The following is a 66284-nucleotide window of genomic DNA, read 5'->3' on the forward strand; positions in this document are numbered from 1 at the left end:
AGTTTTTAGAACTATTCAGTCGTCAATCGCCCCTGCATATATTCCTTTCGAAATAACTGGTGCATTCCTTTCTGGCGCACTAAATATAGACGCTCAATGCTGCGCTTCATTGTTTAACAAACGCGAAACTGCTAGGTAGAGGAATATGTGTGGAAGAAAGTAGCTTGCATGACATTTGTTATGCTTTGATGGTTTAATACGCCTACTACGACTGTATTTGTGCGCAATTGTGCGTAACTCAGCACTTTGTGCAAGTTATGCTGTATGCTTGCCTTGAACAGTGGGCTCGAAATGCTTTAAGAGAAATCTTTTTTTTTTGTTTTTTTTCACTTTCTGGCCTGGCTAACCCAAATCATTTTTGATGTAAATAAAACAACTTGACTCGAAAACAAGAAGGTATAGGAAATGTTGCATAACTTGGCACTGGGTGTTTAACGGAAATGCAACAGAAACGAAACACGTCCATTCAACGCGTCAGAGTCTGAATGTACAAAATTGGGTCATAAAGCAGTTTGCTGAATTGCTTTTATGATGTTATTTTATTTTGTATACGCACTTCTTCCAGAGCGAACCATACTAAGCAGAGAAAATCTTCATAGAAATGATTCGTCAAAAAAGTGACGTCAGTATTGTCAGTTATAGTAGACGAGAAAAAAAAAATGTTGGCCACCTTTTCTTAAATTTATAACGTGTTCTACTCGAAAGAAAATAAATTGAAATCCTAAAGATCTTTGATTCGCCCTTTTCCTCCTACAATAGAAAACAAAATATTTAAGACGAAGAAGTACTAGAGTGTCTAGAGTTTACTTTATCTGCATCGTCGTCACAGCAAATCTAAGCGAGTGGTTGCTGTTACAGTTTATAGGGGGTAGACTAACGTTTTGCGCAGCAGGCTTGCTCGGACAGCCATCCGTTTCGAGCTTCGCTCTCATCTATACCTCTCATTTTCCATGTCGGATCCTCCAACAATACCCCTATCTCTTCCTTACCATCCTGCCTCAGGTCAAAAAAAGACTGCGAACGACGTCTTGCATTCTCTTCACGCGATGAGGCAAGAGCAGTGACGCTTCGTTTTATTTATTGATACGCGCTCTATGTATGCTTGCGCAATTTCCGTGAACATCTGTCACTACATAAAGCGAAAGGAGCGAATAAAATAGTCCTTTCCCGTCCTGCCCTCCGCCGACTTGTCGTATTCAGTGCGACCAAAAGATTGAGGCCGAGCGTTCACAGAGCGTCGCCGTGAGCCAGTGCAGGTTTCCCGCGGGGCAGGTGGTGCAGCCGAGGGCGGCGTCAACAGTGCGGCCTGACATATCTGGCTATTTATTGCAGGGCTTTTAATCTCCTCCGGGGCGCCCGAAGGAGTTGTTATCAGCAGAGAGACGCGGTTGTCGGAGACGTAATTGGGTCTCAGCCGCGGCGACCGAATGGGATCCCGCGTGCTGGTGCCTCCATCTCTAATGGTTCCGCGGGCGGAGGAGGCACGAAATAGACGTGCTATAGACATGTATAATGTATATGCGGCCATTATGCTCGCGCCCGCATGGCAGGCGTGGAAACCAGCGCCAAGCAGGCGCTTCTCTTATGCATGTTTATGCCACGGGAAAATATTCATCAGCAAATATGTTCGCGGGGCTCCCTTTCATTTTGATCGCCTTTGAAGCATTGTGTTGAAAATGAAGAGCCTCCCTGGCTTCGCGGGCTTGTCAGGCAAAATTAAATCATAAATAGAAGGCGTCCGTCTGTCGCCTTCCGAGTTTATAATACGCGGTCACGTGGCGCACACTCCCTTGAAAATTTCGGGAATGCTTTAAACTTTTCTTCCCTGCTTGTTTGGCCGCATCCTCCGGTATGCCGGCAGCGGAAAATTGAGCCGGGCGAGCCAAGCAAAAGCCGGCAGGAAAAATGCGCGCGCTTAAACTCCTGAAAAGCGATAAAAATTAGAGCGCGGCGGGATGTCGTTTAGGCAACGCCATGCCGTCATTTCGGAGGCTCATTATGCGAAATGAAAAATGGTTTCCGCCGCCTCGATGTCGTCGAGCTCCGCGCATCCAAAGTTGGCACCAAGCTTATTAATACGGCGGAATGAACCGTGGATTTATTTGTCGGCCCGATTAGATTAATGAAGGAATGGCTCCTGCGACGAGAAGCCCATATATAACATGCTGCCGGTGGACACATGCTGCTGCCGATTCGGCGTCAGGCACCCAAAGCTCGTAACTCTGTCGAGTGTGAGGGTAAGCAGCACTCTCCATCGTGTAGCCTGCCCTATCGATTCTTCACTGAATGCTTACCTGGCGTATGTATGCGTCGGCGTTCCACGGAGGCTTCAAAATGCTCCAGGAGTCGGCCCAGAACGTGCACTTCATGCGTCTCGCAATGCGCACCAAAATTAATAAATATGCAGGAGACAACCACACAAAGCATGCTAGCTTAGCATTTCCTTACTTTGATTCTCTCTCTCCCTCTCTCTTTTTCTTTTTGTACAGGCTTCACTGCACATGCCACAGTGTCAGTGCGACTGAGTTGTCTTAGCTGCCATGCGAGGTTCATTTTTGCGGTCGGTGCGCATAAACTTCTCTTCCGCAGTGCTCAATGAGTTTGTACCAGCAGCATGCTGGTATCAAAATCATTGGTGTATACCAGCGGCAGGCCACTCATGAACGACCATCGAACAGCCTTTTCATCGTGGCGCTGTGATCAGGATATAAAATTATCTATTCTGCGCAAAATTACGCCATCAGCGTTCATCATCCGTTCAAAATTCCTTTAGTGCTGTATGAATAGGAATTATAAATGACCTTTTTCTTTTTTTTTTTTTGAACCTCAGTTTTGCCTTGTTGCTTAATTCCTTTTTATCATCACTTCCTTTCTGGCCTTAACAGGCCCCGAGGGTGTGATAAATAACTAAGCAGAGAAATAAAGAAATTGGCGACAAAAATTTAATTCTGAATGCAAGTGCGCATCTTAGCTGCGTGTACAATGTAGGGCGCGAATACAACTGGTATGATTCTGTTTTGAAGCAGGCTATCACAGCAGAGGACTCGTAATTTTGGGGAACACACTCAGTACACCTTCTCGAAAGGCGCAGTGTTGTAAACTAAAAATCGGTGTTGTTGAACAGCGCACAAGAGTGAGTTAGATTCACGCCTGGCTGCAAAGATCGAAGTTCACACTTTTTCCACCAAAAAAAAAAAAGGAAAACAAAAAAAAAAGTACCGTGACGCGTCTCTAGTTCTATGGCTGATAACACGGCTCGCTATTCTGTTCACCAAGAGATTTTAAAGAGTCGCGTGCAACTGGTGATAAAGGCACCACAGGCGGGTGCAGAGGAGGCGAAATGGTGCTCCCTTAAAAAAGCGTGGGGACAAATTTTTACGTATGTTGCTTGCTGCTCAGTACCTAGGAACTGGCGCTATACATGAACTTCGCGACCCCGCCCCTTACGTAAGCAGGGGTCTATGATCAGGGTTGGGAACCACCAGGACGTCTCTTATGGCTCGGGAAAGTGCGTGCGCCAAATGGAGGAAATAGCGCTCAGCGTGGCTGAAGGGCTAGCTATCCTGGATGCACGGGGATGGAATGGCGGTATGCATGCGTCCGCAGAGCTGCGGCAACACGACGGAAACGCCCCGCTATACAGTCAGGTGGCCAGGTAGCGCAAGGTGGCCGATATTAGGAAGTATAACATGGAGAAAATTGAGCATGCTGTAAAGAACGGGGGAAGCCTTAAAGCGGTAAAGAAGAAATTGGGCATAGGCAAAAACCAGATGTATGCGATAAGGGACAAGGCGGGCAACGTCATCACTAATATGGAAAAGATAGTCAAAGTAGCCGAGGAGTTCTATACAGATCTCTACAGTAGCCAAAGTAGTCAGGACCGTAATGAGATTGGCGGTAGGGAAAAACAATCAGACGTTCCACCAGTGACGAAGGACGAGGTCAAGAAAGCACTAGAAACTATGAAAAAGGGGAAATCAGCTGGAGAGGATCAGATAACTACAGATTTGCTGAAGGACGGGGGGGATATCGTGCTAGAAAACCTGGCCACCCTGTATACGCAGTGCCTGGTGTCATCGACGGTACCGGAACCATGGAAGAATGCAAAGATTATCCTCATTCACAAGAAAGGGGACTCTAAGGACCTTAAAAATTACAGACCAATCAGCTTACTGTCTGTTACGTATAAGGTATTTACTAAGGTAATCGCTAATAGAATCAGGACAACCTTAGACTGCAATCAAGCAAAGGATCAAGCAGGGTTTCGGAAACGGTACTCTACTATCGATCATATCCATACCATCAATCAGGTGATAGAAAAATGCTCGGAATATAACCAGCCCTTATACATAGCATTCATTGATTATGAAAAAGCATTTGACTCAGTTGAAACCTTGGCGGTGATGCAGGCATTGCGAAATCAGGGGGTAGACGAGCCATACGTGAAAGTGCTGGAAGATATATATAGCGGCTGCACAGCAACCATAGTTCTGCATAAAGAAAGTAACAAAATTCCCATAAAGAGAGGTGTTAGGCAAGGAGACACAATCTCCCCAGTACTATTCACAGCTTGTTTAGAGGAAGTATTCAGAGGCTTGGAATGGGAGCAGTTAGGGATAAGGGTAGATGGAGAATACCTCAGTAATCTGCGATTTGCTGATGACATTGCCTTGCTAAGCAACTCGGGGGATGAACTGCAAATAATGATTGATGACCTAGACAGGAAAAGTAGAAAGGTAGGCTTGAAAATCAATATGCAGAAGACTAAGGTAATGTTCAACAGCCTCGGGAAGGAACAGCAGTTTACATTAGGTAGCGAAATACTGGAAGTAGTAGGCGAATATGTCTACTTAGGACAGGTAGTAACCGCAGACCCGGACCACGAAAAGGAAATAACAAGAAGAATACGATTGGGATGGAGCACATTTGGCAAGCACTCGCAGATTATGACTAGCAGCTTACCGGTATCGCTCAAGAGGAAAGTATACAACAGTTGCATCTTGCCTGTACTCACCTATGGGGCTGAAACGTGGAGGCTAACCAAGAGAGTTCTACTTAAGTTGAGGACAACCCAGAGGGCTATGGAACGAAAAATGGTAGGGGTAACATTAAGAGATAGAAAGCGTGCAGAGTGGGTCAGAGAAATAACTCAAGTTACCGACATTCTAGTAGAAATTAAGAAGAAGAAATGGACATGGTCAGGACATGTAGTGCGAAGAGAGGATAACCGATGGTCGCTGAGGGTAACAAACTGGATTCCAAGGGAAGGAAAGCGTAGCAGGGGGCGGCAGAAAGTTAGGTGGGCGGATGAGATAAAGAAGTTCGCAGGGGTCAAATGGATGCAGCTAGCACAGAACCGGGTTAAGTGGAGAAATATGGGAGAGGCCTTCGCCCTGCAGTGGGTATAATCAGGCTGATGATGATGATGATGATGATGATGATGATACAGTCAGGGACATTCATAATTACGAAGAGAGTCCATGTACTGAGAGCGATACCATATGTAAAAGAAATGTCATCTGGCGGAACACGTTTCATTGCTCAAGTCTTGGGGTGTCGATAAGAGAGATGCATTAGGACGCTCTGCATTAACAAAAATAGCTGTTTTTTCCTTAGCCGCTCAACTTCGCTTAGCGCACAGAAGCTACAATGTCGTTCGTTCCAAAAACAGGCTTCCACCAAGCGCCTTCATGTTTACCCCCCCTCCTGATACCTATTTGACCTTCTTACACCTTTGTGATGGTGTCATCTGGCCGGGTTAATGCCAAATGTATAGCAATAATTTGACCAATTTTTAGTTATTTAGGTATCGCACATGGAATTGAATGCAAACGTACAAAAAAGTATAGCACGGTTCCTGCACGAGTGTATAGAAATCCTTAAGAAATGCATACAGCCATCCTCACAAGGAACAGATTCCTGCTTGGATCATGCCTAGTCGGCAGTATATCATAAATAAATAATTTCGCGTCTTTCAACAAAAAAGGCGCACCAGTAAAGCTCTTCAAGCGGCACAGAGACATTCGATGCCAGCTGTCTCCCTCGAGCTCGACAGATTCGAGAGCAGGTGGAAAGCAGGCCTCGTACGTTTAGCCTGACTCTTGACCTCACTGAGCACACATTCCAAGGCAATGTAAATCATTCCCTCGCCTGCCACTGGCACCACGGCGGAGAAACTTGCGTGAAGGGAAGGGGGGGGGGGGGGGGGGGGGGGGAGCACGCAACTTTCCGAAACGGCATTTTCCAGGGGCTGGGGAGGTGTAGGCGGCTTTTAATTACGGTGTGGAACAAAAAGAATAATGGTTCATCCATTAATGTGTTACAGGTCTTTGATGTGCATCTATGAATAAACCGCGTATCCCTCCCCGGGGTTTCCCGCAAGCTTACCTGACAGCCGCGCTCGATGCCCCCGACAACGGCAGGCGCCGCCGATTAGTCCGTCCGTGGGGGCACGCGGCGCGCTGACAGCTTCTCACCTCGCGCGGTGTCACCGGATTCGGGACGGCTCCTCACCCACTCTCCGCACGTTCGCAGATATTACGCGCCCGACACCCCGGGGATAATGAAGCACTTTGCCGTATTGTCATCGAAAGGTTATACCCAGAGCGCACGGGGACCTGATGGAGGAGGGCGGGAAAAAAGTCCATGTTCCTCCGAAAAACGGTTTGCAAGATTTCATTTCACGGTCCCTGCCAGGAAAAGTCACCAGCCCCCTCCATCCTGCTAAGCGCTGGGAAGAATAAATCCGGCGTTCGTATGCGCCGAGTTAATATCCCCCGGAATTTCCAGAGCCACGACAAAGGCGGCTGCGCGTACCTGTTGGACGTGCGCGCGCTTCTCGATTTTTTTTTTCCATCCCACTGTCTGTTATTTCTGAGAAAATTTTCACGATATTTAGCGCGCGCGCCGAACCTTTGAGACTCGTTTTCTTTTTTGTTTTTTGCACGTTCGTGCTGTTCTCTCAGCACCTTCGCCTTGTATACAACTGGGGATTAATAAACTGCGCCCCGAGTCGATCCGTGCCGGTAGCGCGCAGGCATCGGTCGTTGGAGTCTGGTATGTGAGCGATTCTTTTGTCTTGGGCGGCGCAGCAGGGCAAACACAACTAACGCCGGCCCGCCCGCCCCGCCTCACTGCAGCGAAATGGCGGAGGACGCAGAAGGCGCGGGGCCGCCCAGTGGAATGCGCCAGTCCGCCACCGCCTCACTCGGCACGAAGGGGGAGATTTAAGGCGAGAGGGCCGACATACTAACTGAAACAGAAGCTACGCTTCGTGTGATTAAATATATGCCACTCGCTGAAAGGAGTCGGTGACATCAGAGGATGATTTGGTTGCACTAATTTGTCTGGAGTTTGATTTTCCTTTTCTATTAAAGACCGTTCAGGGTTTCGAGTATGGAGCAGGTGGAGGCAGGACCAAAGATCAAGTAAAATAGAGTAAGTAACGAAAATTGGTACGACCGATTGTCGGTACTCGAACAGGCTACAGCTGACTTCTCCCTCCTCGAACAGCTGACTTCTCCAGAGTACGGAAACTATGCGTACATTTATTCTGTGGGATCGGTAACGACTACCGTCGCGACAGTCACTTTTCCATAGCTGCTCACAAGATAGTTCGCCCTACACTTTAGACCTAGAAAAGGCCCCTATACGGAAGCCGATTTGGTAATCTTGTCGACGAACCTTCCCAAAATGCAGTGCGCTGGTTGGGACTGTAAATAAGTTCTGCAAATCATAGAATATGTGGTGCGGCAAAGCTAACGGCTATCTAAATAACTGAACTTGACTCATCTGCGCAAGAAAATGGTGATGTGCATGTCGTGTTCCAGAAGATCCCGGGGTGTTGCTCGAGTACTCCGGCGCTGGCACCCAACAAGGACGTTAGAAGGACGTTAGAACAAAACCTAGCCGCCAACTCGCTCTTCTAAAGGCAAAAGTAAATTCCGGCCGTGGTGTACAAAGAGCAGTCAAGACCGAGTGGCGCATGCTCATTTCCCGAATCTCCAGTGGGCGGGAGTTCGTCACAGGCGCCTTCAGGGCTTGGATTCCAACGAGCATTCAGCGCGGCAGGTAAGTCTGAGGGTGACATGGCTTATGATGAGGGACTGCCCTTTAATTAGACTCTCCAAACAGCGTTGTTTGTCAGATACATAAAACTTTTGACCATGTCGGTTTGCACTAAATATGTGCAGGAAAGGCGAACGTTGGCCGCTTGTTCGACGCATTTCTACAGCAGGCCTCTGTAGGAGGGTGTCATATTAAACCCATGGCCAGATGCTTCGAAAGTTCTCCGGGAAATTGAGGAGCTTCTTGGTTTCCTGAGCAGCGCGTACCTCGCTGCTGGGACGAGGCGCATCAATGCGTTTGCATACATTTTCACCCCTCATACCCAACGTCACGAATTATAAGTCCCTTCCAAAAGGCCCCAGCGAAGAGTAGCAGAGAGCCAACTTGTCTGTATTCCAATGAAAATTATCGCTCCTTTCTCTCAAGTAAATGAGTACAAACATGCGCAAGGACAAGCGCAAACAAATACACATGCACGCACGCACTGTAAACAAAGACAAATGAAAGAAATCCAAACATCTTGGAGAAATCGCCAAACTCCATCAACCAAAAACACACGCCAAGTGTGAGCAGTAAATGCAGTGTTTCTCAAGATGTAGAATATGCAGGCCGAAATGAAACGCGGAAAGGCGTGGCTCTTGGTGACCGCGATAAGCTGCTGACATCTGTGCGGGGTTCGTGGCTTCATAGCTCGACATCAGCTTGGCGATCACGCTGGCCCCGACGCTCGCGGCCCGGGAGTTGGCCGAGTTGAATTACGCTCTCTTTTGCCAGCCAGCCGCTCTACTTTCTTCCACGCACTTGCGGATGTAAAGTTCACTAAAGCCACTGAAACCACTCCGAAGCGGCTTCGCCTGCACCTCCATGACCGCTTTCATTCCACCGTCCAAGTTCCATCATTAGCGTCGACAAGAGGAGAGAACATGGCAGCGTACTCCACATCACGCTAGATGAGGATCTGGAAACACAGAGCTGCTGGAGAAAAGTTACGGAGTGCACTTCAGAATGCTTACGTGCTGTCAGAGCGAAAACATAAATGCCTCGTCGTATTTTTCTAATTTTTATTCTCTACAAACCTCCGTGGCCTCCTGCGGAGCGTGATAATATCGGGATGAAAATAAATGTGAACAGCAGCCCGCGTGGTTTTCCGCACAGTGATCGGAGTCTAGCGTTAGCCCGCTGGTCCTAAGATTTGTGTCCAACTCCGATATGTCTTGGTTGTTGTTTCGGCTTCAATCCGACCTTCATTTGACCTTCAAGGAGCACGAGGACGAAGTGTTGCTATGCGGTTCAGGTGTCCACAGAAAAATGTGACCGATACTGTACCTTTACTTTCCTATAAACCAACACACCATGTCAGCGTGGGCTAACCATTGACCTTCAAGGAGCCACAGGACAAAGTGCGGCTATAAATATACTGTGCCTTTATTCCCCGAAAACGTCCGACCGTTTGAAGTGAAACCTTGCGGACTACCTTGGTGTCGCACTGCAAGATGAACTTTGACCTTTCAAACTTGGAGCTGAGGAGAGAGTGGAAAGAAAAATTATGAGCCCCGTTACGGTGGAGCAGTGCATGGCTAAGATGCCCGACTACTGTACCGGAGTACACTGGCTCAAACCCGACCGCCGATGGCTTCGTTTCTATGCGATGTTTACTGTATTTACTCGTTTACTGTGAGATGTCAGTGCACGTTAAAGATTTTCAGGCGGTCGAAATTACTCCATATCCCTCCACTACGGCTCCTCCTTCGCTCCTTCCTTCCCAACTTTCTTCCCTTACGGTGCGGTCAGGTGCCCACAGAATATGTGACAGATACTGCGCCTTTCCTTTCCTGTAAACCAACGTATAAGAAAAAAAAAAATACGGAAAAACCGCAGGTTGAAAAGGCGGTGTTACAGGGTCTATGGCTGCAAAACTCAGAGCTTTCGTTCTATCTCTAGGCTCAAGGCATCAGGCCAGGAGATAAGCTCCTCTTGTAATACACAAACGCCAGTACGATGTACCCAAGCTAGCGGAATTCTAAGCGATGTGCTGCACGCCGGCGTACTGGAAGGCCACCGCTCGTCTCGGGCGTGCCGACTCGCGCGGCGCACGTACGCCCGAGCGTCACCTTGCGCCAGGCGCCAAAAATCAGAGCGCACTCCCACGCGCTCCTACGTGGACGGTAGCGCGTGCTCTAAATATTTGATAGAATCATGTCAGAGCGTCGAAGCTCACCCTGCTCGCTCCTAGCGTCTAACGCCGCGTGGCACATGTGCCGTTGGGGTTGGGGTTAAAATTAAAACTCCTGTAAACGGTGCTTTCGGAAACGCCACCGCTCGCGATAAGAGGTGTAATTCTGTTACTGACATGCTGTATACGCTATAATAACTCAGTTAAAATATAGTACAGTTGATTTCTCGGTCTAATTTAGCAACCAAGCAGGCCACGCGAAAACCGTCTCAAGCCCTCGGTAAGTTAAGCCGGCTTCACCGCAAGACACTAGTGCATTGAACCCGGGCTTTCCCGCATAACAGGAGTGCCGCGTGAAACCAAGCACGCCAGAGAGAAGGCCCCTTTCAAGCGAACTCGACATTATTCATCTCATCAAGCAGTTGTACAGCGTTAGCACTGCCAGGGTAGAGGGGGGGGAGGGGGCACGGTTGCACATCCGACCCGGCTCCGCGCGCGAGAAATCATTGTAGGAGCCCTATTAGGAGAAGCGCGGCTTGTAGGGGCATGATGTGCAGTTCGATATATCAAATGCTCCGCTGAGTTTGAGTTCGATAAATGCGAACACGAGGCCTATATACTTTTGCATGAGATTTTCAAGCGGATATTATGAGAGTTCGATACAAGGATATTTCGTTATATCCGGCTTAGATACAGCCGGGATCGACTATACAGTTGAAAGTACACATGTCGCTTCCAACCCCGATCACAAACTAGTCTCCAGCTTGACTAGCAAATGAATGATAAAGGGGAGGCTACATTGTATGATATCGCCCTGAGAGCTGACAAAGAAAAGTTGCGCCACAATTCTGATACAAAATCACTGGCGTATTTTTTCTTGTTTTTTTTCTCAATTCTCGGTGACGGCGACGCCTTTTCGACCTGAACGAACTATTCACGCGGTCGCGCAATAGAACGACTGTTGTATGTGTAATCCAAAAATTTGATTGATGCGAGCATGCTGAGAAGCAGACATGGCAGTAATTGAATTACAGCAATGAAATTACTGTAATTTAATTACTTTTCCCGGTAATTTGTAATGTAATGAATTGCTTTTTCGGTTTGATAATTTAGTAATGTAATGAATTACTTTTTGGCAGTAATTTCGCAGCAAAAGTAATTAATTCCTTGTGAAATTACATTTACTAAAGTGCGCCACTACTCCTTCGAAAGAAAACGAAGTACAGGAACGACGTGCAGCAAGCCGAAGCCAGCGTAACGGATCGGCAAAAGGAGACAGAATTGAGCAGAACAGTGCGTCTGAGACCTCGTGTGTAGCAGGGTCACTTAGTGCAGCTATCCCATGGCAACCATTCTCCAAGAAGCAGGATACAAGGCGTGCAAGAGATGGTGCAAGAAGGCTGGTTGAAAACTAGTTGGGAGCGCGTCGCAGTGGCTCTCCCTGTTGCGTCGGCTAGGGCACAGTGGTGCCTGGTTACACTCGTCACCACGGGGCGAGGGAGGATTGGGGTTGGGGGAGATACGCGGCAGGGTCCATGGCGTGAGCACAAGGTGCCGACGTCGATTCTTGGGACTGCTGAAGCAATAAATAACCTAGCTTCTTCGGGCCCTTCAAATGGCGGAGACAGCTCCAGACCAGCAAGACGCTGGGTTCGCTGGTCATTTCACGATCGTTCGACCATGCTTCTGCTTTCGTTGCTTTTGATGTCTTTTTTTTTTTTTTTTTTTTTTTTTTTTTTGCTGTAATGGCAAGTGCTATATAGGAAAGAGGGAAGGAATAGCTCTCTGGGATAGAATTTAGCGGGAAGACGAAAGAATGTGAGTGCTTCGCGTCTGTGTCTAGAGAACAAATTGTTTTGTTTACTACTTAGTTTTTGCATGGATGGAAACTAGAAAGTAATTTAACAGTAATCGAATTACTCAGTAGAAGTAATTGTAATGCAATTTTATTACGTTTTGAGAGCAGTAATGAGTAATGTAATTTAATTCCTTTTCAAAGGTAATTTTGCCATGTATGCTGAGAAGCAGCATCCCCAGCACGCCTGCCAAGCACGCGCAGATAGGATTTCGTGGCTGCTGAACTGAATGCCGGCGGCGCGCTGTCCCGTTCCCGCCTGGCTGAGCGAGTCCTGCCAAAGGTTCTTGAAAATATAGATGCACAGAGGTCTAGATACGACTGTACGTTTATTTCATTATTTAATAAATAACTGAATAATTACAAGTTATTACAAAAAGAAAATCGCATCTACTGAGTCTTTTATTTTTTTTTTATTACTGCACAGAAAAAATACACAAATTTCATTTTGATGGAAGCATCTAGATCCTTATCAGGTAGTTAGTTTCGGATCCTTTGCACAATTGAAATGTTTCTAGGCTGTTGATTGCTGCTGCAAGTTATGAACATTTCAGTGATAGGGTGAAAGGTGTACTGTTCTGATAACACGCATATTTGTAGAGCAGATGTAACGTTCGAGAGGAGACTTTATTCCGAATGGAATGATATATCAGGATTTAGCGCTGAGCAATGCTGCTGTCCGTATATATAGTGTATGACAGGTAAATTGAAGTTACTGCTATCAGCTTGCATAGTGTTACATGAAGGAGTATCAAAATGGAAGAATTATGAAGTATTTTTTGTTTATAATGCTGTTCACCAACAGTGCATATACCGATGCTATTATTGTACGACAGAGACGTCAAACTTTTCTTTGTGTACTTATTCTTTAGTATTATAGAATCATGCGGATTATATTATAAATCATGAATCACCGCGTGAAAATTGCTCATGCTGACTAAATAACTTATAATTGAACTTCATCTGCCACATAGTTTTGGTTTCGGTTTCAGGATGCCGATTGATGATTGCAACGTTACAAGTATAAGGTCATGTGAGGCCCCAAAAAACTTCAGTATAACAGGTATTCGTCGAATCGCTCTCATTCCAGCTTCTTAATCAACTGAGCGCAAGAGATCGCGTGCAATAGCTATTTCCCTACCGTGGGGAATATGGTCGTTTTTGGTAGGCATCGCCAAGCCCACGCCTCATTTTTGTGGGAAAGCTGCAAGACGTAGTATATTTTGTAAGACGAAAAAGAAGTCAAATGAACGTGATGTTTAGGCTTCAATGTTTGGGTAACCAATGTGCGTTTCAACACAAAAAAAAAATTATTTAGGAAATGTAATACTATACTAAACATTTGAATAAAACTTCTATATTACACTTGTGTCTGAAGCGAAAAACATGTTAACGTTTTTCTGGAATATACAAAAAGTTCGACGTCTCACTCTCCACTATCTGTCAAAAAAAAAAAGGAACCTTCAAGGTGAGCAGCAGTCTTGGTACAAAATAATTAATAACGGGGCACGCGAAACGAGGCCAGCGACGAAAACGAAACTAACTGGCCCGCGGACACCGATGTTACAGCCTGGTTTCCGTCGTCGTCACAGTCAAAACTGAGTTGTGATGGTAAAGGCCGCATATTGAGACTCGTTGTTGCTCGTGGTCTCGACAAAATCAACCGCAGACTTGGCAAAGCCGAGAGATTAGCAACGTCTTTTCTTTCTTAGAAAAAAGAAAACAGGATTTAAAGTGTAATTTCGGTCGTCTGATTACATTCCAAATGGTGCAGCGTGTCCTTAAGCAACTCGGAAGGCTCCGGAATCGGCGTGTAAGTAACTGTAAGCGGACTAAAAAATGTAACGCGTCTTCAGAGCGCTTTTTAAAAATATCACCGCGAGAAAAAAAGAAAACTACATCGGAGATTAAACTTCAGTTGCGTGATTGCAAGCAATGCGCAAGGTTTTAACATCGTTGCGCGAGATTATCGTCAGCGGGCTAACGATGCTCAACGGGAGCGGTAAGGAAAAAGTTAAAGCTACAAAGCACCGAATATACTGCAGCTTTTGCATGTGTCACGTGATCCCGCGCTTGTGACGTCGAAGGCAAGCAAAACGGGCGTGCATATATACACTGGGGAAAGCACACACACACACACACACACACACGCTCTCACACACACACACACACACACACACACACACACACACACACACACACACACACACACACACACACACACACACGCACACGCACACGCACACGCACACGCACACGCACACGCACACACACACGCACACGCACACACGCGCGCGCGCGCACGCGATAGGCAGAAAGAGCGCTCTTCCTGCCTACCTTGTTTTGTCTTGTTGTTTTTTTCTGTGTGTGTCTTTCTGTGCGCAACTTGTTCCTACAATAACTGTTCTATTTTGTTTTGTCTATGTTTTGCCAGCACATAGATAACGCTATTTTGAACGTGATCTACCATAAACGCTTCTCAAAATTCACGAAAGGTTGAGATGTGTCATTTAAAAGCTCAAACGAAAAAAAAATATTCTGCGACAAGCAGGAAAGCAGCTTATAAAAAAGTAATGAAATTCTTCTCATTTATCAGCTGGCAGTTGTGCAGAAACATGCGCAACGAATGTTTTTCTCTCAATTTTTTCTGTTCGCACTGGTAAATCAGCACATAAAAATGCAGATTACTTCGATCCCATTATTCTAACTTCATCAGTGCAGGCGCGGTTTGAATATTTTTTAACATTTAGCCGTGAAACTTTAGTTTCATCTAAACGTTTCTGTTTAATTGTGTAGTCGACACAGTAATTTAAAGAGAACAATGGAGCAGGTTTATTTTTCTGCCTTAAATAGTAACTGCGTTTACACGGCGTTCAAACACACACTGCCCAGACAGTCTGCTTTATCGAAGGTACAGTTCTCGCGACACTACGTCGCTCCGACCGGATGTGGAGGCGCCGGAACGCGAGCGCAGGCGGGAGAAGGCCCGCGCGGTCACTTACGTTATCGTGAGAAGCGTTGCGTCTCGGTCGACAACAGTTGGCCATCCTTTGTTTCCAGCCGCCTTCGGTTGGAATGATTTCTTTTCTTGCCTTCGTTTCTTTTTCTTAGCACGTCGCTTACCTAGTTCTCGTCGCTTTTCACGTCCGATGACGTATCGTCGTTTGCCGTGGTACCTGGCGTAAAGCGCTTCAGAATGTTCGCTGGCACCACGCCTTGGTCTAGCCGCTTGGTCCGCTGGATCTCGGCGAATTCTTTTGCTTTTTGTCATTTGCGGGGAAGCTTTTCTCCTGTTGCAGCTGTCCTCCTTTCGAGTAGCACCAAGTCGCCTGGTTGATGACTCGATCGATGGTGGTCTTCGTAACTTGTAGACGCTTTTCTTCCTGTTAGCTTGGTTTCATGTGGTTTCGTACGCGGTCTTTCGTTGCTCGTTTGGTAAAGACAGTACGCGCAGCTCGTGAAATCCGGTACGAACACCGATGTCACCGTGGAAGGCTTCGCGGGTAACCGGCGTAATGATGCCAACGCAGTTCGGGGGTATTATGGCGCTTTCCTTCGCCAAGTGTTCCCCACGTCACGAAGGTAGGGCCCTTATGATTGGTCAGCGTGCCGTCTTCGACTAGTTATGGTCTTGTGGCCTGGTTTTCCACAGTTTGTGCACCGCGGTCTACGTTGAGATTTGGAGCATACTACTGCCTTATGAGGAACAATTAAAACGAAGTGGCCCGCGTTTGCCGTAGTATTTCTGTCGGAGAGCCCTTGACGAATCGTTGTGGCCTGTAGTGTGAGGTGGACGTTGATTAGCTGCTGGTAGATAATCATTGTCCTCTCGGACCTGGTGCGGCAGTAGCTGATGCAGCAGCGTCTTAGGTCTCTTTTGCTTCATGGCATCCGTTCGCTCGTAGAGCCGTTTCATGAACAGCAGCAACTCGTTTGAGCTGGCGCAGTCTCGAACGCTGAGTGACCGCACCAGAATTCGGTTGTCGAGTTCAGTTATGACGTAGTCGATACACGCCGCCTCATCCACGTTGCAGTGCCTTGCTTTGGCCAGCCTGTCGTAGAAGTATACGCCTGAAGACTTTCGTGACGCTCCTTTCGTGCTTCCATGTCCCGGAAGGTGTGTTGAAAGCTGGATGTAGGAAACGCCCGTTTAATTTCTCATTCAACCCATGTTTGTTGGTCATTTGTGAGACCATATCATACCACATCTTCGCGACGCCCCTGGTTCCGTACGCGAGTTCCGTAAGGGCGGTTGTGGTACAAGACTTTTAATCACTCGAAAGGAGTGTGTATATGGAGGTATGATTGGACCGACCTTTAAAGGGGCTGGGGTTCCTAGTACGGGACCCCAGTGGCGTCGGCCGTTGCCCGGGCGTGGGCCTTTTGGGCCTGTTGGTCAGAGCAGCCGTGAAACAAGCGGCCGGCTGGTCGTTCCAACTGTAGGCTGCAGCCAAGTGGTCCACTTTGTTGAGCCACTTTCAATCGTTGGCTGCTGGTTAGAAGATGGGTCGTATGCTGGCACCAGTTGCACTTGCCGTGGCCAGTCGTCCGTCCTTGGTACTCCTGTTCGCGAGTGATGTAGTGGCGATTGCATTAGCTGGGCTGCTCTCTGCAAAACTTGCATCTCAACCTGCATCAGCGCCTGCTTCGGTTGGGCTGTCCATTTCCATTCCGTGGCTGTTTGTCGTGTAAGTGTTCCTCGATCCCCTTCAGATTTGGGCTGCCCCTCATCTGCGTTTCTTCTTCTTCTTCTTCTTCATCATCATCATCATCTACTTCTCCTCCTCCCTCGGTTCATATGGCACATCGTCTTCGTTTTGTCTAGTATCGTTGTCAGCGAGCTAGTTGGTCAGACACGCAGTAGAATTGGTGACAACATATAGGAGACAGACAGACACACACATTGTGCTTGATTGTGCGTGTGTGTGTGTGTGTGTGTGTGTGTGTGTGTGTGTGTGTGTGTGTGTGTGTGTGTGTGTGTGTGTGTGTGTGTGTGTGTGTGTGAGAGAGAGAGAGAGAGAGAGAGAGAGAGAGAGAGAGAGAGAGAGAGAGAGAGAGAGAGAGAGAGAGAGAGAGAGAGAGAGAGAGAGAGAGCGTCGCCTATCTGGCATCCGTAGCGTTAGCTGTGCCGGCGGTGGTGCCACCTCGCTCTCGGGGCCTGCATTCGATCACTGGTCTCGATAGGAGCATCAGTACGGCGTAATTCCGTTCTTTCAACGGTAGTAGTAGTAGTTGTTGTTGTTGTTGGCCTCTTGAAAAATGGCACGTACCTACTATGGGGATTGGCCAAGGTGTGATGTTGTCCAGAAACTCAATTGCAGGAACAAGCTTGTCGCAAAGCAAGAATGTAAAGAATTATAACAATACAGCTATAAGAATTGTGGTTATAAAATAATACCAATGATAATAATTTTTGTCAAAAACATAACCTGGAAGCATTTCGAGAAGAGTCAGCAAGTTAACCTACCAGTTAGGATCCCGCAACTTCTTTCTGCTCACTGGTTACCTCTCAGCGAGTTAAACAAACTGTAGGCAGAAGTCATTACGGTTAAGGAGTAACCGTTGTCATGCCGTCACCTCCTGGCTCTGTTCACGGCTGGTTTTGTGGCTATTAATAATCAAAAACATCATATAATGAAGCCTAAAGGGGACATACCCAAGGAAAGCTGTTACTAGTAATTCATTTTAACCTTGTCAATTGTAAAACAATTTCAGAAAAATAAACGCATTCAGGGGATTCGAACAGACGTTTCAAGCTTTATTAATCCATTGTGCCACACAAGCGATGGAAATGATGAGCTTTATATGCGCTCTTAATCGTTTTGACAATATTTACGCTATTTGTCACCAGGTGACGCTGTTCAGGAGATCCTAGTTGATGCAGGCGCAGTCACTGTTCCTGAAGCTCTGGGGTTTAGAGATGCCAGTGGCCGGGTGAATAAACCGGAGGTGGAAGCTAGCAAAAACGACTGGAGGATTGGTGGCTTAAAAGCAGAGAAGGGACATAATGTTAGTAATGTAGAAACTAAAATTTAATAAATATAATGATGGTATAGTTAACCAATCTAAAACAATAATTAAGATATAGGGAGAAAAATGAGCATGATAGCTACTGCTGCCACCCCGTTTCAAAGGGGACGATCCTATATTCCATCCATCCATCCATAAAACAAGCATGATAGCATCTACTACCACCCCGTTTCAAAGAGGACGCTCCTATATTCCATCCATTCATCCATACCGTTGAGAGAATGAAATCACGCATCATTGCGTCATCTGGGCTTTCGTGGTCGAGACTCTAGCTGAAGGCACTGGTTGAGAAATGTAGTCAGTTGCTATCCCATTTCTCATGTTTTACTGTAGTCGACACAGTAATTTAAAAACAATAGAGCAGGTTCATTTCTCTGCCTCACATGGCAACTACGCTCGTACGGTGTTCAAAGACACACTGCCGCTACATTCCAGAAACTGGCACAAAGTCCGTCTTTCAAATGCACAGTTCGCTAAACACTCCCTCACTCCGACCAGATGTGAAGGCCATGGAGCGCGCGTGTAGCCTGTGTGGGCCGTGCCCTAGAAGCGCAGAGATCCGCTGCAGTGTTCGTGGCGGGAGAGGGGTCGTGCAGTACGCGTACGGGATCGTGAGAAGCGTAGCTGAACAACAGCCGTCGGTGAAAAAAAAAAGAAGGGCATTGTACTGAACTCAGAAGAGAGGCCACTAAACCCGCTCTGTCAGATTTACCTGCTTGATTTTAGCAATATATGGGACTGACTTGTGACAACGCTGAGCATATCTATTTCGGAAATTATGAACGCTTCAAACACACATCAAAAACATCATCATCTAACATTGCCCTCGTGCTGAATGGGCCCAAAATATTGTATGAGGCGGCAAGCCGATGCACATAGAGAACAGAGAGAAGATGATCGATGACCGTGAGATGATTTTTGATGAATCACGGCACAGAGGGCCCAGCATGAGCGCTCATGCCCGCTCCACTGCGTGCTTCTTCCTCGTTCGTAACATTACCCAGTTCCATCGAGCGATCGTCCCTCGCGGATAGTGGGCGAGGAAGTTTGTCGATGTCGATGAGATCCGCGGCATGACGATGGGTGTGACTAGATGGTTGAAAGATAGAAGAGGAAGAAGGAAGAGGGCAACCGCTTGTCGCCACGATGATTCCCCGATGAATCCTGGTCCAGAACGCTTTCGGGCCACAGGTCGCCAGGATCCGATGGCCGAGGCCCAGGCACGCACCGCATGGCATGGGCAAGGGTGACGTTAGTGACGTTAGTGAGTTTCACGCGGGCTGTTATTTCAAAATGCTTTAAGATGTTTGTCGCAACCACATATTCTCAGGTGCGACATTATGAATCGAGTATGAATAATTGCTGTAAAATTTGCTCGATTTTTCTTGTTCGTTTGTTTGTTTCTAGAGAGCTAGAGAGAGGAGTCGAAGTTTCATCTACAGAATACTAGCGAATATCTAAGCGCGTAGATTTGCCACCCTTCGGTTTAGTGTCTTAAACTGCCACAACTGACTTACAGATAAATTAATTCAAGATTGGCAATCGAAGCCTTAAGTGTTTTGTTCGGCGCCCTGCTTTTAAGATTGCATGTCGAATAATGGGCATTCCTAACCCGTCGTTAAGTCGAACAAGGCTGCGTTCATATTCTGATCCCAAAATCCAGATCACGGAATGTTTGCCTTGGCTGGAATAGTTTTCTTTTTATTCCCAGAACACTGTCACTTTACAATGGCTACACCTACGCCTTCTGGTCTTCAACATAAGGCGGTAGCTTAAGAATATATGCTAATTAACAAGTGTGAGCAAAAAATGACTCGTCAACGATGTGCACAAGTGGAGGCCGGGGCCCAGTGGTTAGGGCGTCCGTCTCGACTGCGGGAGGTGGTTCGTTCGAAACCCGCCGCCGGACACCCACCGGTAAAAATGGGTACAAGCGTACCCCGGCCTGGCGCCCGGCTCTCTCAGGGGTGTGCGCTTGGAAGAGGCTCCGCAAACCCCGCTGCGCTCCTTCTGGGGCAAAATAGTTTCGAACACTTCAGCCTGTAAAGGTGGTTCGAGTTACCGTGTTTCACGGGGTTCAAAACTGAAAAGGAGTCGTGTCCTGCACACGCGAAAACTCAGAAGAAAAGGGCCACATAATGGGCTTTTACCGTACAAGGCAGACTTATTGTTGTCCGATGGCGGAACTCATCCCTGCCACATCAGAGCAACTATTTGGGACCTATGACCATTTTCCCAAACATTTCATCCCAAAGAGCCGAGCACCAGGCAGGGGGAAAGCTTGTACCCATTGAAAAACCGGTGGGTACCCGGCGGCGCCAGGGATCGAACCTGGTACCTCCCGAACACGAGACGGATGCTCTACCACAAGGCCACGCTTCTTTTTTTTTTCTTTATTGCATGAATTGGTACAAATACATCAAAGATCGTGGTTGCCATGCTCCTTGGCTGACAACCGTCTCTAATGAACTTTCATTACCACAAGTTCGCCCATCAGACTCAAGACCTCCTCCGCAGCGTCTTGCTGCTTCAAAATTTCTTTTAGTTTATACACTTGTTCAACAAAATAATCACATACAGATCGTGCATCGACATCACAGTGTCTATAAGCCATCCTACTCCTCCAAATACGGTGAAGGCCCAATAGCATGATGAGGTCATACTGAAAATCATCATTAACAGTTGTCAAGTACCGAATTCCACGTGGCGTCAATGGCAGGTCTTTTTTAAGTGTCCTTTGTAACACATCCCAGTAAAACACCGCATCCCAACAATCCAGGAACACGTGCTCAACTGCTTCAGGTTTCCTACATAGTAGACAGTTTGAGCCCCAAAGTACAAAAAGGCCCTTTTCTTCCATCCATGTTTTGACAGGGAGGGTTCCTGTATGCAATTTAAAAAAGAATGTTTTTACGCCCGGTGCAACAGTCATGTTTTTAACTCGCTTGAGCACTTCTTTCCCTGGGCCTTCACAGTATAAGGTTTTGTACAATGGAGCCGGGAACAACTGTGAAATAAGATCCTTGCACAGCCGCTTAGGTGGTACCGTCGTTAAATACTCTACAGAGTACCGCACGCGCAAAAACCTGAACGACCACACCACTTCTCGCAGGAAGCGTGACACAGTGTATCCCCGAGCAGAGCATGAAGAGGCTATAAACTCTGGAATTGCACTGGATAGCATGATTTGCATAAAAGTTCCCAGGAATGCATCTTTTTGGTCACGTAGGAAACAAAACCTTAAAACCATCTGCCGCACATATAAATGCATTAGAGACAACCCTCCGTCTTTAACTCGCCGAAAGAGATTATCTCTGCTAATTCGTTCCCAGTTGGACGACCAAATGAAGACCGCAAATACACGATGGAACCTTTGTATATTGATTCGAGTACAATACAATACTTGAAGTAAATACATTATTCTTGCCACCAAAAAGGTATTGCATACAGTCGCACGGGCGAAAATAGAGAGGTTACGTCCCATCCATCCTTTCGTCCTTTCCCGTATTTCTTCCGCTTTTTCATTCCAGTAATTCGTATTTTCCCCGTATTTGCCCAAAGGGACTCCCCAATAAACTCCGGGCTTTGTAGCTCATCTTACTCTACAGAAAATTTCCGGTTCATCTTCCCATTCCCCGTGCCAGACTCCGAGAATTTTCTTTAAATTCAGCACTACCAGTCTGCCTGCAATACCTTTGTGTTACTTTCAAAGCTTCCGAAACGCTTTCGCGGTCTTCACAAAAAAGCGCCACATCATCAGCGTATGCCAATATTTTCACTTCACATACTCCCAGCTTAAAACCACGGATGTATTCGTTAGCTGTTACCATTCTACACAATGGTTCCAAATATATAGCAAAGAGGAGAGGAGACAGTGGACGTCCCTGCCGCACAGATGCTCTTACATCAATTCTTTCAGATAACACTTTGTTAATCATAAGGCGTGTAGAACAACATGCATAAGCCATTTTAACTCCTTTAAGTACAACGGCACCAACACCAATATGTTCCAACAAACAGTACAATATTTCATGAGATACACGATCAAATGCTTTTTCAAAATCAACTTGAACCATGGCCACTCTCCTGTTTAGAGCATCGCAGCACTCGAACACACTACGCACTACATGAATATTATTAAATATGCTTCTGGTCTTTATTCCACATGTTTGATGAGGTCCAACAATATCTTTTATAATGTATTGCAATCTCTTAGCTAACACCTTCATCAGAATTTTATAATCAACATTTGTTAACGTGATCGGTCTATAGCTTGTAACTTTTAAAAGCATGGCTGGCTCATCAGTCTTGGGAACCAAGACCGTATGCGCGTTGCTAAAAGTGAGTTATCATGCTCTATAGGCTTTTCAAGGAGCACAAGGCCACGCTTCGGATGGAGTCGGAGAGCGGGCATACAGCCTAAGACGAAGTGGGAATTTTTGCTTCTAGCGTATATTGAGCGTATTGCGACATCCGCACAAGTACTAACTGTCGAAGGGACGGGAGTTTTCTCTATATTCAACACATCCAGAGCGCTGCTGATACGTAACGAGCCCCTCGGCATGTCTCGGAACACAAGCCTCGATGACCAGTAAACCTTTTGGTAAAGGTCGTACACCATTTCGGATACGCGATGTTAAATTGCTTGTTACTATTTTCCAAGATCGAACGAAAATTGATCTTTTTTTTTTGCCTTCTTTTTGAGTTTGAGAGCAGCAATTTAGCACATCAAACACCAGCATTGTACTCGTTACAAAATAAGTAACTGACAATTACTTGATCCGAAATATAACTGATTTAAGTGCTTATTTACAGCCCATGAATTGCAGCCATGCGTCTTTCATCAACATCTGGTAATGAGCTGATGCGGCTTCTTCGCCTATGGTCTGTTGCAGCACGCACATCATTAATTTCACCTGCAGTTGTTTTTCATATTTTCCTTCAGGCTTTTTTTCTTCCCGTTTCCTTCGGTAGCGACTCTGAACAGTATTGTGATATAGGTACGCGCCTGGAGGAAGTGAGTTGCTTTATCACACGAAGCAGTTGCGCACAGTCTCGAAGTTACTCGAAGCGCTGTGCCTGGCTCTTGTTCGCGCTTTGAGGGATGAAGCCCGGGCTCACAAAACTTGACATTCTGTTGTGCCGTAGTGGTGAAATACAAAGAGCGGAACCCGGGGTCAGTCAGGTACAGGTCCCTCGCGGTTGGTGGCATGTGTGGGCATCCTATCGCGCACGTACATCCCGCGGCTAGACTATTGTCGCTTTAACACAGGGGAAATTCGTGCAGCTCTCGAAGCTATCCTACCGTGTTTTTTTTTTTTTTTTGGGGGGGGGGAGGGAGTTCGGCATCACTAGCAGCCGATTACCGAAAAATATTTGGATTACCGAGAACGTTACTTCTTACAAACGGTAATCCATTTGATACATAATTCGAGGAAAGCGTTTTACTTATCAAAGGTAATCAGTTACTTGTTACGAGTTGCGCACAAGTCTGCCATGAACCTAAAGCGATAAAAGTGACAAACCGTGTGAACCTCGATAAAAAAAAAAAAAAAGAAGGGAGCAGTCCACACTAAATATCTACGATTTGTTTTGCTAGTGGTCGCGAGAACTGCCCTCGCGGGAATGCGAAGACATTTTAGTGACCGTGAGTCACGACCATGCAGACTAAAGCCAACGGTGGAGTTCAATGCACCAATTTCTGCCGACCAATCAGTACCATGTCACCTGCCAACTAGCACCTGCCAGAGGCATGGCCGTGTGGAAGACCGGACGGCCGAAGCGACATACCGATATGAAGACCCGCTTTAACCAAGCCCCACGAACGTGCCTGTATGGCCTAAAGGAGTATAGCGACTCGGAATCCAAGGGTCCCTGTAGGTTCTATTCTCATCATTTCAAATGTGGAGCCCAAGCTGTCAGTCCACAGCACTGTGAGGTGTAGAGTATATGCAAGCATTACACGACTCATAGCCATTATAATGCGTTTGCCAGACACCATTAAAACTAATTTTGTGGACCTATGCTACAGGCTGAAGACATGAATCAGCGAAAGCTGTGATGGCTTTGGTTCAGCCACATTGCAGCTCTGTACTCTGCCGTGGCAGCTACCTTCCGGGCGCGCATTCCTCCTCCATAAGTGCCCGAGGTCACCCTGTCTCTTCCTACTTTCAATATTCCGCCTAAATGTGGAAAGATTTCCTTCTCTTTGCTACTCTGGCAGGTAATTGATGGATGGACGGATGGACGGAACGTCCCCTTTGAAACGTGGTGGTGACAGTCATCATGCTCAAACTTTATTTTTATGCTTCTATAGGAAACCCTTCCAAGTTTAACGACTTTAGTGGCAGACTCGGTATATTTTCTACCCTTAATGCGCGAGTGCCCCTGGCGACAAAATTAATTCAACTGTCACCTGCCAACCGTGGTAGGTGGCAATTGATCCTGCAAGTAACCAAGCTCCTTCCACTAACGCTGCAGACCTTGGAGTAGAATGCAGGGCTATGTTGCTGCACAGCAATCCCACAACAGTCTTCGCTGCACGCTTGCATCACAACGAGCATCTTATTAAATCTCATCTCTTGACAACATTATCTAACTTTGCCAAGCGATCTGCATACGCAGAGCAGCCCGGTGTTTCATTGTGCAGTTTCTAAAACTCATGAGTATAATGTGCTTCGAAGAATATTTTCATGGACATACTGTTATCAGCGGCGAAGGTCCAGACCCCAAGGTTAAAAATCCACAGTTCTTAACTTCATTCACCAATCAACTTTTTGATCAACACAGCCTGGTGGTCAGTCGCAGAGGTGAGTTCGTAGTCATGGACAACACGATGCCACGACACTTTTTGAAACGAACAAAACGTCGTTCACTGAGAAAGTTAGGGGCTCCTTTCGCACAAAACCGCAACTGAGCGCATGCGGCACGCGCGCGCAGAAAGATTAGCGGAACTGTACTAAGGCGCCAATTATGAACTCCCTGGTCCATTGTACCATAACACTGAATAATTTTGCTTCATATTGGTGCTAAAAACATTTATTTCGGAATGCGAGACTCCACCACGGTAGCTCAATGGTTAGGGCACTCGACTACTGAACCCAAGGAACGCACACACAAAACAAGGCTGGCACATAATTGGCTATGTCCGACGTCTTTCTTTCCTAGCCGACGAAGAAAAAACCAAAACGCTTGTCGTAATAATGTAGCATGAGCTGTTCAATTAGGAAGCTGGCGCGTTGAGCTTCCGTGGAACTTCCTGCGTGCTTCATGAACTCTGATGTGGTTTTGGGCGCAATTATGCATCTGGTTGCTTCGCGCCGCATGACTTTCGAGAACGACTTTTTCTTCGTTTCAATAACCGATACGAAGGCATCGTCTTGTCCACGTCTTCGAGCTTGCCACTGGCTCCAACCGCCTGGTTAGAGCCTGGCTGCTATTTGCCAGTGCGCCGAGTCAAAGCAGCAAGTGCTTTTCAATATTTATTTTGTTTCACGTGCGGGCAAACTATAGCAACAATCATATACTTCAGCTCGTTTATTTAAAAGAGTGAAGTTATGGCGTCGGGCGAGCGTGGATAAGGTTGACGGTGGTGCGCTGCCGTTTCGTCCCAGCAGTGCATTCTCGCAGCCCATCGGCTTCGTTGACAAGTGAGGGAATAGTTGGCCTGCAGCGAAAGGCCGATGAGGGGGGGGGGGGGGGGGGGGGGCGGATTCCGCGGATGTTTCTGTGTCTGTCGCACGCTCCGGCTCATTGTTTGGAGTCAGTAGAACGACCTTTTGAGTCACCGCCCCGTACTGTCTCCAAGATCGCTCTCGCTCCGGGGCAATGGTAAACTGGATATCGCAAGCAGAGATGCAGACGGACCGCACGCCGGAACTACATGCGAGAGGGGGTTGTCGAAAAGAAAGATGCCGCCTTGCTCCTTTGACCAAGTGTTGCTGGACCCCGTCAGCTGCGGCCCATCAAACATTCGCCAACAGAGTATTGGGGAAGAGTGAGGACGGAAGCTGGCGTACTGACACACTACCTGTGACTGACAGGCACGCGTTATCGAAGAAGATTTGATGAACTCCCATTCTTCTAACACGCGTCCGTCTACGTAGGTTGAGCGCATAGACGCTGATAATCTCATTTTGAGGTTGAAGAGCATCGACCTCCGCTAGCAGCCGCTTGCGAACCGGCGTCATGTTGAGAAATGCAAAACCCAGTTGGTCCAGAGCTGTGATTGGCCGGTCGTAAAGAACGTATCTTACCTAACGGCCCAGTGCGAACATAGACGGTTGCAAGCTACGCAAACGGGAGTTCCAGTAGCTATGCAAAATGCGATAAATATACTTATGGCGGGTGCGACTGTAGTGTGAACACGGTTTAATAATTAAGCTCTATTCTGTTTGTCAAAGACAGAAATGGCGCTAAACTATATTTACAGACCACCGATCAGACTGCGTCTCCATCAAACCAATGAACGTCGATGAATTATAAGTATAAACTTTTGCTTCACATGCATACCGATACGCAATTGTGCCTTTAATTTTTTAACCGGTAGAGTCAAAGCAAATCTAAACCAAGGCTAAATTAAGCTAAACGTAGCTCTCGATCCCTATGTATTGCAATAACTGAGCCAAGCCACGACCAATTTTTTAGGCGAAAGCCTTTAATGGCTCATGCTGTCGTGGACAAAATGTGTTCCGCTTTTGCGGCGGCTCTGATTGGTCGAGGAGGGATGACGCCATAGAGGTCTCGACCAATCACAGAGCACCACCACGGTATGCACGAATGCATGCCTTATATGGTCAGATGGCAAGCAATGATCAAATATTAATTAATCAAGTAATAATGACCGAATATGTAATTCATTATTTACTAATTAAAACCCATTTATCGAATAATTAGGTAATAATTACTAATTAGTTCTAGTTGCGTAACCGAATGCGGCACTCAGGCTTTCGCCTTTCACTACTTTAGTCGCTGAAGTCCCTCGGAATTGCTTACTCTAGATTTTAAAGGGCAATATCATATTCCGAAGTTAAAAGAGTGTTAAAAGTGAAGGGAAGACCATTGTTTTTCAATTGCCAATGTAGTTCTAAGTGTAGAAAGTAAAAAAAAAAACGGACTTGTAAGATCTCTGAGTGGGCCTCCTCGCATCGCATATATATAAAATGGCGACACTGCGCATGCTACTGCCGTCAAAATCGTGTCAATATATGCAATGCTGCAAAGCCCACTCATCATTCAAATTCGCATTTTTCAAGTTCAATATTTCAACTCCCGTTGCCAGTTAAACATTTAAAAACAGACTAACCTATCATGTTAACGGTCTTCATTTTCGCAATTCTGACCCATAAAATAAAAAAGAAATTCAAAGTTTATTAAATAATTATTGTCGATTAAATACTACTTATTCTCTGTCGCATACAACATGTCCGCCTTGCTGTACAACCCACCTGCACAGAAGTATCTCTCAGCTATAAAATACAAATCTGTAACCGTTAAAAAAAAAGTCACAGTCCCGCCGTGGTAGTGCAGTTGTCGACTTTTGCGCCCAAGAATCCGGGATCGAATCTCGACTGCGGTGGCCGCTTTTCGATGGAGGCAAAAAGCAAGGCTCCCGTGTGCTGTGCGATGGAAGTGCACGTTAAGGAACCGTTAAAGAACCCCGGGTGGTCAAAATTTCTGGAGCCCTCCACTACGGCGTCTCTCAAAGCCGGGGTCGCTTTGGGGCGTTAAACCCCATCAACCAAACCTTAAATATTCGCCCTGCACATGCACAAATTCGAAAATGCATTAATCGCGCACTGCCCTGACCCTCAAAAGTACTAAACGGTGACGGAAAGGACACCCCATGACTAATATGAGTGGACGTGCACTAGGGTAGTGGATTGATCCTACGTGTGCTACGCTCATAAGAGACAGGGCTCCCGCCTAATGAGCGGTTTCTATGGGTGGAAAATGCGTACGTTCTCTGCGCTCTTGCCATGCTCTCTACCGAGCGAACAGTGCGTTATCGGTGCGACGAACGCAGGCACGAAGAGCGCTGTCTGCCGCCGCCCGGAAGTGGGCGCCGGGCCAGCTGTTGGACGCGCTCGCTCGGAGGCGTGCGAGACGAGGGAGGCGGCCTCTCAGTTGTTGATTTTCGCGCGACGCTTACGCACGTCGCAGCTCTAGAGATGCAGCATCCAGCGAGGTGGGCTTTGGGCCGGCGGCTGGCTAGACAGCTGCGATACCCGAGCCGGCGCCAGGGGTCCACCCTGAACCAGCCGCTGTCGGGCAACGATTGCCCGCGACCCGGCGGCATCGCCACCTTCATGCGGCTCCCGTACGCGGCCTCGGCGCACGGTGAGTGCACCGCCACTCGAGCCATCGGGGCGCGACGTCGCCGTCGGGTGCCGGCGCTCAGGAAGCGTAAATGGGAGGGTGGGCGAGACTTGACGACACTTTGTTAGGCCGTGTTGAAGGCAGCTGTCAGCTTTGCATGTCGACCCACGTGTTGTATGCAGGAAGAGATTTTTGTTGTTTTTCATCACGAGGAGCTTTTTACGTTCCATACAAAAAATGCCGGTCGGTTTGTGTCCGCCCAACCTTCTAGGAACTCTCTGGAGAACTTTCTTCAAGGTGCTATACTATAACGCACGCATACAGGTACGGCTGGCGATGTAAGGGGACGCCTTTAACCCGGAAAGCGCGTGTTGACTGATGACACTCAATTCCAGTGTGTGTGTGTGTGTGTGTGTGTGTGTGTGTGTGTGTGTGTGTGTGTGTGTGTGTGTGTGTGTGTGTGTGTGTGTGTGTGTGTGTGTGTGTGTGTGTGTGTGTGTGTGTGTGTGTGTGTGTGTGTGTGTGTGTGTGTGTGTGTGTGTGTGTGTGTGTGTGTGTGTGTGTGTGTGTGTGTGTGTGTGTGTGTGCGCGCGCGCGTGCGTGCGTGCGTGCGTGCGTGCGTGTGTGTGTGTGTGTGTGTGTGTGTGTGTGTGTGTGTGTGTGTGTGTGTGTGTGTGTGTGTGTGTGTGTGTGTGTGTGTGTGTGTGTGTGTGTGTGTGTGTGTGTGTGTGTGTGTGTGTGTGTGTGTGTGTGTGCTTCCTGTTTTGACATACCTCTGATAATTTGGAAAGGGTGTTGAAAAGTACTTCTTGATCTAGATTTTCTCGATCAAAATAACAGAAACTGTCCCGGGAGACACCGACAAGATCAGTCCGCTGTAAGCCTCTCATAAGTGATGAAATTCAACGACGTTGCTTTGAAATGAAACTTGGGAAAGTCCCCCGGGAGCATGCCACTTTTATGTAACCCCCTCCCTCGCTGGTGATGCCCCCATAGCCCGCACATCGTGCCATCTGTCTTCCTTGTGAGTATGCAAGCGCAACCGACATCTGGGATCTTGCGCGTCGAGTTCGGCGGCGAGGTCACCCATGCTTTGTGTGCCATCAGGGTCGACAACCCTCATTCCTCTATGCAACATGTGCGCCGGCGATGCGAGCAGGTCGCCGTTAGTGCCGAGGCGAGAAAAAATCACTCAATGGGAGTCCGAGCTTTATACTTGAAAGTAATGGTGTTCGATATTTTAGTGATAAAAAGTACAACAGGCAAAATATATTGCACAGCGAGTAAGGTTGATAACTTAGAGGATTGAGCCGAGTGAGGTGAATCTCTGCCAAGGATGTTGCAAAAATGTCAGCGGAGCCATCCCCGGCAGCTTGGCTTCAGTATTTCCGGCCATTAGCGCGCTCATTATTCGGATGTGCCTGCGTGCCCAGGGACCAATATACGAAGGCTGGAGAGACCTGTGACGTGCCGCTAACCGAACCCACGAACACCAGTTAACTATACTAGTCGTAAAGTGCAGTCTCTCTGAGCTTTAACAAATCTGTATTTACTGTGCGCGGCGCTCATTTGTCAACGCCCTTATCGCGCAGGCACAGTGTGAGAGGCGTTAGCATCAGTTTGCAAGTAATTTCGAGTCAAGCAGAACGTTGTTTTGGCTTTTAGGGGACGCACAAAGAGCAAAAGGCGCCTAAAGATGACGACGACTTACCATGAGCCAAGGGAAAAAAGAAAAAAAAAAAAGAAAAAACAAGGTGCACATTAGCTTGGTGAAACCAATGGCATATATTGCTTGCTGCTTGCCGTCATGTAGCACTGTCCAGTACACTTCTTTTACAACACGCTTAACTAGTTTACTAATTAAGATGCATGGTCCAAAAATTTTAATATATTAAGCTTAGGGTCAAAAGTATTTCATTAAGTTGTACAGGTCGTTCAAAAACAACCGGTCAGGTTTTTCTTTTTTCTACCTGGTCGTGCACAATGGTGGGAAGAACACGGAAAATGGTAAAACTGCGCACCGCGGCTTTGTAATGATGCAGCGGTTTGTTTTCAAAATACGCATAAGGTGTCTCACCTTATGAGCTTGCCTGCTCACTCGAGCACTAAGATCAGGCACGCCTTTTCACATGACTAATCAGCCGGGGTTTAACATCGCTTAAACCGATTAAAGACGTGCGAAAGCACTGATTGGCATTGTTTTGTTTGGCTGCTTAGAATGAGACTTAGCAGAATGTACACCCTCCCACTTTTTTAACCAGAACGCACGAGCGTCGACCGTCTAGTCGATAAGCGCCGTATGACGGAGCACAGCGGCAAAATGAACGAGAATACGCGTGTGCGCGCAACGAGCACTCCGGTGCAGCTGTCCTCTGCCAGGCTGTTCTGGGAACAGGATTTCACCCCTGCTTCTTTTGGGCACCGTTATCGTCATCCTCAATTTTTCTTTTCTGAACGGTTCCATCAATTTATAGATAAGTGGTCAGGTGGTAGCGCTGGATGGAACGCGATATACGCCCGCTGATTACACTACATGCGTATCAGCATTTTGTTTCTTTCTGCTATGGGATTACTTCGCTTATCAATTCACACCTTCTTCTCATACAGGAAAGCAGGTGGTACCATGTGGCATTTTCTAATCTTTTCCCAGCGGCATGCAGAAAACAGAAGGAAATGCGATAACGCACAAAAAAGCAGGTGGGGTTGGATCCGGTTCCCGTAACAACCTAGCAGAGGACATATATTATGTTGAGGCTTGAAAAGGAAGGACAGCTGCACCGGAGTGCTCACTGCGCGCGCGCGCGTATTCTCACTCATTTCGCCGCTGTTTTCCGTCGTACGGCGCTTATCGACTCGGCGGTCGACGCTCGTGCGTTCAGGCTAAAAAAGTGGGAGGGTGTACCTACCCCTCAATGAAAATTGGTTAGTTTTGAGGAAAAAAAGAGGCGAACTGTCTGTCTCACTTCTCGGTGGGCACCTCTTTTACAGTTAACGGTACGCAATTGAAGGTACGTCCATATATGTCGTCGGTTGGAATCCCTCGCGTAAACTATCATCCAACTTGAATAGCAGACGAATACTTAATAAGAAGCGAAATATTGACACCATCATCCTGAAAGCCGCACAAAGAACAGTTGTGTCACAATTTTCACACGTAATCGCTTGGTATCTATACGTTGCCATTTTTTTGTGGACACATCCTGCAGCCGCATGAGCCAAGTAAGGCCTTGGATATAAAAAAAAAAAAAAAAAAACGGTAACCGTAGCGGTTCACATGGTCTCTGCACTTTTACGCATGACTGTACCTCTCACCTAGTCGTTATTTTTTTTTTTTTTTCATCTCTAAAGAAAGCCCGTGAAATAAGAGATAGTACCACGTCGCTGCGCTCTCGCACTACTGCATTCTCGGAGCTGCCAAACGCGTTTTAAATCAACGATGCCTGCGCGCTCACCGTTTCGAAATTGGCTGACGTCGCTACAGAAACTCAAAACTTCAGCACATTCTGCCAGTGCAAGGAAAGTGCGAGCCTTGAGAGACGATAAGTGATGGGAAGGTGCACCTAAAGGTAACTAAGGCGGAGCTTTTATTGATCTACCATCCGAAAAAGCAAACAAAATATACAAGATAAAAGCACTGAAGTCAGGGGTAAGACACTTTAACTAGTTTAGCTTTCAGCTACTTAAGATGTTGCGACGCACCTGGAGACTGGAAGGAAACTTGTGTTTAAAATTATAGAAACGCTTAGGCTTCGCCTTAAGAGTAGACGTGAAGCGCCTTTAACACCGACTTTCATTGCGCGAATTTGTCTTTTTATTTTCCTTGCTTAAATAATTTCAATATTTTATTACTACTGCGCCCCGCCGCGGTGGTACAGTGATAGGACGCCCGACCACTGTGCCGGAGTTGCAGGATTCGAACCCGACCACGGCGGCAGCGTTTCGATGGAGGCGAAACGAAGAGGCGTCCGTGTGCTATGCGATGTCAGTGCACGTTAAAGATTCCCAGGTGGTCGAAATTATTCCGTAGCCCTCCACTACTGCTCCTCTTTCTCTCTTTCCGCCTTCACTCCCACCCTCCTCCCTTCCTTAACGGCGCTGTTCAGGTGTCCACAGAGCAGGTGTGACAGATACTGCGCCTTTCCTTCCCTGTGAACCAATTATTATACAATTATTGTCATTGCTGCACATTCCAAACATACGTTAGTAAGACATACGCACCACAACGCATTCGCCAGGTGTCCCTGTTACACGCCTGGTACCAACAAAAAAATAAATAAATAAATAAATAAATAGCATGCGCGGCCCACGCACAGCGTGTCATGCAGAGTTCGGACTCGAATGGTGGCAAATGTGTTTAATTGAATTACTTTTAATTTCTGAAAACCCTCCATTAGAGGAACCTCCTCGCCAATTTTGACTTCATTTGGAACATTTCCCAATTCGTTACGTACTTTATTTTGAATGCCGGGTGTTTGAAATTCCCACACGAGGTCATGTGTGTGACGTCATAACCCTGTCGACCAATCAGGTTTTTTTTCCGCACGAATATTTCCCACACGCGGTGCCGACGGCTTTTCGACCGGACGAGCTGTATGCGCTTAGCGTAAAAAGGAATGACTCTTGCGCATGAATGCGGCACGATAAGCTGCCGGCTAGATTTTTCTCAGTTTTTCATTAAAAGATTTATCTTTCTATAAGCTGTGGTGCATCGGCTAAAGCGCCGAGATTCTAAAGTACAGCTTTTTCGCCGGCAATGGTTGTTATCGCACCCGAGGATAAAGTTTATTTTTCCGCTTGATAGCGTTGCCATGACAACGATACAACACGTAATTATAGCTTTCTTCAAGCAGCTATGAAAGAAATTGGCACTGGCATCTCAAATGAGTGGACAATTGCTTTTATGGAAGTTTCCAACCCCTGCTGAAGTCACGTAATTCAAGCCAGGCTGTGTTTCCTTATTGTGTTTTTTTTTTTTTTTTTCATAATTCTGTAGCCCGTCGAAATGAGCGGCGGCCGTTCGCTTGGGCGCGGTCAGCGCGCACATTTTGTTCGTTCAAAATGCGGTTGGGAGCGCTGAAATATGATTGCGCTTGAGCGAAGTCATGCCTTTTTTTTTATATCTTTTTTTTTTTTTCATATTTCTCGGACGTTCTTTAAATGCCGGAAAAGACGAGCACGGAGAAGGTACGTTGGTAGGAAAAGAACTGGATTGCTTTTTTTTTTTTTTTTGCACTCCCCGTATACAACTAATGAAACGCACTTGGCCTCAAACTGAATATTAAACATTTTGCATCTTTCATCTCAATTAATGAACCAATTAAACGGAATATAAATATACTCTGAGTAGCGTTACATCGCGGCAAACTTTCGTGTTTTGGTTTCATCAAGTTGTGTTGCACCTTCTTTTCATATCATAGGTTCAAGTTACGTGAAACACCCTGTACATACTCAAAAGAAAAGATTCGAGAAAAGTATGTCTGTTTCGGAATCTGATTTAAGAGAAAAGTGATATGTTCCGATCAGAAGGGCCACCTGTCCGCCCCGCTCGGTTTCATATCCATGGTGTCACTCCAGTGACAGTTTGACACGAACGCGAGCTACGGTTGAAAGGCACAGACCTAGTTAGAAAACGCAACAGCATGATCATTCACATCCACACAAAGGAGAACAAAACCAACGTAGTCATTTAAACAAGGTTCACTCATTGCACAGGGCGCGCGGCGTGGGTCATAACGTTCCGAAACTAGAGGCCGCTGAACGCTCCGTTCGAAGTCATGGGTAACTAGAGTATTTGCAATCAGACTTGTCCAACAGCACAGCCGTGGAAACCTCTTCTCAGGAGCAGAGAGGTCTTTATATTTTAGTTGTGTCGTATGCGCCCTTTGCTGTTCAATGCCGCTCTCCGCTGTCGCTCACATCCCGGGCACTCGCTGAGGTGGGTGTCATTATGCCAAGCTTTGGAGCATAACGCGCAACACTGTAATCCCGCAAGTGATAGCTGAACCGCTTCTGCAGGCCACCTGGTAAAAGTGAGCGCATGAGCCGACAGCGAACAACTAGTGGGACCGTAAAATATAAAGGGATATTTTTCTCCCATAATGCTACCTCCCCGAGCCATGCCCGAGCTCTATCTGAAAAGTTTCGTAAAAATCATCAGCTGGGAAATGCGGTTTAAGCGGTAGAAATGAGCGAGGACCGAAAATGATTTTTTAAAAAATCCTAGCGACGGCAGAGAATCAAAATAATGAATTTTAATGCCAAAAAATGAGAGGCGCTCAAAGGATGTAAACCGACAGCGTGCTTGCAATATATGTTTATATTGAATTCAACGGCAGCTGGTAGGGCATCATGTTTTAGCATCTGGACTTGTTAAACTCAGCGCAGCTTTCACTTCAGAGGAAGTGGGTGCATTTCCATTCCTCGCTGCTGCCGTTGCCTAGAGTGAGTACAGTAAAAAAAAAAATTATATGGTCTAAAGTCGCGCGAGAGTGCGTAAGCATTTTTTATTTGTTTTAATTCTACTCTAGTATTCTACGAGCACTAACACAAGTGGAATTGCGCCAATTCCGTGCTTTTCGGGTATCGCCGGGAATAACCGTAGGAGAACGAAGGTCTTAACATATGCTAAAAGAAGGACAGGAAATGCCTTCTTCCGTTGGCGCAGTGGTTAGAGCGCTCGGCTACTAGGCCCGTGTTCAAACGCAGCTACAGCAGCCGTTTTCCGATGGAGGCGAAACAAACGCAAGGCGCCCGTGTCAATGCACCATTGGTGGAAATTATTCGGAGCTGCACACTTGTCATCCGGAAGTGGTAGCCACATAACTGTGTCGATCAGCCAAAGCACGAAACAATTGTCGCATCGGCAGCTAGGGGGAGTTTCTCTCATTTATCACCTGTACGCGGAGTGAAGGAAAGGTGCATCTTCTGGGCAGCTTGCACGGCCATCGCAATAAATGACAAGGAAGGCACACACACCCGGCAGCCGCTAAGATTCTCGGAACTCGGGGAAAAGAGGAAAAGGGGGGGGGGGGGGGGGGGGGGGGGGCTGCTTCGCGTCGATTCAGGCCAACTCCAGCAAAGCAAACCCGCGGGCACAACTCGCTGCGTACGGAAAACCTATGCGCGCATGACAGTTGTTTGCCGCACCTTATCGCGAAGCGAATGGTTTCCTAATCTGTGGCGTCCAAGCACGCAGTCAGTCGAGAACCTGTGTGCATCCTTTACCAGCGTCGCGTGGGGCGCTTTACTGCCGGCCATCCGCGATAACTCAGCCAAGTACTGAGGCTCCAAAAGAGAGTGAGGCGAAACAACTTTGCGGTGCTTTTTCAAGCAACAAAGCGATAGATCGTCAGATTTTATGCGCAACGGAATCCTCGGGGGACTGCTGATATTCTGGACAAAATATTACTAACACAGCAACCAGCTCACTGCTTTACGCACCGCTCTGTAACAAACCTTTAATTCCGGAGTAATTATCCGCAGCTTACCTGGCGTTTCATCAGAGACCTTGTTTTCACAGAACGTTGAGCTAAGCGTGTACAGGATCATTCCTGCCTGTTCGTCCTTAACATTCTGTCACTCAGTGGAAACACTATCGTATTTTTCTCCGTAATAAAGTACCGTGTCATCACCGCGCTCCCCGTTTTATCTGATAACGGCAGCACCACTTTGTATACGTCCGTAGCCATCACCATTCGGCGTTCCATTTTTACGCGGTCGTTAAGTGAAACACTGCTTCAAGCAAACGCTGCGACCTTTCCAGCGGTATCACCAAACGCATCAAACCCCACTTATTTTTCACCAATCTGCTTATGCCGATTCAAGCAAAGCTTTTCGGGTCACCTTTTAATGGTGGCGCAGCTATGGGATATTTTAAAATACTTCTCAACAAAAATGATTTAAGCATCCGATGCGTGGCAAGATTTTGCTTCTCAATTTAGTCCTGCACTCACAACGAGCAGTTAAGACTACCATAGAAAATCAATGTGGCATACTTTTAAATTAACTGATGCAAAAAATGAACTAAGCTAATTTTATCAACACATGGACAAAATGATCTAAGCTTCTGGTCTGTAGCATGTCAAGGTTCTTTTGAGCTCACAACGTGTAAATTACGCCTGCCATGGCAAACCCAGTAGGCTACGTACGTTTTTGTTTTTTAATAAAGAGCAGAAAGTTAAAAGCCTGCCAAGGGAGGATTTGCAGACATACTGATTATAATGATGCAGGTATACAAACTGTGAAAAAAAAAAAAAGAATAACGCTCAAAAACTCGTTTCCAGAAGGTGTTCAAAATGTTTGGGTATCGAAATCGTTATGCAGCCTCACATTTAACGTTTTCATTTACGCACTCTTGTATCCATGTGATTGTCAAGGCCCCTCATCCAACCTCACACTTCATTCCAGTTATTTTGTTCGTTTATTAATGCTTCTAGGTCTACCACTCTACAACGTATTTGCTCTCTGACGATGTGTGTACACGCAAGAAAAGCGCGTGTTGAAACGTGCACAACGCGCGTTGCAGGTTTGGACGTTGCCGTGTACGGCGTCCCCTTTGACTGCGGCACGTCGAACCGCAGTGGTGCCCGGTTCGGTCCACGCCAGGTGCGCTGCGAGTCGTCGCTCATCAGGCCCCACAACATGGCCACTCGTGAGTCCTGATCACAGCGGTGATTCAGCAATTCGCACTCGCGCCTTGCAAAAACAATGAATCTCATCTCGCCACAACCTTTTGATCTGCTTTTTGAATGTACGCGGTGCTCCATACGCCAGCCTAAGGCACTCACTGGGGAGTCACAATATTTTCAAGTGCATCGAAATCGGCTTCAAGCTGGACCTTTAGTTCGTAATTTAGATTATTTCGCCGCGGGGTGACGGCAGTTCGCTGCTTATCGTCCTGTTTGAGTAATAAATCTGGCAAAACGTCACTCAGTGAACACTTCAACTTCAACTTCAACGTATGGCTACCTCTTGAACAGCGTCGTCTCAGTGCGAGTCAATAGAATATAACCAAGGTAAGCCTCTTTCAAGTCTGCAAGAAGAATATAGTCCACACCAGGCGGAGTTGCGCAAGCTTGTACTACAAAAGCCTGCCAGACGGTGTGTGCGCTGCTGCCCTGCGGCACATCAGCTGCCATAAATGCACTCACCAGTTTCACAAATTTGTTTAGAGGTCGGTCTTGCTCTCATATTGTACACCTTGTGCCGCTTTTAAGCCGGTATTGCAAAACTTTTTAATAGTAGAGCATTTAAATACTCAGCTAAAGTTTGCTGACTTCATAAAGTACAGATCGAGACCTCCGCGTAGTCTAAAAACGTTGCAGCAAGTTGTTTTGGAAGAGTAACATGTGCTTTGTATGGATGAGAACATTGCTGTTATAAAGTAAGACAAAACAATGCATGTCGCAATGGTCAAGATAGTCGGCAAGAGGCTAGCGAAATGTGAAATTTACGCCGACAATAACGCGATGGGAGACAAGGTCGAGTTGAAGACAGGCAACCCTGCTAACCACCGGCAGCCTGAGAATGATGCGAACTCTGCAAAAAGACCCTTATTGCTTTGGTTGGCTTCTCATATGCGCCGAGAAAACCACCAGCCATCCTCGCATATCGCGACAAAGAGCGCTGGCTTGCACGAAATCCGCCCCGCACGAAGAACGAGGCTCCGCAATTAGATGGGCGCTGCACGCACTGCTGCCACAGCGTGGCCCCAGCCGAACTCCCTTCGCAGGTGCGGCACCCTACGACTCCCTCCAGGTAGCCGACGTGGGCGACGTGCCAGTCACCATGTACGACACTCAGCGAGCTGTGAACGACATCGAACTTTTCGTGCGGGGTCTGCTAAAACACCGCTGCATACCCGTAGGCATCGGTGGCGACCACACCACGACGTACCCCGTACTCAAAGCCATCAAGGTAGGGCCGCCCCAGAATCCTTTTACTGCGGCCACGACTTTGCCCGACTACGTCACTTGATCGATGCGGCTCACTTGGCGTCGCCTGACTGGCCAATGGCCGGCAGAAAAGAGCCGCCCGAGCGCGCTCCTCAGAGGCATTCAATTACAGATCACGAAAGTACGCTGTTCCAACGCATTAGTGAGAAACTATAATAATATTATTTTCCGCGTAAGGGTTTGCCCGTTTCACCTGAATATAGGATAGGAAAACTTTTATTGTCCAACATAAACAGGGGACAGCCGAAAGGGTCTCGGCGGTGGCTTCATCCAGCGGACGAGTCGTAGCTGAGTCTCCGGTGCGGAGCTCAGTTGTAAGGCCTTTCATTGGTATTTCGACTTTATGAAGGTGAAAGCCTTACTAGATTATGTGCGCACCGAAAGTGTCGGCAAAATCTGTCCGCAAAATGTGCCGCCGAATGTGACATCACCAGTCATGATTTGAAAGTAGGGTGGTGAAGTATATACAGGGCAGCGATTAATCAATACAATCGCGGTCACTAGCCGTAAGTCAGATCAATTGTGCCATTAATTAATGTATTATTTAACTATTGTTAATAGAAGACAATGAATGACCATGGCAATCTATGATTGGTTGGCAATCAATTAATCAATCATTGTGATTAAGTCATTGTCGCTAATGTGGTAATGAGCTTAAGAACGTGACGAGTGGTGGTATGTGACGTGAACATTATGTAATTACATTAACTCAGTTTTGATTCATTAAAATTTAATTCAGTAAATCAGTTCCCAGCCGCGCGACATTCACGTTACACACCCACGTCAGGTGGCAGTCAAGTAGCACGAGTACGTCATGTGGCAGAAAGTATCGCGTGACAAATTCATGTGACAGTCAAGTTCCATGAAAATGTCACGTGGCTATGAGAGTATCACGTGACAAGGTCACGGGGCATAAATTATGGTGAGGGCTACCCCCCCCCCCCAAAAAAAAATATATATATATAGAATATAATATGCGACAGTCAAGCTGCATGAGGACGCCACGAGACAGGGGTGACGGCGTGCTCTACAATTCCGCACTTGCAGGAGCACTACAACGAACGCACGCCAAGGAACGCTACGCTACAGGAGCGACGGTGTACCGTCCAATCCCACAGCAATGCAACGAACGCGTGCCAAGGACACGAAATTTCCACTATGCGACACAAGCACCGTATGCAGCAGCAACGCTCAGGCTTTCGCATTTCTCCAGTGCAGATTCTGCAGTGCTCTCGGAAGTTCGTTTGTGGTTCCTCCCGAAAGAGGGGGGGGGGGCGAAGGGGAGGGCATGAGGACACTCCCATAGTATATGGTTCAAGGCACCCCAAGCTCGTAGTTTGCACATTTTCCTGAAAATTGCCCTGGGTACAAATATTCCAGAAGGCCGGGTTTGTAAATGTGTAAGTTTGTAACCGATGCCAGCTGGGGGCTTGATTTCTGGTTAAGGATCTATCCGCTGTAGAAAGTCTAGCTCTTTGCAAACAATACTGCTGTGTAATTTATCTGTATCCTTCCAAGCGATCCCTGTGCGTGAAGACCGCCTCGATTAGGACTGCCAGAAGGAGAAGCTTCGGGCGGACTTGTGACCGTCTCGTTACCAGGCAGGGATGCATGTACTAACGTAATTTTTCGGTCTGTTACATGATGGCTTAGGATTGTGTTTATGAAGGGGGGGACCGAATCTTTGCTGAAGTTTTTGTACTTTTCAACTTTGCAGTCACTGATGATATACCTAGCCCTTGCGCCTACACAAGCCAGTGAGTGCTATGGTAGCCTCGTCTGCAATCTCTGGGTTACCGTATTGTTACCAAACCCAGCGGCATCCACGTAGACCACGTCCTCGTCTCCGAAGGAGCGGTAACTTTTCTCAAGCGCTTCTGCCCATTTGGCCCGACTCTCCAAGTGATGAGTTAGGTGCATATTCCTGGTTATGGTGGCAAGAGAATATTCTTAATTTATCCGAGCATGTCCACTTTGACGTTTTTTTATTGTCGCTACTCATGTTGAGTTTGTCTAGGGTGGCCCTGCCGGTGGTTGTTCCGGCTGAGCGTTCGATTTGGAATATTTATTTATTTATTTATTTATTTATTTATTTATTTATTTATTTATTTATTTATTTATTTATTTATTTATTTATTTATTTATTTATTTATTTATTTATTTATTTATTTATTTATTTATTTATTTATTTATTTATTTATTTATTTATTTATTTATTTATTTATTTATTACAATACCTTCAAGGCCCCGGGGGACGTTACAGAAGGGAGTGGAATAAAAACAAGGTGATAACGCAGCAAAATAAAGAATGTAATACAACAACCAACAAACAAAAAAAACAAAGTTAAACGTGCACAAAATACAGGAACAAAATTAAATAACAAGGCCGATTACTCAAACACACAGTTTTCAGCGGCAGTTTTAAATAAACAGGTGTCAGAAATATCGGCAACCGAGGTGGCCAGGTGGTTCCAATCGCTGGCCGTCTTCGGTACAAATGAGCTAAGATATGCATTTGTCCGGCAGTATGGAATGCGTACCTTATGAAGATGACCTGTGCGAGGTGATACGAACGATGGTTCTGAAAGAAGGTCCCCTTTTGACTGGTGATTGTGATAGTAAATCTTGTGAAATGTTAGGATTCGCGAGAGTTTTCTACGAAGGAAAAGGCTAGGCAGGTTCAAAGCGCTTTTCATTGCAGTTACGCTAGCAGTACGGGAGAAGTTAGACAAAAAACGAGCACTCCGATTCTGTACTGATTATAATTGGTTGGTTCGAGTTTCGAGTCCCGGATCCCATACAGAGCACGCGTATTCTAACTTTGATCGCACAAGAGTTTTGTAGAGAAATAGCTTTAAAGAAGATGGAGCCATAGAGAAGTTATGACGCAAATAACCAAGCATGCGGTTAGCATCGTTAATAATATAATAGATATGTGTATGCCACAATAGGTTAGCATTTATATGAACGCCTAAATATTTATACGTGGTTACGTTTTCCAGCACTGAGCCTGAGATTTGGTAGCGACTAGGATTAATAGTAGCAGTCCGATGTGAAATGCGCATAACCTTACATTTATTAGTATTAATTCAGTGCCATGTGCCAACGGTTACACCAACTAGATACCTTATGTAAGTTACACTGAAGTACGGGTGGGTCTGAAATGGAACTGATTACCCGGTAAATTACGTAATCATCTGCGAAAAGCCTAATTGTAGAGTTAATACTGTTAGGTAGATCATTGATATATATTAGAAACAATAAAGGTCCCAGTATCGAACCTTGAGGTACTCCTGAAGTTGCGGAACATGATGAAGAATCGGTGTTATTTGCAGTGACGAAGTGACTTCTGTTACGCAAGAAACACTCGATCCATGAAAAAATATTTGGGTCTATGTTCAGTTTGCCGACCTTCAAAACAAAGTAGCTGATGGTTAACGAGGTCAAAAGCCCTCTTAAAATCCAGGAATACGCAGTCAATAAAAAGCCCCTTATCTAATGCATCAATTATGTCATGGGTGGAGGAAATGAGTTGAGTCTCACAAGAAAATGATTTGCGAAAGCCATATGTTGATGGGGAAAAAAGAACGAATTATCTTCAAGGAATTTAACCAAGTTTGAATATATATAACATGTTCAAACAGTTTGCATGAGGCACTAGTTAATGATATGGGTCCGTAGTTAAGAGCACAATGAGCATCACCAGACTTGAATATTGGTACCACCTTGCCCACCTTCCAGTCCCCGGGCAGCTGTTCTGAATGCAGAGATTGTGTATGTCTTGAGACTTTCACCAAATTGTATGCGCGCTATCCTTCCGAGAGGGAATTTTTCCAACGTTATATGTGCCTTCCCCGACGTTTAAGAGAGACAGATTTTCGAGTATCGCCTTGCATTGTACATTGTCGAAAGATTTGGTGAGGCCAAGCTCTAGTAGGGTACTTTCGCTGCCAGCGGCTGAGTGTCTAATATGTGATGTTTGAGTTGTAGGATGACGCCATGCGTGGACAAATGCGATCTAAAGTCTATCATGGAGGTGGGGTTAAGTCATGAGATTGTTTAGTCGCGTTTGTTTCACCTGGATGTTGGACGCAGGAGAAGCACGGTCCCGTGGGGCTGCTGCACATGGACGCGCATGCAGACGTGAACCCAACCATGATGCAGTGTGAGCTGGCTCACGGAACACCCTTCTACCGGGCCGTCCAGGAAGGCCTGTTGGACACGCGCCGTGTTGTCCAGATTGGCCTGCGCGGCTCCATCTACGGGCCAAACGAAGAACGCTGGAGCCTGCAGCATGTGCGGATAGATGGTTTCGCGTATTATGTCTACTTTCTCCTCTTCATTCAGTGTTACCTCTGAAAAGCTATATAAATAGACTTCGCGCGTTCGCCAGTGTTTTCGCAGCAAGGAAAAACGGGCTTGTGCTGTGGAGCTCAGCAGGCACAAGGTCAGCCATGTCTTGCATAGTGTTAATATGATTGTAGTAGCTGGAATCGGTACGCCAAGTACACACTTCCAAATGTCTTCTCGATGTGAGCCCGTTTATCTCGGTCCGCGTGACGGCGCACTGCAGAGCACTGGCTGGTCACTGGCTGGTCAAACGAGTTGTGTAGCGCGTCACGAGGCCACAGGTCATGATCGAGTTGGCAGGTTCTGCCTACTAGGGCCTTTAAGATGGGAAGGTCAGATGGAGATCGGATTTCCCGGGACCCTTGGAACCCAAGTCACACTATTCTATAGGCAACGCAGAAAAGTCCGTAGCTGGGTTTTATATGTATGTCGTTTAATCTTTCACATATTTTGGTAGCCTGCGGCTGAATGCTAGTATGCGTAAGATGATGGAGGCACAAATCAAGCGGTCAGTGGGCAAACGAGCATGTGCGCGAACAAGAATCGTCATGTGGGAACCGCCATTCACCATCTTTGGGTCGGGTACTTGCCTGAATCGGGGAGAAATTATCGAAAGTGCACATCTTATGTGGTGATGCGGAATCAGACAAGACTGTTTCGCATGAGCTAATGCCTCATTGTCATCGCAGCGCGGGAAGGCATATCCAGGCAGCCCAAGAAGAGTTCAGTGGAAAATTCTAGTTAAGAGCTGTGCCACCAGCGCCATCTATCGCCATCGAAAAGTTCGGGAGAACTTCTCAAGTTTCGTGTTCGTCCACTTCAGTCATTATGCTGCCGCCATTAGCTGGCGTTGCTAGTGCAGATGTTGCACGCCCTTCTTTTGGTTCGGCGTCAACACCTACGATAAACATTTACGGTTTGAATCAAGCAAGTACCCACACAAACATAGCATAAAATAAAATACACCGTCCGATACCACCAGCGCGCGGTGCGATTAAGTCAGCGGTTCTACCGAGAAAGTTTGTCTTGGATTTTCTCTGAAAGACACGACAGTCAATAGATGTTTATGTTCAGAAAGGCAAGTGCCACAATTCGTCTGACATTAAAATATTGCAAAAAAAAAGAAAAAAAAGGAGAGGAGAGGAGAGGAGAGGAGAGACCGATAGCAATTATCCCTTCATCATTGCGCAGCATTAATTCTGGCATCCAATTGCCTAATTCACAGCGGAGACTCTTAGAAAAGAAAACAAAGCATGTGGAACTGTCGCGTCTGCGCAGGCACCATCGCTCTGCATGCTCCACACATCTTGAGCAAAAAGCGCCCTTCATACGCATTCTGCGAGTCTAAGCAGCGCGCCCGCCACAGGCCGAGTTGGAATGCGGGAAGAGCTCAGAATTAAGCAAAGACGCTGCGCCGGGGCCGCCATTACTCCACGTGCGGTTGTGCTCCGCAGGGCTTCCACATCATCCAGGCGCAGGAATGCTGGTTCAAATCTATGGCGCCCATCATGGAGACCAAGGTGCTGCCCGTGCTGGGCGCCGGCCCCGTCTATATATCTTTCGACATCGATTGTCTGGACCCCGCATTCGCCCCGGGCACTGGTGAGAGGCGCCAGGAATTAAGCGCACCCGGCTGCTGCCCACCCCCGTTTATTGCTTTTTCGACATTCGAGTGGCTCGCGCGCTTTTAACGCGCATTACTTTATGAATGCCTCCGGGCGCCCTTTCTTCTCTGCTGCTCGCTCTTCCTTGTGAATTTGCGCGCGGCCCATCAATATATGGGCCAGAGGGACGACGATGAAAAGAAAGTCGCACGGCAGCAGCCCCGGAAGCGGCGAAATGCGATGACGACGATATGGGCTTGTTGGAGCCCGCGGAAAGCCGCTCGCTAATATCTGCCCGAGATGTCAGCGGCCGTGGCGACTTCATACAGAGCAGTTAAAATCGTCTGCCCATTTTTCTTTTATTTGTTCATCCAGCCATGGAACAGTTTGCACTTGCAGACGCAAGCACGCATGATATATTTTAAGGGCCCTTTCGGCGCATTATAATAAATTTGGTCTCACCCCAGTATTTTGGATTTGACTTTAAGCGTGCACCCTTTGCATATCCTTTGTAGGAAGTAAGTCAGTTAAATACTCGCTGCAGCTATGCACAGGCCGTGGATCGATAAATCGATAACGTAACAAATTACGCGCATCGGTGACCCCACGTAGTTATTGCATGCACTCATATGTGGTTTATGCATGATCACATGAAATGAATAACTTTAAATTTGAAAAGTTAGCGGCTTTAATACCGACACAGCGGCGAGCGCGGCTCCATTTTTCTGCTCTGTTGTCCGCTATATAGAACGTTCATTTACTCGGCAATACTCCTCTCCGTTTCAGGCACTCCGGAAATTGGTGGCTTGACAAGTGCACAAGCACTCGAGGTCATACGAAGCTGCAAAGGACTCAACATTGTTGGCGCCGATTTAGTTGAGGTAAACGCCACGCGAACTAACTCCAGTAATACTCTTCTTGTGTCTGAACTAAAATACGACTTAAAGTTTCGCGTTTTGCACGGGTTCTGTGTTTCAGGGGGCCGAAATTTCCTAGCGCAAACACAAACCTGTGGCACCCCTCAGTCATCGAGCAATTCGAACCTCTGCCGGGTGGGGTAGCAAATTATCAAAGCAAATATAGCTATTAATCTATTTTTAGCTGCATAATCAGTGTTGTTAATGGTCGGGAAGTGCTTCTGATCAGGTTTGCAAAATTTTGAGAGAAATGACTTATTACATGAAAAAAAAATCAATCAGAAGGAACCCAAACACATATAAGCTGGAAACGTTTGGAATCATATTGGTTCCGTCTATGTTATCTCTAGTTAAAAATAAAGGCACGAAAATCGCGAGCGTGCCTCCGGCAGGTGATAGTCGGCAGGGGGACTTGGCCCGGCACTGGCTGTTCCGCTGTAGCATGACTCAGCACTTAAGTAATGTAAGGTCTTGAGTTTGTACTAGCATTACGCATAGTCACGATTTACATTCATGATCATAACTTGTGACTCATCATCGCCATGTAGCGCTGCATGATTCTGCACTTTATAAATCAACGTAATGAATTCGTCTTCTCACACGTAACCAGTCATTCTCTGTCATTTTTTTTTTTTTTAATGGGGGAGTCAGCTTTTTCTGTTCAGCCAGTATTAAATGATGTGATGCAAAGAAATTAGGGGGTCGGCTAATTTTCAAACATCGGAGTGATTAGCATGAGCATTGTTCAGTCCCGGATCTGTATATGCCGATCCCACGACAACGCAAGCGACTGGCCATCGGAATCCTCATACGCTCGATATATAGCTTGCCGGAAAACCATTGCTTGTTGGCAGTGTAATTGGTTTGGTTTTGGGGATTTAACGTCCCAGAGCGACTCAGGCCATGGGAGACGCCGTAGTGGAGGACTCCGGAAATTTCGACCACCTGGGGTTCTTTAACGTGCACTGACATCGCACAGCACACGGACGCCTTGCTTTTCGCCTCCAGCGAAGAGCGACCGCCGCTGCTGGCGTTCGATCGCGAGTCCTTTTGTTTCAGCCATAGCCTCCTATATTATCAATTCCCGGTCATAGGCGCCATGATCAAATGACATCTAACGTTGCTTTAAAGGTCATGGGGGAATAAAGAAAAGTGCTCCTCCGGCGCATCCGCGCTGCGGCGAGATAGTGCACACAGTGAGCGCCGCTCGTGGCAGCTCGTGCTTAGGGGGCTACGCTTTCCAGATTCTGCTGGCTTTCCTATGGAACAGCGGCACAGCAAAAATTATGCCTGTTTTATTTATTTAGGCGCCTAACTCGAAGCAGGCCAGGATGTTTTATGCCGCTTACGATCCAAATCACTTAATTTCCGAACGCAGAGACACGCATCGCCTGCTCGAGCAGCGATGGAAACGGCCCCGCGGGAGCCTCAAGCGATAGGCGCCCTCGTTTGACACATTAAATAGCCATTTAGTAACTTCATGTAGCCAACAACAATTCCTGGTTGTAAGCTAGGTCAGCAGCCCAGCTGACCGAGGTATGGTCATGCGCAGGTCCGACTCGCGAATGCCTTCGACTGCAGCTGCAGATTGATACCTTACTCCGCTGTCTTTAATAGCTACGGCTTGAAGAGCATAATTATGCACTCACTGAGAAGAAGTGATTTGTACGTTGCTGTGTTGTCGCGACTACGCGCTCTGCAAGGAGGAGGTATCGCTCTCCGGTGCTCTTGAAGACGGAATTCGGAGCGCAGGGCTATGAAAGGACGTCCCTACACACTTACACAATAAACAGTCGTTCGAAGCACGTGAACATGATATATGCACCGAAATTGTGCGCTTATGCGAAACGACACAGTAGAAAAAATCCCCTTCAGTTCTGGTCCTGCTCCTTGCGGCCGCGCCGTGCGTATATAGAAGTAAAACTAGTACGCAGAGTATAATTGCTTACGCTTATTCACCATAAGGCGGCCTGAATATTTTATGTTTTTTTCTGGCAGCGGTGCAGAGAAATGCCATCGCATTCGCATATTTTATGAGTTATCTGTAGCCTCGCATGCAAACGCTCGAGAGAAAGGGCGGGTTGTAAACATAAAACGCGTGACTGGTCTTTACTCTCTTCCTCTACGTTTTCACATTTTCCCTCTGAAAGGGGACCCGACCCGACTTTTGTCGGATTCATGTAAACGTCCTGTATGTACACCATTTTAGAGCATAGCTCAACTCTCCGCCCTGTAACGCCCAAGGTAGCGCGTTTGACTATGAGCAGCCAGAGCGGGCCTACGCGAGCGCTCCTGCCTACTGCCGCTTCTTCGTCATCGCCCTACTACCCACGGGGCCACAAACCGGTCGTCCCGATCGTGGACAAGGAGGCTCTACGCAGCCAAACCACGTGACAGATTTGGTATCTATAGTCACGTGGTATCGCGTAGTACCTAAGGTGGGGGCTTCGCCAGCGGTTGGTTGCTCATTCTTGTCATGGATGAGGTGTGTGCCAGTTCGAGTGCGTCAACGCTTTGCCGCAAGCGTCAGGCAGTCTGATCATGCAGCCGATATATAGCTCGCCCAGAAGCAGCAGTCAAGAGAAAGCATGATCGGTTCGAGCCAGAGACCGAAAAGAGCGAGAAGCTAGTACCGGGATAAAATTCCGAAATTTTTTCAAACCATTTGTAACTGTTACTGCTTGACTAAATTTCTGTGTCATGATTTAAAATCTCTCTTTCGCTCACTCTCGACAAGAGAATTGTTGTTCTCTAAATGAAATATATCAATAAAAATGTCAGAGGTTCAATCCTACTTAAAGGGATGCTGCACCAAATTTTATACTTTTCTAATGGAACGAAAGCTGGCCTTCCGAAGTTGAATAAAACCCCACCGTTTTTTTTTGCCCAAACCCAGATAATAGCCCTCTTTTCATCATTTTTCTCTTGAAGTTGTGCACCTGGCGGCTGCACCCGAAACTACTGTCCCTCAGAAGCTGTGATGTCATGTGTCTTCTAGCCTTCGCGATACGTTCAGCCTGTTCGTCCGCCGGTCCGTCGATTTCGGCACGAGCCTGCTCCAGCTTCGTGGGCGCTACTTTGGGGACGCACTGACAGTTCCTTCACTTTCTATAGTCGCTTGTGCCCGCACCCTTTTGAGCTCGAATCCAACCCGCACAGCTGTCATAAAGTAATATAACCGACAGGGGAAACTCGGGTCCTTTTAGGACCGCGCTCGACGCTTCGCGACTCCGCCAGATAAAGCTGCACCTGAAAAAAAAAAAAAAAAAAAAAGAAAGAAAAAAAAAGAAAGAAAAGAAAAAAAAGTTTTAATTGGTTTAAGGATTGGTCGCATGCGCCGCTGCCGCCGAATTTAAAGGGGGTAACCTTATTTATTTATTTATTTATTTATTTATTTATTTATTTATTTATTTATTTATTTATTTATTTATTTATTTATTTATTTATTTATTTATTTATTTATTTATTTATTTATTTATTTATTTATTTATTTATTTTTGAAGAAAGAAGCGGCAGCGGCAGCGTGACACCGGCGGTTACGGAACTTTTCCACTTCCAGTGACTTAAAACAAGCGCCTGCATGAAATTACGCGATGCATGCGAAAAAAAAAAATTATACCGAAAGTGTTAAGGCCAAGGCTTGGGCAAGTTGGCGCATCATAGAAAGGTAAACCAGCGTAGAACACGGGACGTTGAAAGAACATCACCACACAACGCGCGAAACTAAAGCCAGCCCCTTGTGTAGTTGTGTTCTTTATTCGTCGCGTGCTCTGCCCTGGTTTACCTTTCCGAAATTGAAATTGTGGCCTCCAAGAGTTAGTGCTGAATTCAGGTGAGGCTGACGCGCTTCATCAATTCCGCTAAGTGCGCTGAGAGCCAAAGTCGGCCACTGGAACTCTGAGCGTCCCGTCCCCCCTTGTGTCGGTTATGCAGCTCTATGCAGCAAGTGAGAGGCAGACGTGCACGAAGGCGCTGTTTTACTCCAGGCTGTGAAGTGAAGAGCGATGAAGGGACAGAATACGAGTTCCAATGCACGTCCCATCCAATGTGCTGTTCCGTCAGATTTTTTTTTTTTTTTTTTTTTTTTGAATTGATAAAATATACTGAAACCAATCGCCCCGCCTCGGGGGCGACATATTGAATCACGGCGGTGCCTCGAGAAAATGTTTTGATACCTTCTCAGAAAAACTCATCGGTATGAAAACTTGAAATATATAATATGCACAGCTATTACTTCGCTGGGTCGCACGCCTGGCTAAAATGTCCGGCTCTTGCAGGTCTCTTCGTCGCTTGGTGAGGCGACAGGATCTTAGCCATGTTATATATACTTTGTGATCGTTTCGATATCTGAATAATCGGCACTGCCACTAACACTTTCTACGCTTTAACTGTCGATTTCTTACATGTTCTCATGCCACCTACTCGGAAACCCCATGCGCGACAGCGTAACAGATGCCGCCACGGTGCGACGGGAGCAGGTTGCTGGGACGTGTGACGTCACGTGCGCCCCCCCCCCCCCCCTTAGGCGGGCGGCGTCGACGGCGCGTGTCCAAAAGCTAAAAACTAACGCCATCCGTGATAAAGTAGGTGAAATAAATACAGCAGCTTCAGACAATCAAACCTTCTGAATGCAACTTCAGTGATTTTACAGGTAGTCGCGATTTCTTAGCAGTATACATTCAAACCAGCTTATCGAGCGAAAGCACGGTCCCGCTTCCTAGACTTAGCGACAGCTGCTTGACGACGCGCAACATCTAGTGGGTGATCGGAGGTGGTCTGGCGTTTCCGACACTCGTTTCTGTACTATAGAGGTCTAGACGACGTTCAGAGCACTCTTCTTCCATGAAGCCATCCCAGAGTACCCACGAGCATGCCCGGCCACGGCAGCCGTGGTTCGGTACTGTGCGATGTCAGTGCACGTTAAGCCTCCCCAAGTGGTCCAAGTTATTCCGGAGCCTTCCTCTACAGTAGCTCTTTGTCTCTTCTTTCACTCCTACCTCCCTTCCCTTACGGCGGATTCGCAGTTCCACCGAGAAGTGGGACAATTACTGCATATTCGCTTTCCTATAACCCAGTTTACTTGATTTGACCTTGGTCTGGTTTGTACTCGGAGTAGTAGAGATGTCGCTCTAAACGGAAACAAAGTACAGAACAAAGCGAGAAGAATGGCAGCGTTTTACCATAGTTAAGCCGAGCAGGACTTGCGAAAGCTTTCGCGCACAGATGCAGGTTGATGGAGAGCACGACTTGCAGTGCACAGCGCGAGCTTGTGTTGGAGATTAACACGCGGTGTGATCGGCCGCGGGGATATCTACTAGCTATACAATTACTGTTGGTGTACCCCAAGGTTGCATGTTAGGGCCACTTCTCTTTATACTGTATATTAATGACATGTAGTAACAATTCACGAAAACCCTGAACATGTCATGTATGCAGGCGATATAAGCCTAATTTTTTCAGGAAACTGCCTTGGAAGTCTTCCTTCTGATTATTAATGCGCCATTAAATCGTTTAAAACTGCGGAGTGCAAACAATGCTCTATTCCTAAATAGTCCCTAGTCCTAGTGGTCCTCCAAGTGATTAGTAAACACTTTTTACTCGGACCTACCCACACCTGTGATGTAAATAAATAAAATTGAAATTGAAATTGCCGTGGCTCGCTTCCCTCGAGAAATAACTGGGTTCGAATCCGCTCCAACGGCTGTACTTTTTTCTCCGAGCTCGGCAGAGGCCAGCCGCAATAGGCTTGGTTGTGTTTGACACTGTGAAGTGGTGCTTTCGCACAAAATAAACGATCTGTTCGATGCATCCGACAATGGTGAGTGAGGACAGGTACGCATTTTCAGAAATGTTGCATGCGTGCGAACCATTTGCAGGTTTCGCCACCATACGATACCAGCGGTAACACTGCCCTGACGGCGGCCAACCTGCTCTTCGAAATGATATGCGTCTTGCCAGGAGTGAAGTGCCTGGACTAACTGCCACTGAAATACTTCTAGGCGAATTCCATCATCCTGGGCACGCTTCCTTGTGGGAGGTAGACGTGCCTTGCTAATAAAAAAACAATTGTCTATGATTGCATCCTGCACTACTTTCATTATTGGTCTAGAAAATCGTTTGGAGACCTCAGCAAAATCACGCGAAACGCAAAACGCTGGACTTCAGCCATTCTTTACTCGCTGTTGGAAATGCTGGTTTTCGCGTGAATCAAAGCGTGGTCGTGCTAGCCTGTAAGAGATGAAGCGATCGCAAGGATTTTACCAAGGGGCACAAAAGCGCAACGTCATAAAAAATGGTGGGGGGTTAATCATGGCTTCAACATATCATTATACGAGCGAAAGTTCTGTTAAGACTGGTTATAGACTGGTTTAACAAGATTGTAAAAGTTTGACCGTTTGAATTAAAGGAACGCTCAAGCTTTGCCCGATCTCACCACCTTCAGCGTCGTCGTCTTCTGCGAGTCTGTCTCACTTCATCATCAAGGCCTGTGTAACGGGGCAAAAGTTTTGCGCACAAGCCAACTCGTCGGCACGGGAGCCACAGCAAGACGAGAGATCCAGGAGTATAGTGGACATCACGGTGGCGACTGTCGTACCGGATCTTTTGGGAATCTTGGGATGCAGAGAGCCTGGCGCGAGCTATCCGGCGGGCATCATAAGCGCGGGTGACGGCATCACTGGCGTAAGTACTGGTGGCATCTGCTGCGGGTAGTGAGGTGTCGAAGGGCAGTAACGGGTGTCGGCCAAATAACAAATAAAATGGAGGGCATCCAGATGTAGAATGGACAAATGAATTGTAGGCGAATCTCACAAAGGGTAAATGAACGTCCCAATCGCGGTGGTCGTCAGACACATACATGGCCAACATGTCTATGAGGGTACAGTTTAGACGTTCCGTGAGGCCGTTGGTCTGGGGCTGATAGGCGGTGGTGAATTTGTGGCGGACGGAGCACGAACGGAGTTTCTTCAACCACTCGCGCAGGAAGCAGCGGCCACTGTCAGTAGTTCTCGAGGGGCCCCATGATGGAGAATCACGTTTTCTAGAAGGAAATCAGCGACGTCTGTGACGCAGCTGGTCGGAATGGCTCGGGTAATAACATACCGAGTAGCGTAATCGGTGGCGACGGCGATCCATTTGTTCCTTGAGGTAGAAACTGGGAAGGGGCCAAGAAGGTCAACGCCTACACGGGAAAACGGGTCAGTCGGTATGGGGATCGGTTGCAAACGACCTGAAGGCGAAATTGTGGACTTCTTCCGACGCTGACACAGTTCACATGCGGCAGTGTACTGCTAGACGGAGCGATAGAGCCCCGGCCTGTATAGAAACGTCGGCGCAGACTGTCGTATGTGCGAGAGACATCCAGGGCCGGCTTGCACGATAAAGTCCGAGCTAAGTCCAGACTTAAATGGTGTCTTTAGAAAGACCAAGCTTATTTAAGACGGCTAGTGTTCCGAACGTCGAACGCTTCGGGTTCATGTTCACCAGAGTGGCTTCCCAGAACGGCCTCAGCAACCACTTGGGGCATTTTTCCTCGTAACACAATCTTAAGCCGCAAAAAGCAATGGCACGGATTTTACACAACGCAAAATTGACGGAATGTGTACATCTTACAGCAGGGACAGTGCCAGCGCATCCCTGTATTTCCCTAATTTCTCTACTTAGACACCTGGCGTACTTGTGTCTTAACCAAGACAGCACTAGAGTCGTAATCATACAAGCGACTTATTCAAGTCAGAACTGAAGCCCAGTCTTGACTCCAGTCTTAAGCGGCCATGCTAGTGGCCTATTCTTTAGACTCCAGTTAAGTCTGGACTTAGCTAAGACAGTCTTAAGATTGTTTTGTGCAAGCGGGCCCAGGTGGCCAGCCGTGGGAGCATCATGAAACTGTTCAAGGATGGTGTAACGCAGATGTTGGGGAACGACTAACAAAAGGTCTGTGTCATCTGGTGTTCTCGTGGAGCACAAATAAGGCGAGAGATGGATTAGGGTGGTCGGATCGAGGTAAGACGGCGGATAATGAAATGCAGCGAAGGATCCAAGCGCTGCTCGTCGGCAATGTTATAAAAGGCTGAGACAGACAAGACACATGCGTCATCTTCAGAGTCGGTAGGGCTAGGGGAGTCGACGGGATGACGGGACAAGCAGTCTGCATCTTGGTGAAGCCAACCGGACTTGTAGACGACGGAAAAGGTATATTCTTGCAATCGTAGCGCCCGGCGCCCCAAACGGCCAGTATGATCTTTGAGAGAGGAAAGCCAACGCAAGGCATGATGGTCTGTTATAAATATAAAAGGGCGGCCAAACAAATAAGGGCGGAATTTTGTAATAGCCCAAGCAAGCGCCAGGCATTCTCGCTCTGTGATAGAATAATTTTGTTCGGGCATTGATAGGAGGCGGCTGGCATACGCAATCACCCTTGTATGGCCGTGTTGTCGCTGAGCGAGTATAGCTCATATGCCATGGCCACTTGCGTCGGTGCGGAGTTCAATATTGGCGGATGGATTTAAATGGGCCAAAAACGGCGGAGTAGTGAGAGTAGCAATAAGCTCCGAGAAAGCTGCAGCTTGTTCAGTCCCCCAACAGAATGAAACGTCTTTCTGGAGGAGGTGGGTGAGCGGACGAGTAAGCGCTGCGAAGGTCGGGACGAATCGTCGGAAATAGGAACATAGGCCATATGAGCTTCGAACATCGCTGGATGAACGCGGAGTGCGAAAATCTCTGACGGCACGAATCTTGTCACGGTCAGGCTGAACGCCGGAAGCATTAACCAAGTGACCAACGACTTTGATTTCTCGGTGACCGAAGCTGCACTTCTTGGAGTTAAGTTGAAACCCGGAGCGGCGAAAAAGCGCAGGGATTGTAGAAGGGCGAAGGAGATGGCTGTCAAATGTAGAGGAGAAAAGAATTACGTCGTCAAGATAACACAAACAAGTGGTACACTTGAAGCCTCTGAGCAAAGAGTCCATCATGCGTGCGAAGGTTGCTGGGGCATTACAAAGACCAAAAGGTATTACTTAAAATTGGTAGAGGCCGTCAGGGGTGATGAACGCTATGTTTTCACGGTCTCTCTTGTCGACAGAGACCTGCCAGTAGCCAGAACGAAGGTCGATGGACGAAAAGTAGCTGGCTCCGTACAAACTATCAAGCGCATCGTCGATGCGCGGAAGAGGATATACATCTTGTTTGGTTATCTTATCAAATGGCGGTAGTCAACGCAGTATCTCCAACTGTTATCTTTCTTCTTGACAACATGACAGGGGATGCCCAGGGACTACTGGAAGGCTCGATTACGTCTTTCGCTAACATCTTCTTGACCTCCGTTTGAATGACGAGTCGCTCGGTAAGCGAAACACGATAGGGCCGCCTGTGAATAGGACTGGCGTCACCGGTGTCAATGCGGTGGCTGACAACTGCAGTTTGACCCAAAGGGCGAGTACCGAAGTCAAAAAGGTCACTGTAGGTGAGCAAAAGCTTGCGTAACTCAGCAGCGAATTCAGGTTGAATATCAGCTGCAGTCATGCTGTTAAGAGAATCAGGGCGCGATGTGGAGGACGAGGGAGTGGTTGCAGGGACGGCAGTTGGATGATCTGTAGTCGGAGCTGAAATTGCACAATCGGTCATCGGGGACAACGCAGCTAGTAAAATTTCCTCGGGCAGAACTTGAGTTGACAAGCTGAAGTTAAGGACAGGGAAAGTGGTGCGATTCTGGGAGATGTGCACAATTAGATGAGGAAGGGTGACGTGCCGCTGCAGCAGGACATCAGTAATGGGGCACGCGAAATAATCGCCGTCTGGGACGGGTGGGAATGGCGACATAGGGATGTAAACGGCAGTTTCAGGAGGAAGGCGGCAGAACTGTGCTGATCGAAGGCGGGTTGAGCAGGAGGGGTCTTCATAGCAGAGCGGAAGGTTCAAGCGAAGTAGGCCGGTAGAGCAGTTTATGAGAGCAGAATGAGCTGTTGCAAAGTCAATGCCAAGGATAACGCCGTGGGGGCATTCGTGTAGGACAGTGAACAACACTGGGGCATGACGACCAGCAATGGTAACTCGTGCCGTACACATGCCAACCACGGCAGCAGGGCTACCATTTGCGACACAAACTGTGGACGAGACGGCTGGCGTAAGGACTTTCCTGAGGCGACGGTGAAATGAGGAGCTGAGAACGGACAGTTGGGCACTTGTATCAATGAGAGCAGAAACGGGAACTCCATCCACAAGGACGTCGATACGGTTATTTTGTAGGGCAGGGTTCAGCAGAGGTTTATCGGTCTGGGTCATAAATGCAGCGTCACCTCTGGGAGCTTCATTGGCTAGTTTTCCGGTAAGTGGCCAGAATAGGACGATGACGAACTGCGGCGAGGAAGAGGAGAACGCGAACGTCGTGCTTGCGGGGACGGTGAACGGTTGGCAGCACGGACAGTGGCATCGGGGTCAACACGGGTCTGGTCGGGGCGAGATGAGGAACAGCGAGGGGCATAGTCCCCGCGGTGGTCGACGTAGGTGAACTGACGAGATGGCGTGTATCAGCGGCTACGGCAGTGAAAGAACAAGTAAAACAGATGGGACAATTGTCATGGGTACGCCATTCATTTGCATTACAGTACCAATATCAGGACCAGAAACCGGCGTTGGATGACGCAGTAGTAATAACTGGAAGGGCAGGTGCAGAATCCACGGTGTCGGTGACGCTGGCAGAAGGGAGGCTCATATTCGCAACCTCTTAGCGAACAACAGCCTGAATGCGGGATACAGTAGCCAGAGTGTTGTCGGGCGTATGCGATAGAGAGGCTGTGGGAGTCATTGCCTCAAGGTCTTGGCAGATGATGCGTATCAAAGTATTGTCGTTAGTAGGCGGCCGAGGAATCGGAAGAGCGATACAGGAAGAGCTAGCAGCCGTGTTCGGCAGCCGGTCGAAACGGTGATATATGCGATTTTGTTTTGCTTGCTCGAAACATCGGCACACCTGTAGCGCAGAGTCCACGGTGGAACAATTCCTGCGCAACAGGAGGTTGAAGGCATCGTCGGCAATGCCTTTTATTATATGGCCGACTTTATCCTCCTCAGACGTGCCTTGGTCTACTTTCCGGCACAGAGATAGGACGTCTTGGATGTAAGTGAGATAAGACTCCGTTGACGTTTGAGCGCGAGAGGCGAGCGCTTTCTTGGCCGCGAGGTGGCGACCAATAGGCTTCCCGAACAGGTCGTGGAGCTTCTGCTTGCAAATATCCCAAGATGTTAGGTCATCTTCATGGGTTTCAAACCACACCCGCGCAGTCCCAGTCAAGTAAAAAATAACATTCGCTAGCATGAGTGTGGGATCCCACCTGTTGTGCTTGCTCACGCATTCGTATAGGGCTAGCCAGTCGTCTACATCAACGTCGTCGGTCCCGCAGAAGGTTCCGGGGTCACGGGGGTGGGCCATGATGACAGCAGGTGCGGCGGCCGTAGAGGCAGCGTCATTTGCAGTCATTGTGGTTGTACCGACGTGGCGGCCGCTGCGCAGATCCAGCTAGTCACATGGAATCGAATGGATTCACCTCCACCAAGAAATGTTACGGGGAAGTGCCGAATAAACATGTTGCTTAGTCGCTCTGCCTCTGCTTCGCTCGCCGCGGCTACAACATAATTGGCGACGAGGATGGGATCCCGCTGGACTACGTAAAACGCATCGCGGCGTTCGTGATCCCGCTGGACTACGTAAAACGCATCGCGGCGTTCGTGATCCTGCTGTACTGCGTGAAACTCCTCGCGGTGTGCGTGGAAGCACCGGCGTTCGTGGAGAGCGGTTGGGCGAGGCACAGGGATGGCAACGCTTGGAAGTTTCGACCAGTTCGTCGAGGACGGAGACGAGGATTTTGGGTCCTACGTGGAAAGGTTCGAGCACTTCCTGAAGGCCTCCCAGGTGAGCGACGACCTCAAGCTCTCGATGTTTATTACGGCAATAGGCAAGAGGGCTTACAAGACGCTGAAGACTTTGCTAGAGCCTAAAACGCCAGAGGACAAGACTTATGCGGAACTCGTAGAAGTGCTGGGAAGTCATTTCACCCCAAAGCCCATGGTCATCGCAGAACGATTCAAGTTTAATCGGCGGTACCAGCATCAGGGAGAGTCCATAGCAGCATATGCAGTGGAGTTGAGGCGTTTGGCAGCTTCATGCGAATTCGGGGAATTCCTCGATGAGGCTCTTCGAGACCGCTTTGTAGTGGGCCTCTGCGACAGCGCAACGCAAGCAGAGTTGCTGAAGAGAAGCAAGTTGACGTTTTCGGACGCCTGCGACGTTGCGAAAAGCATCGAGCTAGCGCGGAAGGAAAGTCGGGAATTTCAACCGACCGGGACGCAAGGTACAGTCGACGCCGTACGTCATAAGCCAGGCGGTGGGAAACGCCAGCAGCAGCGTTCAACCGGTGCAGGACTAGCAAGGGACCGAGTGTCTGAATCGCCGGTCTGTTTTCGGTGTGGCTCAGCGCACGAAGCATCGAACTACAAATTTCGCAAGTATCGTTGTCGTGCATGCAAGCGTTACGGACACTTGGCGAAAATGTGCAAGTTCAAGTCTAGAGACGCGGCTAATTCGGTAGCTGTGGAGGACGCGGATTGTGACCAAGTGTTGTTGTACAATGTCTATTCTTGTGCAGAACGCCCAGGGCATTATGAAATTTGTCTCAAGGTAGCCAAGAGGGATGTTAACATGCAAATAGACACGGGTGCGTCTGTTTCCATTGTGCCAGAAACGCTATACAGGAAATTGTGGCCCAGTCTACCTAAAGAGCCTTGCCACATAAAGCTGAGGACATACGATGGGTCGCCGCTAACAGTCACAGGGAAGTTGACGGTTCCAGTCGAACATAATGGTCAGTGCAAGCAACTTCCGCTCATTGTCGTTAAAGCCGACAACAATAGCGACATTGTGTTGCTAGGGCGTGACTGGCTGGAGGCTCTTAAGCTAGACTGGTCAAGGGTGCATGGCGTGTGTTTAGACAAAGTTGCGGCGCTACTTGAGAAGTACGCAAAGGTGTTCGAGCCCACTCTGGGGCTGATCAAAGGTAGTCCAGTCAGGCTGGTTTTGAAGGAGGGGAGCAACCCCGTATTTTGCAAAGCGCGACAGGTGCCATTTTCTTTGAGGGAAACCGTGTCACTTGAATTGCAGTCTCTTGTGAACAGGGGAGTGTTAGTCCCTGTACAGAAAAGCGACTGGGCGACCCCTAGTTGTTGTGCCTAAGGCGAACAACAAAGTCAGAGTGTGTGGGGACTTCAAGGTTACATTGAATCGTGCCTGCGAACTGACCATTATCCACTTCCCGTGATGGAAGATTTGTTTGCAAAGTTGTCAGGATGCAAGTATTTCACAGTGCTTGATTTGTCGACAGCGTACCAACAGTTGGAACTGCATCCGGAGGCACAATCAATGGTGGTTGTCAATACACACCTGGGGCTTTTCAAGTACACGCGCTTGCCCTATGGCATCACAAGTGCACCTGCTATTTTCCAGTCTGTCATGGATGATGTGTTAAAAGGGCTTGAGCGGGTAAGCTGCTACTTGGATGATGTGCTTATCGCAGGTTCAACATTTGACGAATGTTTTCATCGAGTGGAAAGGGTGTTGGCACGTTTTCTAGAAAGAGGCATGCGATTGCAAAAGGAAAAGTGTAAATTCTTTCAGACATCTGTCTCTTACCTAGGCCACATTCTGGACGACAAGGGCGTTCGGCCATCAGATGAAAAGGTGAAAGCGATAAAAGAGGCACCAAGTCCAAAAGATGCGGCACAGTTGCGAGCTTACCTGGGCATGATTAACTTCTACGGGAAGTTTGTACCGAACATGTCAGCTAAGCTTAAGCCTCTGTATAATGCTCTAAAAAAAGAAAAGGGATTTCAGTGGTCACAGGAAGCTGAGCAAGCGTTTCAAGAAAGTAAGAGCTGGTTGACACAAAGCAATGTGCTGACATACTACGACCAGAAAAAGCCGATAGGACTAGTGTGCGACGCTTCGGCTTACGGCGTAGGAGCCATTCTTTTTCATAAGATTGGAAGCGACGAAAGGCCAATGGACCATTTGCGGAAAAGCTCCTGCGCATGCGCGACAAAGGCGCAACTAGCGCCCTCTGTGGGCGATTTGGTTTTGGTTGGAAAACATGACGCGCCAGCGCTGCCTAGCTGTGCATTCTCGCGCTGTACAGCGGTGGATGATTTGAGTTGCTTGTCTCGCTTTCGCCGTATGTGTGTGCCCGCGGCTCGGGAAAACTTATCACGCATTTAAAAAAAAGTCGGACACGTGAAAAAAGGCTGTCTCGATATTTCATGACTGGTCCCTGAGCGCGCGTCGTCTGCTAACGAAGCAGTGTGCTCGGTGTCCTCTTCCGCTGCTTCCTTGCGGAGCCGCTTTTGTTCTCCCCCGTTTTTTTTTTTTTATGTCGGTGCCATAATCTATTGTTATGAGTTTTGTTTCCTGCTACAGCCACACCATTTACGGAAAAGGGGCCATCTCTGCCTTGAGAAAAGGTAGTGTAGAGCTTTGCTGGAGTGAGTTCTATACCTTACCAAGAACTATCGACTTGCAGAGTACGCCCGTGCAAGAAGAAGCATCCTAGTGCCCTCACAGAAACACTCAACAGCAGCCCTTCTACATGCTGACAGGTTTCGCTGAGCCTTGAATGAGGAGTAAAGATACGCAGCATTGTTCACTATTGCATGCAGTCTAAATAGTCATTTGACTGGAATGCCTTCTATCTAAGCTAAGCATGTGCCATGCAACAGCGACACTGGTACGTATATATAACGAGGACCACGACGACATACAAGGCGCGAAAGACGAAGCCGTGGGGTCGGTTGGGCACAACCGACCCGTTCAGTAGTAGCTGGGCGTTCTTGCTGTATTTGGTGCTTGCTGCCAAATGAACACATATTGGTTTTATAAGAGTTCTTGCATCGACAGATTCGGTGGAAAATGAATTTTATATACTTGTATAAACATCCACCGTAAATCCAAAAATACAATAGCAAGGTGCGCTATATCTGAACAGCGGGAGCACGGCAGAGTGCAGCCTACGCAGGAAGCGGTCCGTCAGTAAGCGAAGCTCTCGCGTATGAGCGCGAGCGTAGTTGAGAAAATATGAGTCGTTTACAAATCAGTAAAGCCTGGCCTACATCAGAAGCTGCAGGGACGAAGTCAGCAGGAACTCTTGCCCTACGTCAGAAAACCTAGACAAACTTTTGCGCGTGTTACAAAACAGTGCATCCCAAGTCACTGTAACACTCGTCGGCCCATTAGTGCCCATGCAATACACGTTAATTTTGTGTATCAGCATTCTGCACAAGAGAGATACACATCTTTCTAAGCAAAATATCTCACCCCACAACGCAATCGCAGTGAGTTCAAACGATGTGACCCGAATCAACAGCGAACCATGGCATTGCCGCATAAACACTGCGGTCTTCATGGATTGTGCTCACTCTCATCAAAACTGATTAGTGGTATGAAGATTCAAGTTCCTGACATGGCCTTCCTCCTTTAAGCATCGGCCACAATGCGCCTGGCGAACAGTTTAGGACGCAAACTGCACTGGTCATTATTCTGGCTAAAACCCAGAACGTCGGCGCTCTACATCGTTCTCCTTCTATGTCATCCTCTTTATTCAGCATATGCACGTTTTCAGCAAAAGAGCAACGCTAAAACAACGATTTAAGCGCACGCGAAACGCCGAACGCTGCCTTGCGCATGCCAGTTCGAGAAGCTCTTTCCAACCAAAAGTGCCGGCGAACCTTCCCATTTTGGACGAAAGGTGGCGCTCGCTTTTCCGCAAATGGTCGATTGCCTATGCTTCCAGAACGTTAAGTAAGGCAGAGCAGGGGTATGCTCACATCGAAAAAGAAGCCTTGGCTGTTGTTTTTGGGCTGAAAAAGTTCCACAAATATCTGTTCGGGCATCGCTTTGAGATTTACTCCGACCATCAGCCATTGGTAGGCTTGCTCGCTCATGGTAAGCCCGTACCAGTGATGACAGCAGCCCGCATGCAGCGCTGGGCTTTACTGCTTGCAGCGTACGATTATCGTTGGGTTTACCGCAAAGGTCGAGAGGTTGGAAATGCTGACGGTTTTTCAAGGTTACCACTTGCAAATCGCAATGATGTCTCGGATTATGCACATTTCTTTTCAGTTGTTGATGAAGTGCCATTGTCTGCTGTTGAAATTCAGAAGTGCACTCGAACTGACAGAGTATTGTCGAAAGTGCTGTGTTATACTATGAGTGGTTGGCCGCCGCATGTTAAAGATGATGAGTTAATGCCTTATTTAATTCGTCGACATGAGCTATCTGTAGATCAGCAGTGTGTTACATGGGGAAATCGAGTGATTATACCTCGTGGGTTGCGCAAACAGGTGTTGCATCTTTTGCACGAAGGACACCCCGGGATGACGCGCATGAAAATGCTCGCCCGTAGCTTTGTGTGGTGGCCTCAGCTCACGGAGGACATTGAGCAGATTGTGAAAAGCTGTGACACGTGTCAGTTAACACAAAATGCTCCGCCACGTATTCCACTGATAACTTGGGGTTGGCCAACTCGCAGATGGCAAAGAATCCATCTGGACTTTGCTTTTACCGATAACCAGTGGCTCCTAGTCCTAGTGGATGTGCATTCCAAGTGGACAGAAGTGTTCGTCATGCCATCCACCTCTACCGAGAAGACCACTGAAAAGCTGCGGAGTGTCTTTGCGTCCTACGGCCTACCAGAAGAAGTAGTTACGGACAATGGTCCACAGTTCTGTGCCAAGAATTTCGCAGACTTTCTCCGCAGGAATGGGGTGCGGCATACCAGGACGCCACCGTACCACCCCGCATCAAATGGAAGCGCAGAGCGGTACGTACAGACCATTCAGCGGGACCTTTTGCGACAGGTTCTCGACGAGAGAAGAACAGGGATCAAGAAAACCTTGCAACATCGGGTTGACCAATTTCTGTTCACGTACCGAAACACACCAACCGCAACCACGGGGCTGACACCCGCGGAATTGTTTCTGTCATGGAAGCCGCGCACACGCCTGACCTTTCTCCAACCGAACTTGGAAAAACGTATGGACGACAGGTTCTACCAGACGAAAGAGAAGGCTAACGAGAGAGGGCGGTCATGGAGATCATTTGAGGAAGGCGACCATGTGCTCGTCCAAGGACTACGTCCTGGGGAATCGAAGTGGTTGCGAGGCGTTATAGAACAGCGGTGCAGTGCATCCACCTACAATGTTAGAATAGGGCAGGAACAGAGGTTTGTGCATGCTGACAACCTACGTCCGTGTTCATTTCAAAGTGTTGAATCCGGGCCAACTGTGTATCCTTCTGTGCCTAGTTTAATGCCTGATTCTGTACCGGAAGAGTCGTCTACTAAGACCCCTTCCTTAGATACGTCTGAGCCACAGGATTCCTCAGCACCACAGCCTGCCCAAGCATCTACGTTGCGGGGACAGAACGCCAGTTCGCCTGCAAGGTCCACGCTGCCTGCACCACCGCTCCGGGAGCATGCGCCACCTCCGGACACGCCACCTCTTCGGCGCAGTGCTCGTTCTCGGAAGCCTCCTGATCGTTATACCCCATAGAGCTGGTGTAAAACAGTTAGGGGGAAAGGGAATGAAGTATCATGTGATCGCATTGAGCGCGATTGGTATGTAGTGTCACGTGATGCTGTGACGTGTGTGAATGGCAACGCCGAGAGGGGGAGCGTGGCACTTGTTAAGAAGTGAGCGGCAGATCGCTCGTGCGGGTCTCTTAATCTGTACGGCCCAACATGCCGAATAAACATGTTGCTTAGTCGCTCTGCCTCTGCTTCGCTCGCCGCGGCTACAACAGGAAGATATTCACTCCGATAGCTGTCCACACAACTAACGTTAAAGGCAGCACCGATCTCACCGCCCTCAGCGTCGTCGTCTTCTGCGAGTCTGTCTGTCTCACTTCATCATCCTCAGCATTACCAGTGAATACCGCTAAGTAACAATACGTTTATCTTTGCAACGTGCAGGACTCATAAAATACTTCTGTATTCTACAGTTCGTTATTTTGACCAACCTCGATCGATACCACATAGAGGACAAATGGTTCCATTTCATCCACAGCCCAATACAGAACCGCTATCTGTTGGCCAAAAAGAAGGTACAGCGCGTTTCCGAGCACGCAGTATTCGCGTTCTCTATAAAAAGTACCAAAACACGCTTAATTGAGTATCTAGAGCGCGCACACTTGCTGCACGTGCATTGGAGCACTAGATGCTGCCCTTTTTTTCTTTGTTTGCTGTTCATCAATATTACCATCCTCAGTGCACGGCTAAATCCAACATCCATGATCTGTGATATAAAAAAAAATCAATTTTGCATTTTTTTTTTTTCAAAAAGCGAGTACGTAAGTTTGAATGCTGCAAGTAATAACTGCTATGAGCCGTCAAACAGCCTAATTACTATCGGGAAATTTGCAAAAAAAAAAATGGAAGCCCCTTTCCAAGCATCACTTAATGGCAACATTCACAACCATTGAGCTCGGATGGTGTCAAAATTAATCGTCCGTGTAAAAACTGTGGTGCAGCGAAGCGTACACGTGGTCAATCATATTAACAAGCTGGAAAGTAGTAGTATGTGGTTATATATTATTAGATATCAAAACGGAAGGAAAAGATGCTTGCCAGCCCCGGCATCTGCTATCTTATATCTGTAGCAGCTGAACTGGGGCGGCGGAAATAAAGCGATATGAGCGATATGCATTTAGCAAAATATTTTTAAATATCGACGGAAAAAAAATAACGGCTAATAAAATATGAATTCACCTATTTGTTGTACTGTTGCTTCTTTATCGAAGGCCTGCTCGTCGCGTCTTCCTCCTCGTCACACCGGACGTCCAACACAAATGCGAGAATAGCATTTCCGATGGTAACGGGGATCCCCAAGGAGCTATCCCGGCAAATATTTGTAGTTTTTCTTCTGTTTCTGATGCACTAGCTGAACATTTGTGTTGCGGTGTCAGCTGACGCAAAAAGGGCCGAAAGGTCAAGGGAAGTCCCAAAAAAATTCCAGAAACATACCAAGTTAAACAAGAAGAGACTTCTTCAGGATGTCCCAAACAATACTGCTCTGGCACCTGTTTGGGGTGCTTTGGGAGCTTATTGGGACAGAGTTTAGGAGGCTTTCCTCGGCATACACTAGTAAATTTTCTATTGTTATTCTAGCCCCCCCCCCCCTCGTCCCATTGTCGTTTGCAGGGGCCTTCTAACCTCCAAAAATGCTTTGTTCTTCCAGTTCTCTTTCATAAAAAATTCTGATCTCGTGATTGTATTCTTCTGAGCAGACTTAACATGTCATCTCTAACTTGTATTGGGACCAGGCAGGGCTGATGGGGGCTGCGTCACTGCAGTCAAGCTGCAGTGAAGCAACTTTTTCTCCGGCCATCTTTTTCGCCTTGTAAAGACGCGAAATAAAAATACTTTTATTGATTGATTGAAAAGATGCCGTGTAGGAGGTGACCATTTTTAACAATATTTCTAGTTATGTATTAAACCTGTTGAAGTGATGGGCTGGTTCAACGCATGTATAGCTGGGAAACTTTTCATATGAATGTATTTGATGAAACGCCAGTGTGCGAAACAATATTCAGACGCGTTCAACACTGCTGCGGCCTGTAATTTAGCGATATGGGAAACTTGCACATACTACACATTTTACACTCGCACACACTCAGTTTACAGAGCATAGAGCAGTTGCCGCCTTGAGAGAAAGGAGGCTATGGTTAGGCACATATGTAGTTCTATATATACTTCACAAAAGGGTCCAGGTATGTGCAGGTACTGGACTGCATATCAGCAAAGATATTGTTACGTGGTGACAAGCAAGAAGACGGCATAACATGGCGACAGGACGAACGATGATTTTATGTCTGGTCTAGCGCGAGGGCTCCTCTCGCGCCACTGCCGATCTTCTTCGCAACACTTCCCGGAGCCGCCGAGCGATCGTCCCAATCGTTCCGTTGAAGTCGATGGCGACGTGATGGTGTAGATATGATCAAGAAAAGATAGAAGAGAATGATGCGCTTGCCACAATGACGATGAGCACGACGATGCTTGGGTGATCCGCCTCCCCTGGAGCTGTTCAACCATCCGCCACCAGAGTCCATGGGACCGATGGCTCGAAGTCGCGACGAGCGGCTGGGCGGGGGGTTGCGTGTACATGTCCGGTTCCTTTGGGTCCTTCGAGTCTTTCGGGTCCTTTGTCTCGGGTCTGGATGTTCTGTCTGTTCTCCTTGTCTTCAGATCCGGGCTGGGGGCTGGGCGGTGGTAGTTGGTCGGGTCTGCATGGGCAGGAAGGGCTGGGGCGAAGCTGCTCGGCGATGTCCTAGGGCCCTCGGTCGATGGTCCCGGCTTACAGATGGTGTCAGTGCTCCAAGGCGAGGATGGGGATGACATAAGCCGCACCTCCAACCAAAATGTTACGTGGTGACAAGCAAGAAGACAGCACAGCATGGCGACAGGATGAACGATGATATCATGTCTGGCTTAACGTGAGGGCTCCTCTCGCGCCACTGCCGATCTTCTTATTCGCAACAATATATATGATATTCTTGAGAATTAGCCGGCCGAGCGGTGGCGCAAAATCAAGAACCGGAACCCTTCGGTGAGCCAGCCGTATCATACCACGAACTCACTGCACATTACAAAGCAATGAGAAGAACACTCCCACCACCCCATAAAATACTGACCAAACAACAAGTAATATGGAGACAGCTACAGACGGGGACCCTCCCCAATCCAAACTACATATCAAAATTCATAAATAAGGATATGAATCCCTTCTGCCGGTTTTGCGGGGAGAAAATCAACTTCGAGCATATGATCTGGGCGTGCAAAGCCCATAAGCCTCCCTCAGAACTCTTGCCTGATCCCTCTAAAAAAGCTTGGGACAAGCTAAGGTCCAGCGATGACCCTGGCATTCAGTTCAAGGCCGTCGAATTGGCCGGCTTTGCCAGTCTCCACGGCCTGCGGCACGCTAGCTGGCTTC

General features: G+C 47.6%; 2 protein-coding genes across 2 annotated transcripts; both read left to right on the forward strand.

The window, feature by feature from the left end:
* The first annotated feature begins 28211 nt into the window (after nt 1–28211).
* LOC146205157 (uncharacterized) lies at nt 28212–51340 on the forward strand. The gene is made up of 7 exons (XM_084586868.1): nt 28212–28463; nt 36967–37092; nt 38173–38357; nt 42491–42691; nt 44200–44347; nt 45136–45230; nt 51143–51340. Exons 1-7 carry the CDS (start codon nt 28295–28297, stop codon nt 51242–51244), a joined length of 1026 nt encoding a protein of 341 aa, XP_084442994.1. The 5' UTR covers nt 28212–28294; the 3' UTR covers nt 51245–51340.
* Nucleotides 51341–57061: 5721 nt separating this feature from the next.
* On the forward strand, nt 57062–59917 carry LOC146205158 (uncharacterized). The gene is made up of 2 exons (XM_084606413.1): nt 57062–57970; nt 59901–59917. The coding sequence occupies exons 1-2, from the start codon at nt 57070–57072 to the stop codon at nt 59915–59917; spliced, it is 918 nt and encodes a 305-aa protein (XP_084462539.1). The 5' UTR covers nt 57062–57069.
* Nucleotides 59918–66284: the final 6367 nt, after the last annotated feature.

This window comes from Amblyomma maculatum, chromosome 1 (genome assembly GCF_055883805.1).
Source record: "Amblyomma maculatum isolate TAMU_Amacu chromosome 1, ASM5588380v1, whole genome shotgun sequence".
Taxonomy (NCBI): Eukaryota; Metazoa; Arthropoda; class Arachnida; order Ixodida; family Ixodidae; genus Amblyomma; species Amblyomma maculatum.

Excerpts from the sequence above, each read along its gene's own strand:
- LOC146205157 (XM_084586868.1), top strand. The coding sequence starts at position 28,295 with ATGCAGCATCCAGCGAGGTGGGCTTTGGGCCGGCGGCTGGCTAGACAG. Across the intron at positions 28,464-36,966 it reads GTACGCGGCCTCGGCGCACG|GTTTGGACGTTGCCGTGTAC; the intron begins GTGAGTGCACCG and ends CGCGCGTTGCAG. Across the intron at positions 42,692-44,199 it reads AACGCTGGAGCCTGCAGCAT|GGCTTCCACATCATCCAGGC; the intron begins GTGCGGATAGAT and ends TGTGCTCCGCAG.
- LOC146205158 (XM_084606413.1), top strand. The coding sequence starts at position 57,070 with ATGGCAACGCTTGGAAGTTTCGACCAGTTCGTCGAGGACGGAGACGAG.